This window comes from Drosophila serrata, unplaced genomic scaffold (assembly GCF_035046125.1).
Source record: "Drosophila serrata isolate PLE 108 unplaced genomic scaffold, ASM3504612v1 contig_251, whole genome shotgun sequence".
Taxonomy (NCBI): domain Eukaryota; kingdom Metazoa; phylum Arthropoda; class Insecta; order Diptera; family Drosophilidae; genus Drosophila; species Drosophila serrata.
Window position 1 is genome coordinate 401,170 of NW_028257149.1, and position 72,089 is coordinate 473,258.

At 38.5% G+C, this 72,089-nt stretch overlaps 4 protein-coding genes across 4 annotated transcripts in view; all 4 read right to left on the reverse strand.

Moving 5' to 3' along the window:
- Positions 1-20,117, reverse strand: part of LOC110182196 (E3 ubiquitin-protein ligase CHIP-like) — a 167,973-nt gene extending 147,856 nt beyond the window's left edge. The window contains exons 1-4 of the mRNA XM_020950209.2: positions 19,202-20,117; positions 18,860-19,061; positions 18,652-18,793; positions 18,474-18,582 (exon numbers count right to left, since the gene is read on the reverse strand). Of these exons, the coding sequence (XP_020805868.1) occupies positions 18,474-18,582; positions 18,652-18,793; positions 18,860-19,061; positions 19,202-19,330 (582 nt within the window). The 5' untranslated portion in view covers positions 19,331-20,117. The remainder of the gene's footprint in view (positions 1-18,473; positions 18,583-18,651; positions 18,794-18,859; positions 19,062-19,201) is intronic.
- A 4,543-nt stretch (positions 20,118-24,660) lies between these two features.
- Positions 24,661-32,465, reverse strand: Scgdelta (sarcoglycan delta). Its single transcript, XM_020950189.2, has 5 exons — positions 28,632-32,465; positions 28,445-28,565; positions 26,991-27,252; positions 25,951-26,074; positions 24,661-25,860 (listed from the first exon to the last, which is right to left on the reverse strand). The coding sequence occupies exons 1-5, from the start codon at positions 29,196-29,198 to the stop codon at positions 25,672-25,674; spliced, it is 1,263 nt and encodes a 420-aa protein (XP_020805848.2). The 5' UTR covers positions 29,199-32,465; the 3' UTR covers positions 24,661-25,671.
- A 6,466-nt stretch (positions 32,466-38,931) lies between these two features.
- LOC147643642 (uncharacterized) lies at positions 38,932-60,564 on the reverse strand. The gene is made up of 4 exons (XM_086832815.1): positions 60,270-60,564; positions 57,211-57,475; positions 40,460-40,536; positions 38,932-39,036 (listed from the first exon to the last, which is right to left on the reverse strand). The coding sequence occupies exons 2-4, from the start codon at positions 57,389-57,391 to the stop codon at positions 38,932-38,934; spliced, it is 363 nt and encodes a 120-aa protein (XP_086688941.1). The 5' UTR covers positions 57,392-57,475; positions 60,270-60,564.
- Positions 54,186-55,664, reverse strand: LOC110182185 (RING finger protein 37-like). Its single transcript, XM_020950188.2, has one exon. It carries the CDS (start codon positions 55,569-55,571, stop codon positions 54,216-54,218), a length of 1,356 nt encoding a protein of 451 aa, XP_020805847.2. The 5' UTR covers positions 55,572-55,664; the 3' UTR covers positions 54,186-54,215.
- Positions 60,565-72,089: the final 11,525 nt, after the last annotated feature.

Below are 72,089 nucleotides of genomic sequence, written 5' to 3' on the forward strand. Positions count from 1 at the left end.
TTTAAATGAAGTATGCAGTTTTGTTAACCTGCTAAAAAATTGCATACGGCCGCTTTCCGAATTGAAATTAATGCGTTTTTGGCCTAGTTATGAGATTTTTAAATTTTGATTTGTCGAAAAATTTCAAATAAAAATATTGTTAATATCGGTACAAAAATGGTAATGGACCTTTATTCAGAAGCTTAAAAGAAAGTGAAGGAGTCATTTCCGACCCTATAAATCATATATATTCTTGATCAGCATCTACAGGCGAATCTTTTAAGCCATCTCCGGCCGAAAAAAATTTTTCTCCGAAATTTCCCATTTTTTAAAAAAAAGGAAAGGGGTTACATCATGAAAATTTGCGAAAATCGGCCAAAAATTCACATTTTAAATGGAGTATGCAGTTTTGTTAACCTGCTAAAAAATTGCATACGGCCGCTTTCCGAATTGAAATTAATGCGTTTTTGGCCTAGTTATGAGATTTTTAAATTTTGATTTGTCGAAAAATTTCAAATAAAAATATTGTTAATATCGGTACAAAAATGGTAATGGACCTTTATTCAGAAGCTTAAAAGAAAGTGAAGGAGTCATTTCCGACCCTATAAATCATATATATTCTTGATCAGCATCTACAGGCGAATCTTTTAAGCCATCTCCGGCCGAAAAAAATTTTTCTCCGAAATTTCCCATTTTTTAAAAAAAAGGAAAGGGGTTACATCATGAAAATTTGCGAAAATCGGCCAAAAATTCACATTTTAAATGGAGTATGCAGTTTTGTTAACCTGCTAAAAAATTGCATACGGCCGCTTTCCGAATTGAAATTAATGCGTTTTTGGCCTAGTTATGAGATTTTTAAATTTTGATTTGTCGAAAAATTTCAAATAAAAATATTGTTAATATCGGTACAAAAATGGTAATGGACCTTTATTCAGAAGCTTAAAAGAAAGTGAAGGAGTCATTTCCGACCCTATAAATCATATATATTCTTGATCAGCATCTACAGGCGAATCTTTTAAGCCATCTCCGGCCGAAAAAAATTTTTCTCCGAAATTTCCCATTTTTTAAAAAAAAGGAAAGGGGTTACATCATGAAAATTTGCGAAAATCGGCCAAAAATTCACATTTTAAATGGAGTATGCAGTTTTGTTAACCTGCTAAAAAATTGCATACGGCCGCTTTCCGAATTGAAATTAATGCGTTTTTGGCCTAGTTATGAGATTTTTAAATTTTGATTTGTCGAAAAATTTCAAATAAAAATATTGTTAATATCGGTACAAAAATGGTAATGGACCTTTATTCAGAAGCTTAAAAGAAAGTGAAGGAGTCATTTCCGACCCTATAAATCATATATATTCTTGATCAGCATCTACAGGCGAATCTTTTAAGCCATCTCCGGCCGAAAAAAATTTTTCTCCGAAATTTCCCATTTTTAAAAAAAAAGGAAAGGGGTTACATCATGAAAATTTGCGAAAATCGGCCAAAAATTCACATTTTAAATGGAGTATGCAGTTTTGTTAACCTGCTAAAAAATTGCATACGGCCGCTTTCCGAATTAAAATTAATGCGTTTTTGGCCTAGTTATGAGATTTTTAAATTTTGATTTGTCGAAAAATTTCAAATAAAAATATTGTTAATATCGGTACAAAAATGGTAATGGACCTTTATTCAGAAGCTTAAAAGAAAGTGAAGGAGTCATTTCCGACCCTATAAATCATATATATTCTTGATCAGCATCTACAGGCGAATCTTTTAAGCCATCTCCGGCCGAAAAAAATTTTTCTCCGAAATTTCCCATTTTTTAAAAAAAAGGAAAGGGGTACCATCATGAAAATTTGCGAAAATCGGCCAAAAATTCACATTTTAAATGAAGTATGCAGTTTTGTTAACCTGCTAAAAAATTGCATACGGCCGCTTTCCGAATTGAAATTAATGCGTTTTTGGCCTAGTTATGAGATTTTTAAATTTTGATTTGTCGAAAAATTTCAAATAAAAATATTGTTAATATCGGTACAAAAATGGTAATGGACCTTTATTCAGAAGCTTAAAAGAAAGTGAAGGAGTCATTTCCGACCCTATAAATCATATATATTCTTGATCAGCATCTACAGGCGAATCTTTTAAGCCATCTCCGGCCGAAAAAAATTTTTCTCCGAAATTTCCCATTTTTTAAAAAAAAGGAAAGGGGTTACATCATGAAAATTTGCGAAAATCGGCCAAAAATTCACATTTTAAATGGAGTATGCAGTTTTGTTAACCTGCTAAAAAATTGCATACGGCCGCTTTCCGAATTGAAATTAATGCGTTTTTGGCCTAGTTATGAGATTTTTAAATTTTGATTTGTCGAAAAATTTCAAATAAAAATATTGTTAATATCGGTACAAAAATGGTAATGGACCTTTATTCAGAAGCTTAAAAGAAAGTGAAGGAGTCATTTCCGACCCTATAAATCATATATATTCTTGATCAGCATCTACAGGCGAATCTTTTAAGCCATCTCCGGCCGAAAAAAATTTTTCTCCGAAATTTCCCATTTTTTAAAAAAAAGGAAAGGGGTTACATCATGAAAATTTGCGAAAATCGGCCAAAAATTCACATTTTAAATGGAGTATGCAGTTTTGTTAACCTGCTAAAAAATTGCATACGGCCGCTTTCCGAATTGAAATTAATGCGTTTTTGGCCTAGTTATGAGATTTTTAAATTTTGATTTGTCGAAAAATTTCAAATAAAAATATTGTTAATATCGGTACAAAAATGGTAATGGACCTTTATTCAGAAGCTTAAAAGAAAGTGAAGGAGTCATTTCCGACCCTATAAATCATATATATTCTTGATCAGCATCTACAGGCGAATCTTTTAAGCCATCTCCGGCCGAAAAAAATTTTTCTCCGAAATTTCCCATTTTTTAAAAAAAAGGAAAGGGGTTACATCATGAAAATTTGCGAAAATCGGCCAAAAATTCACATTTTAAATGGAGTATGCAGTTTTGTTAACCTGCTAAAAAATTGCATACGGCCGCTTTCCGAATTGAAATTAATGCGTTTTTGGCCTAGTTATGAGATTTTTAAATTTTGATTTGTCGAAAAATTTCAAATAAAAATATTGTTAATATCGGTACAAAAATGGTAATGGACCTTTATTCAGAAGCTTAAAAGAAATTGAAGGAGTCATTTCCGACCCTATAAATCATATATATTCTTGATCAGCATCTACAGGCGAATCTTTTAAGCCATCTCCGGCCGAAAAAAATTTTTGTCCGAAATTTCCCATTTTTAAAAAAAAGGAAAGGGGTACCATCATGAAAATTTGCGAAAATCGGCCAAAAATTCACATTTTAAATGGAGTATGCAGTTTTGTTAACCTGCTAAAAAATTGCATACGGCCGCTTTCCGAATTGAAATTAATGCATTTTTGGCCTAGTTATGAGATTTTTAAATTTTGATTTGTCGAAAAATTTCAAATAAAAATATTGTTAATATCGGTACAAAAATGGTAATGGACCTTTATTCAGAAGCTTAAAAGAAAGTGAAGGAGTCATTTCCGACCCTATAAATCATATATATTCTTGATCAGCATCTACAGGCGAATCTTTTAAGCCATCTCCGGCCGAAAAAAATTTTTCTCCGAAATTTCCCATTTTTTAAAAAAAAGGAAAGGGGTACCATCATGAAAATTTGCGAAAATCGGCCAAAAATTCACATTTTAAATGAAGTATGCAGTTTTGTTAACCTGCTAAAAAATTGCATACGGCCGCTTTCCGAATTGAAATTAATGCGTTTTTGGCCTAGTTATGAGATTTTTAAATTTTGATTTGTCGAAAAATTTCAAATAAAAATATTGTTAATATCGGTACAAAAATGGTAATGGACCTTTATTCAGAAGCTTAAAAGAAAGTGAAGGAGTCATTTCCGACCCTATAAATCATATATATTCTTGATCAGCATCTACAGGCGAATCTTTTAAGCCATCTCCGGCCGAAAAAAATTTTTCTCCGAAATTTCCCATTTTTTAAAAAAAAGGAAAGGGGTTACATCATGAAAATTTGCGAAAATCGGCCAAAAATTCACATTTTAAATGGAGTATGCAGTTTTGTTAACCTGCTAAAAAATTGCATACGGCCGCTTTCCGAATTGAAATTAATGCATTTTTGGCCTAGTTATGAGATTTTTAAATTTTGATTTGTCGAAAAATTTCAAATAAAAATATTGTTAATATCGGTACAAAAATGGTAATGGACCTTTATTCAGAAGCTTAAAAGAAAGTGAAGGAGTCATTTCCGACCCTATAAATCATATATATTCTTGATCAGCATCTACAGGCGAATCTTTTAAGCCATCTCCGGCCGAAAAAAATTTTTCTCCGAAATTTCCCATTTTTTAAAAAAAAGGAAAGGGGTACCATCATGAAAATTTGCGAAAATCGGCCAAAAATTCACATTTTAAATGAAGTATGCAGTTTTGTTAACCTGCTAAAAAATTGCATACGGCCGCTTTCCGAATTGAAATTAATGCGTTTTTGGCCTAGTTATGAGATTTTTAAATTTTGATTTGTCGAAAAATTTCAAATAAAAATATTGTTAATATCGGTACAAAAATGGTAATGGACCTTAATTCAGAAGCTTAAAAGAAAGTGAAGGAGTCATTTCCGACCCTATAAATCATATATATTCTTGATCAGCATCTACAGGCGAATCTTTTAAGCCATCTCCGGCCGAAAAAAATTTTTGTCCGAAATTTCCCATTTTTAAAAAAAAGGAAAGGGGTACCATCATGAAAATTTGCGAAAATCGGCCAAAAATTCACATTTTAAATGGAGTATGCAGTTTTGTTAACCTGCTAAAAAATTGCATACGGCCGCTTTCCGAATTGAAATTAATGCATTTTTGGCCTAGTTATGAGATTTTTAAATTTTGATTTGTCGAAAAATTTCAAATAAAAATATTGTTAATATCGGTACAAAAATGGTAATGGACCTTTATTCAGAAGCTTAAAAGAAAGTGAAGGAGTCATTTCCGACCCTATAAATCATTTATATTCTTGATCAGCATCTACAGGCGAATCTTTTAAGCCATCTCCGGCCGAAAAAAATTTTTCTTCGAAATTTCCCATTTTTTAAAAAAAAGGAAAGGGGTACCATCATGAAAATTTGCGAAAATCGGCCAAAAATTCACATTTTAAATGAAGTATGCAGTTTTGTTAACCTGCTAAAAAATTGCATACGGCCGCTTTCCGAATTGAAATTAATGCATTTTTGGCCTAGTTATGAGATTTTTAAATTTTGATTTGTCGAAAAATTTCAAATAAAAATATTGTTAATATCGGTACAAAAATGGTAATGGACCTTTATTCAGAAGCTTAAAAGAAAGTGAAGGAGTCATTTCCGACCCTATAAATCATATATATTCTTGATCAGCATCTACAGGCGAATCTTTTAAGCCATCTCCGGCCGAAAAAAATTTTTCTCCGAAATTTCCCATTTTTTAAAAAAAAGGAAAGGGGTACCATCATGAAAATTTGCGAAAATCGGCCAAAAATTCACATTTTAAATGGAGTATGCAGTTTTGTTAACCTGCTAAAAAATTGCATACGGCCGCTTTCCGAATTGGAAATGGAGTATGCAGTTTTGTTAACCTGCTAAAAAATTGCATACGGCCGCTTTCCGAATTGAAATTAATGCGTTTTTGGCCTAGTTATGAGATTTTTAAATTTTGATTTGTCGAAAAATTTCAAATAAAAATATTGTTAATATCGGTACAAAAATGGTAATGGACCTTTATTCAGAAGCTTAAAAGAAAGTGAAGGAGTCATTTCCGACCCTATAAATCATATATATTCTTGATCAGCATCTACAGGCGAATCTTTTAAGCCATCTCCGGGGGAAAACAATTTTTCTCCGAAATTTCCCATTTTTTAAAAAAAAGGAAAGGGGTTACATCATGAAAATTTGCGAAAATCGGCCAAAAATTCACATTTTAAATGAAGTATGCAGTTTTGTTAACCTGCTAAAAAATTGCATACGGCCGCTTTCCGAATTGAAATTAATGCGTTTTTGGCCTAGTTATGAGATTTTTAAATTTTGATTTGTCGAAAAATTTCAAATAAAAATATTGTTAATATCGGTACAAAAATGGTAATGGACCTTTATTCAGAAGCTTAAAAGAAAGTGAAGGAGTCATTTCCGACCCTATAAATCATATATATTCTTGATCAGCATCTACAGGCGAATCTTTTAAGCCATCTCCGGCAGAAAAAAATTTTTCTCCGAAATTTCCCATTTTTTAAAAAAAAGGAAAGGGGTACCATCATGAAAATTTGCGAAAATCGGCCAAAAATTCACATTTTAAATGGAGTATGCAGTTTTGTTAACCTGCTAAAAAATTGCATACGGCCGCTTTCCGAATTGAAATTAATGCGTTTTTGGCCTAGTTATGAGATTTTTAAATTTTGATTTGTCGAAAAATTTCAAATAAAAATATTGTTAATATCGGTACAAAAATGGTAATGGACCTTTATTCAGAAGCTTAAAAGAAAGTGAAGGAGTCATTTCCGACCCTATAAATCATATATATTCTTGATCAGCATCTACAGGCGAATCTTTTAAGCCATCTCCGGCCGAAAAAAATTTTTCTCCGAAATTTCCCATTTTTTAAAAAAAAGGAAAGGGGTTACATCATGAAAATTTGCGAAAATCGGCCAAAAATTCACATTTTAAATGGAGTATGCAGTTTTGTTAACCTGCTAAAAAATTGCATACGGCCGCTTTCCGAATTGAAATTAATGCGTTTTTGGCCTAGTTATGAGATTTTTAAATTTTGATTTGTCGAAAAATTTCAAATAAAAATATTGTTAATATCGGTACAAAAATGGTAATGGACCTTTATTCAGAAGCTTAAAAGAAAGTGAAGGAGTCATTTCCGACCCTATAAATCATATATATTCTTGATCAGCATCTACAGGCGAATCTTTTAAGCCATCTCCGGCCGAAAAAAATTTTTATCCGAAATTTCCCATTTTTTAAAAAAAAGGAAAGGGGTTACATCATGAAAATTTGCGAAAATCGGCCAAAAATTCACATTTTAAATGGAGTATGCAGTTTTGTTAACCTGCTAAAAAATTGCATACGGCCGCTTTCCGAATTGAAATTAATGCGTTTTTGGCCTATATTCTTGATCAGCATCTACAGGCGAATCTTTTAAGCCATCTCCGGCCGAAAAAAATTTTTCTCCGAAATTTCCCATTTTTTAAAAAAAAGGAAAGGGGTTACATCATGAAAATTTGCGAAAATCGGCCAAAAATTCACATTTTAAATGGAGTATGCAGTTTTGTTAACCTGCTAAAAAATTGCATACGGCCGCTTTCCGAATTGAAATTAATGCGTTTTTGGCCTAGTTATGAGATTTTTAAATTTTGATTTGTCGAAAAATTTCAAATAAAAATATTGTTAATATCGGTACAAAAATGGTAATGGACCTTTATTCAGAAGCTTAAAAGAAAGTGAAGGAGTCATTTCCGACCCTATAAATCATATATATTCTTGATCAGCATCTACAGGCGAATCTTTTAAGCCATCTCCGGCCGAAAAAAATTTTTCTCCGAAATTTTCCATTTTTTAAAAAAAAGGAAAGGGGTTACATCATGAAAATTTGCGAAAATCGGCCAAAAATTCACATTTTAAATGGAGTATGCAGTTTTGTTAACCTGCTAAAAAATTGCATACGGCCGCTTTCCGAATTGAAATTAATGCGTTTTTGGCCTAGTTATGAGATTTTTAAATTTTGATTTGTCGAAAAATTTCAAATAAAAATATTGTTAATATCGGTACAAAAATGGTAATGGACCTTTATTCAGAAGCTTAAAAGAAAGTGAAGGAGTCATTTCCGACCCTATAAATCATATATATTCTTGATCAGCATCTACAGGCGAATCTTTTAAGCCATCTCCGGCCGAAAAAAATTTTTCTCCGAAATTTCCCATTTTTTAAAAAAAAGGAAAGGGGTTACATCATGAAAATTTGCGAAAATCGGCCAAAAATTCACATTTTAAATGGAGTATGCAGTTTTGTTAACCTGCTAAAAAATTGCATACGGCCGCTTTCCGAATTGAAATTAATGCATTTTTGGCCTAGTTATGAGATTTTTAAATTTGGATTTGTCGAAAAATTTCAAATAAAAATATTGTTAATATCGGTACAAAAATGGTAATGGACCTTTATTCAGAAGCTTAAAAGAAAGTGAAGGAGTCATTTCCGACCCTATAAATCATATATATTCTTGATCAGCATCTACAGGCGAATCTTTTAAGCCATCTCCGGCCGAAAAACATTTTTCTCCGAAATTTCCCATTTTTAAAAAAAAAGGAAAGGGGTACCATCATGAAAATTTGCGAAAATCGGCCAAAAATTCACATTTTAAATGGAGTATGCAGTTTTGTTAACCTGCTAAAAAATTGCATACGGCCGCTTTCCGAATTGAAATTAATGCATTTTTGGCCTAGTTATGAGATTTTTAAATTTGGATTTGTCGAAAAATTTCAAATAAAAATATTGTTAATATCGGTACAAAAATGGTAATGGACCTTTATTCAGAAGCTTAAAAGAAAGTGAAGGAGTCATTTCCGACCCTATAAATCATATATATTCTTGATCAGCATCTACAGGCGAATCTTTTAAGCCATCTCCGGCCGAAAAACATTTTTCTCCGAAATTTTCCATTTTTTTAAAAAAAGGAAAGGGGTACCATCATGAAAATTTGCGAAAATCGGCCAAAAATTCACATTTTAAATGGAGTATGCAGTTTTGTTAACCTGCTAAAAAATTGCATACGGCCGCTTTCCGAATTGAAATTAATGCATTTTTGGCCTAGTTATGAGATTTTTAAATTTGGATTTGTCGAAAAATTTCAAATAAAAATATTGTTAATATCGGTACAAAAATGGTAATGGACCTTTATTCAGAAGTTTAAAAGAAAGTGAAGGAGTCATTTCCGACCCTATAAATCATATATATTCTTGATCAGCATCTACAGGCGAATCTTTTAAGCCATCTCCGGCCGAAAAAAATTTTTCTCCGAAATTTCCCATTTTTTAAAAAAAAGGAAAGGGGTTACATCATGAAAATTTGCGAAAATCGGCCAAAAATTCACATTTTAAATGGCGAATCTTTTAAGCCATCTCCGGCCGAAAAAAATTTTTCTCCGAAAATTCCCATTTTTTTAAAAAAAGGAAAGGGGTACCATCATGAAAATTTGCGAAAATCGGCCAAAAATTCACATTTTAAATGGAGTATGCAGTTTTGTTAACCTGCTAAAAAATTGCATACGGCCGCTTTCCGAATTGAAATTAATGCATTTTTGGCCTAGTTATGAGATTTTTAAATTTTGATTTGTCGAAAAATTTCAAATAAAAATATTGTTAATATCGGTACAAAAATGGTAATGGACCTTTATTCAGAAGCTTAAAAGATAGTGAAGGAGTCATTTCCGACCCTATAAATCATATATATTCTTGATCAGCATCTACAGGCGAATCTTTTAAGCCATCTCCGGCCGAAAAAAATTTTTCTCCGAAATTTCCCATTTTTTTAAAAAAAGGAAAGGGGTACCATCATGAAAATTTGCGAAAATCGGCCAAAAATTCACATTTTAAATGGAGTATGCAGTTTTGTTAACCTGCTAAAAAATTGCATACGGCCGCTTTCCGAATTGAAATTAATGCATTTTTGGCCTAGTTATGAGATTTTTAAATTTTGATTTGTCGAAAAATTTCAAATAAAAATATTGTTAATATCGGTACAAAAATGGTAATGGACCTTTATTCAGAAGCTTAAAAGAAAGTGAAGGAGTCATTTCCGACCCTATAAATCATATATATTCTTGATCAGCATCTACATACGAATCTTTTAAGCCATCTCCGGGGGAAAACAATTTTTCTCCGAAATTTCCCATTTTTTAAAAAAAAGGAAAGGGGTTACATCATGAAAATTTGCGAAAATCGGCCAAAAATTCACATTTTAAATGGAGTATGCAGTTTTGTTAACCTGCTAAAAAATTGCATACGGCCGCTTTCCGAATTGAAATTAATGCATTTTTGGCCTAGTTATGAGATTTTTAAATTTGGATTTGTCGAAAAATTTCAAATAAAAATATTGTTAATATCGGTACAAAAATGGTAATGGGCCTTCAGTCAGAAGCTTAAAAGAAAGTGAAGGAGTCATTTCCGACCCTATAAATCATATATATTCTTGATCAGCATCTACAGGCGAATCTTTTAAGCCATCTCCGGCCGAAAAAAATTTTTATCCGAAATTTCCCATTTTTTAAAAAAAAGGAAAGGGGTTACATCATGAAAATTTGCGAAAATCGGCCAAAAATTCACATTTTAAATGGAGTATGCAGTTTTGTTAACCTGCTAAAAAATTGCATACGGCCGCTTTCCGAATTGAAATTAATGCGTTTTTGGCCTAGTTATGAGATTTTTAAATTTTGATTTGTCGAAAAATTTCAAATAAAAATATTGTTAATATCGGTACAAAAATGGTAATGGACCTTTATTCAGAAGCTTAAAAGAAAGTGAAGGAGTCATTTCCGACCCTATAAATCATATATATTCTTGATCAGCATCTACAGGCGAATCTTTTAAGCCATCTCCGGCCGAAAAAAATTTTTCTCCGAAATTTCCCATTTTTTAAAAAAAAGGAAAGGGGTTACATCATGAAAATTTGCGAAAATCGGCCAAAAATTCACATTTTAAATGGAGTATGCAGTTTTGTTAACCTGCTAAAAAATTGCATACGGCCGCTTTCCGAATTGAAATTAATGCATTTTTGGCCTAGTTATGAGATTTTTAAATTTGGATTTGTCGAAAAATTTCAAATAAAAATATTGTTAATATCGGTACAAAAATGGTAATGGACCTTTATTCAGAAGCTTAAAAGAAAGTGAAGGAGTCATTTCCGACCCTATAAATCATATATATTCTTGATCAGCATCTACAGGCGAATCTTTTAAGCCATCTCCGGCCGAAAAACATTTTTCTCCGAAATTTCCCATTTTTAAAAAAAAAGGAAAGGGGTACCATCATGAAAATTTGCGAAAATCGGCCAAAAATTCACATTTTAAATGGAGTATGCAGTTTTGTTAACCTGCTAAAAAATTGCATACGGCCGCTTTCCGAATTGAAATTAATGCATTTTTGGCCTAGTTATGAGATTTTTAAATTTGGATTTGTCGAAAAATTTCAAATAAAAATATTGTTAATATCGGTACAAAAATGGTAATGGACCTTTATTCAGAAGCTTAAAAGAAAGTGAAGGAGTCATTTCCGACCCTATAAATCATATATATTCTTGATCAGCATCTACAGGCGAATCTTTTAAGCCATCTCCGGCCGAAAAACATTTTTCTCCGAAATTTTCCATTTTTTTAAAAAAAGGAAAGGGGTACCATCATGAAAATTTGCGAAAATCGGCCAAAAATTCACATTTTAAATGGAGTATGCAGTTTTGTTAACCTGCTAAAAAATTGCATACGGCCGCTTTCCGAATTGAAATTAATGCATTTTTGGCCTAGTTATGAGATTTTTAAATTTGGATTTGTCGAAAAATTTCAAATAAAAATATTGTTAATATCGGTACAAAAATGGTAATGGACCTTTATTCAGAAGCTTAAAAGAAAGTGAAGGAGTCATTTCCGACCCTATAAATCATATATATTCTTGATCAGCATCTACAGGCGAATCTTTTAAGCCATCTCCGGCCGAAAAACATTTTTCTCCGAAATTTCCCATTTTTAAAAAAAAAGGAAAGGGGTACCATCATGAAAATTTGCGAAAATCGGCCAAAAATTCACATTTTAAATGGAGTATGCAGTTTTGTTAACCTGCTAAAAAATTGCATACGGCCGCTTTCCGAATTGAAATTAATGCATTTTTGGCCTAGTTATGAGATTTTTAAATTTGGATTTGTCGAAAAATTTCAAATAAAAATATTGTTAATATCGGTACAAAAATGGTAATGGACCTTTATTCAGAAGTTTAAAAGAAAGTGAAGGAGTCATTTCCGACCCTATAAATCATATATATTCTTGATCAGCATCTACAGGCGAATCTTTTAAGCCATCTCCGGCCGAAAAAAATTTTTCTCCGAAATTTCCCATTTTTTAAAAAAAAGGAAAGGGGTTACATCATGAAAATTTGCGAAAATCGGCCAAAAATTCACATTTTAAATGGCGAATCTTTTAAGCCATCTCCGGCCGAAAAAAATTTTTCTCCGAAAATTCCCATTTTTTTAAAAAAAGGAAAGGGGTACCATCATGAAAATTTGCGAAAATCGGCCAAAAATTTACATTTAAAATGGAGTATGCAGTTTTGTTAACCTGCTAAAAAATTGCATACGGCCGCTTTCCGAATTGAAATTAATGCATTTTTGGCCTAGTTATGAGATTTTTAAATTTGGATTTGTCGAAAAATTTCAAATAAAAATATTGTTAATATCGGTACAAAAATGGTAATGGACCTTTATTCAGAAGCTTAAAAGATAGTGAAGGAGTCATTTCCGACCCTATAAATCATATATATTCTTGATCAGCATCTACAGGCGAATCTTTTAAGCCATCTCCGGCCGAAAAAAATTTTTCTCCGAAATTTCCCATTTTTTTAAAAAAAGGAAAGGGGTACCATCATGAAAATTTGCGAAAATCGGCCAAAAATTCACATTTTAAATGGAGTATGCAGTTTTGTTAACCTGCTAAAAAATTGCATACGGCCGCTTTCCGAATTGAAATTAATGCATTTTTGGCCTAGTTATGAGATTTTTAAATTTTGATTTGTCGAAAAATTTCAAATAAAAATATTGTTAATATCGGTACAAAAATGGTAATGGACCTTTATTCAGAAGCTTAAAAGAAAGTGAAGGAGTCATTTCCGACCCTATAAATCATATATATTCTTGATCAGCATCTACATACGAATCTTTTAAGCCATCTCCGGGGGAAAACAATTTTTCTCCGAAATTTCCCATTTTTTAAAAAAAAGGAAAGGGGTTACATCATGAAAATTTGCGAAAATCGGCCAAAAATTCACATTTTAAATGGAGTATGCAGTTTTGTTAACCTGCTAAAAAATTGCATACGGCCGCTTTCCGAATTGAAATTAATGCATTTTTGGCCTAGTTATGAGATTTTTAAATTTGGATTTGTCGAAAAATTTCAAATAAAAATATTGTTAATATCGGTACAAAAATGGTAATGGACCTTTATTCAGAAGCTTAAAAGAAAGTGAAGGAGTCATTTCCGACCCTATAAATCATATATATTCTTGATCAGCATCTACAGGCGAATCTTTTAAGCCATCTCCGGCCGAAAAAAATTTTTCTCCGAAATTTCCCATTTTTTAAAAAAAAGGAAAGGGGTTACATCATGAAAATTTGCGAAAATCGGCCAAAAATTCACATTTTAAATGGAGTATGCAGTTTTGTTAACCTGCTAAAAAATTGCATACGGACGCTTTCCGAATTGAAATTAATGCGTTTTTGGCCTAGTTATGAGATTTTTAAATTTTGATTTGTCGAAAAATTTCAAATAAAAATATTGTTAATATCGGTACAAAAATGGTAATGGACCTTTATTCAGAAGCTTAAAAGAAAGTGAAGGAGTCATTTCCGACCCTATAAATCATATATATTCTTGATCAACATCTACAGGCGAATCTTTTAAGCCATCTCCGGCCGAAAAAAATTTTTCTCCGAAATTTCCCATTTTTAAAAAAAAAAGGAAAGGGGTTACATCATGAAAAGTTGCGAAAATCGGCCAAAAATTCACATTTTAAATGGAGTATGCAGTTTTGTTAACCTGCTAAAAAATTGCATACGGCCGCTTTCCGAATTGAAATTAATGCGTTTTTGGCCTAGTTATGAGATTTTTAAATTTGGATTTGTCGAAAAATTTCAAATAAAAATATTGTTAATATCGGTACAAAAATGGTAATGGACCTTTATTCAGAAGCTTAAAAGAAAGTGAAGGAGTCATTTCCGACCCTATAAATCATATATATTCTTGATCAGCATCTACAGGCGAATCTTTTAAGCCATCTCCGGCCGAAAAAAATTTTTCTCCGAAATTTCCCATTTTTTAAAAAAAAGGAAAGGGGTTACATCATGAAAATTTGCGAAAATCGGCCAAAAATTCACATTTTAAATGGAGTATGCAGTTTTGTTAACCTGCTAAAAAATTGCATACGGCCGCTTTCCGAATTGAAATTAATGCATTTTTGGCCTAGTTATGAGATTTTTAAATTTTGATTTGTCGAAAAATTTCAAATAAAAATATTGTTAATATCGGTACAAAAATGGTAATGGACCTTTATTCAGAAGCTTAAAAGAAAGTGAAGGAGTCATTTCCGACCCTAGAAATCATATATATTCTTGATCAGCATCTACAGGCGAATCTTTTAAGCCATCTCCGGCCGAAAAAAATTTTTCTCCGAAATTTCCCATTTTTTAAAAAAAAGGAAAGGGGTTACATCATGAAAATTTGCGAAAATCGGCCAAAAATTCACATTTTAAATTGAGTATGCAGTTTTATTAACCTGCTAAAAAATTGCATACGGCCGCTTTCCGAATTGAAATTAATGCATTTTTGGCCTAGTTATGAGATTTTTAAAATTTGATTTGTCGAAAAATTTCAAATAAAAATATTGTTAATATCGGTACAAAAATGGTAATGGACCTTTATTCAGAAGCTTAAAAGATAGTGAAGGAGTCATTTCCGACCCTATAAATCATATATATTCTTGATCAGCATCTACAGGCGAATCTTTTAAGCCATCTCCGGCCGAAAAAAATTTTTCTCCGAAATTTCCCATTTTTTTAAAAAAAGGAAAGGGGTACCATCATGAAAATTTGCGAAAATCGGCCAAAAATTTACATTTAAAATGGAGTATGCAGTTTTGTTAACCTGCTAAAAAATTGCATACGGCCGCTTTCCGAATTGAAATTAATGCATTTTTGGCCTAGTTATGAGATTTTTAAATTTGGATTTGTCGAAAAATTTCAAATAAAAATATTGTTAATATCGGTACAAAAATGGTAATGGACCTTTATTCAGAAGTTTAAAAGAAAGTGAAGGAGTCATTTCCGACCCTATAAATCATATATATTCTTGATCAGCATCTACAGGCGAATCTTTTAAGCCATCTCCGGCCGAAAAAAATTTTTCTCCGAAATTTCCCATTTTTTAAAAAAAAGGAAAGGGGTTACATCATGAAAATTTGCGAAAATCGGCCAAAAATTCACATTTTAAATGGCGAATCTTTTAAGCCATCTCCGGCCGAAAAAAATTTTTCTCCGAAAATTCCCATTTTTTTAAAAAAAGGAAAGGGGTACCATCATGAAAATTTGCGAAAATCGGCCAAAAATTTACATTTAAAATGGAGTATGCAGTTTTGTTAACCTGCTAAAAAATTGCATACGGCCGCTTTCCGAATTGAAATTAATGCATTTTTGGCCTAGTTATGAGATTTTTAAATTTGGATTTGTCGAAAAATTTCAAATAAAAATATTGTTAATATCGGTACAAAAATGGTAATGGACCTTTATTCAGAAGCTTAAAAGATAGTGAAGGAGTCATTTCCGACCCTATAAATCATATATATTCTTGATCAGCATCTACAGGCGAATCTTTTAAGCCATCTCCGGCCGAAAAAAATTTTTCTCCGAAATTTCCCATTTTTTTAAAAAAAGGAAAGGGGTACCATCATGAAAATTTGCGAAAATCGGCCAAAAATTCACATTTTAAATGGAGTATGCAGTTTTGTTAACCTGCTAAAAAATTGCATACGGCCGCTTTCCGAATTGAAATTAATGCATTTTTGGCCTAGTTATGAGATTTTTAAATTTTGATTTGTCGAAAAATTTCAAATAAAAATATTGTTAATATCGGTACAAAAATGGTAATGGACCTTTATTCAGAAGCTTAAAAGAAAGTGAAGGAGTCATTTCCGACCCTATAAATCATATATATTCTTGATCAGCATCTACATACGAATCTTTTAAGCCATCTCCGGGGGAAAACAATTTTTCTCCGAAATTTCCCATTTTTTAAAAAAAAGGAAAGGGGTTACATCATGAAAATTTGCGAAAATCGGCCAAAAATTCACATTTTAAATGGAGTATGCAGTTTTGTTAACCTGCTAAAAAATTGCATACGGCCGCTTTCCGAATTGAAATTAATGCATTTTTGGCCTAGTTATGAGATTTTTAAATTTGGATTTGTCGAAAAATTTCAAATAAAAATATTGTTAATATCGGTACAAAAATGGTAATGGACCTTTATTCAGAAGCTTAAAAGAAAGTGAAGGAGTCATTTCCGACCCTATAAATCATATATATTCTTGATCAGCATCTACAGGCGAATCTTTTAAGCCATCTCCGGCCGAAAAAAATTTTTCTCCGAAATTTCCCATTTTTTAAAAAAAAGGAAAGGGGTTACATCATGAAAATTTGCGAAAATCGGCCAAAAATTCACATTTTAAATGGAGTATGCAGTTTTGTTAACCTGCTAAAAAATTGCATACGGACGCTTTCCGAATTGAAATTAATGCGTTTTTGGCCTAGTTATGAGATTTTTAAATTTTGATTTGTCGAAAAATTTCAAATAAAAATATTGTTAATATCGGTACAAAAATGGTAATGGACCTTTATTCAGAAGCTTAAAAGAAAGTGAAGGAGTCATTTCCGACCCTATAAATCATATATATTCTTGATCAACATCTACAGGCGAATCTTTTAAGCCATCTCCGGCCGAAAAAAATTTTTCTCCGAAATTTCCCATTTTTAAAAAAAAAAGGAAAGGGGTTACATCATGAAAAGTTGCGAAAATCGGCCAAAAATTCACATTTTAAATGGAGTATGCAGTTTTGTTAACCTGCTAAAAAATTGCATACGGCCGCTTTCCGAATTGAAATTAATGCGTTTTTGGCCTAGTTATGAGATTTTTAAATTTGGATTTGTCGAAAAATTTCAAATAAAAATATTGTTAATATCGGTACAAAAATGGTAATGGACCTTTATTCAGAAGCTTAAAAGAAAGTGAAGGAGTCATTTCCGACCCTATAAATCATATATATTCTTGATCAGCATCTACAGGCGAATCTTTTAAGCCATCTCCGGCCGAAAAAAATTTTTCTCCGAAATTTCCCATTTTTTAAAAAAAAGGAAAGGGGTTACATCATGAAAATTTGCGAAAATCGGCCAAAAATTCACATTTTAAATGGAGTATGCAGTTTTGTTAACCTGCTAAAAAATTGCATACGGCCGCTTTCCGAATTGAAATTAATGCATTTTTGGCCTAGTTATGAGATTTTTAAATTTTGATTTGTCGAAAAATTTCAAATAAAAATATTGTTAATATCGGTACAAAAATGGTAATGGACCTTTATTCAGAAGCTTAAAAGAAAGTGAAGGAGTCATTTCCGACCCTAGAAATCATATATATTCTTGATCAGCATCTACAGGCGAATCTTTTAAGCCATCTCCGGCCGAAAAAAATTTTTCTCCGAAATTTCCCATTTTTTAAAAAAAAGGAAAGGGGTTACATCATGAAAATTTGCGAAAATCGGCCAAAAATTCACATTTTAAATTGAGTATGCAGTTTTATTAACCTGCTAAAAAATTGCATACGGCCGCTTTCCGAATTGAAATTAATGCATTTTTGGCCTAGTTATGAGATTTTTAAAATTTGATTTGTCGAAAAATTTCATATAATAATATCGTTAATATCGGTACAAAATTGGGAATGGGCCTTCAGTCAGAAGCTTAAAAGAAAGTGAAGGAGTCATTTCCGACCCTATAAATCATATATATTCTTGATCAGCATCTACAGGCGAATCTTTTAAGCCATCTCCGGCCGAAAAAAATTTTTCTCCGAAATTTGCCATTTTTTTAAAAAAAGGAAAGGGGTTACATCATGAAAACTTGCGAAAATCGGCAAAAAATTCACATTTTAAATGGAGTATGCAGTTTTGTTAACCTGCTAAAAAATTGCATACGGCCGCTTTCCGAATTGAAATTAATGCATTTTTGGCCTAGTTATGAGATTTTTAAAATTTGATTTGTCGAAAAATTTCAAATAAAAATATTGTTAATATCGGTACAAAATTGGGAATGGACCTTCAATCAGAAGCTTAAAAGAAAGTGAAGGAGTCATTTTCGACCCTATAAATCATATATATTCTTGATCAGCATCTACAGGCGAATCTTTTAAGCCATCTCCGAAATTTCCCATTTTTTAAAAAAAAGGAAAGGTGCCGGAAGGAATATATCTGATTTATAGGGTCGGAAATTATATTAATACAAGAAAAGAAACCATTTTCGGTTTCGGTCCGAAGTTTGTGTACCCTTATAGTTTTGCAATTTTGTCATTAATAATCAACTCAGTTAGTTCGATTCGCATAACAATAAAACAAAAAATATATATAAAAAATGAGTAAAAAATAAAGAGAAACTTACACATTCCTGTTGAATTTGTTGCTTTTGCATCTGCAGCTCATCTTCTGGCAAATTGTTGGTATTTTTCGTCAATTCCGACAAGCGATTATTTTCATCGGCCCTCAATAAACTGTAAACATTTGGTATATATAAGAAATATTGATTAACTAAAACGGAGGTTTCTTTTTTAAATTGTTACTCATTCATATGGAGAAGCATTTTTGTTTCTTGTTGTATCTCTTTCGACTGAAAGTCGATCCAATTCTTCTTGCGAGCCTTTTCCAACTTCACAGCAACATCTGTAGTGTTGCTAGCGACTTCTTTCTTGGCCACGCCAAGAGCTGAAATAATATTCATTGCCATCCCGGTTATTAATTTGTTCAGTTCATATTTCTATATTAACTAACCGGTCTCCAAGCACTTGGTGGCGTCCTCAATGTTCTCACAGTCCATAACATTGGCGCCCATCAATAGTCCGGCTGCAAATAGACGTTGTGACTTGATGTTCAGGGCACGACGCCAATCCTGGACAAATAGCTCCCATTGCTTGAGCTTTTCGTGGCACATGGCCCGATCCATAAGGAGATGATAGTTGGAGGGGTCAATATTCTGCAAATCAAAGAAATACAACGTTTTTAAATATAGTATCTCATTGTTGTTCTTATTCTTAAGGGGTTTAGTTTTGGAAAGTATTTCTGTGTATGTTCTTTTTAGATTTTCAATCGTTCATACAACTTTTGAATACTTACCAAGGCTGCCGAGTAGCTCTTTATGGCATCTTCAAACTTGCGATCTTTGAACAAGCAGTCGCCTTGATGCTTGAGCTCCTCCTCCGAAAGATTTGCGAGGGAGGTGGTCATGCTGGTCTCAAAATCCATACTTCTTCGATGAAGCCCTGAGAAAATCCCGTTTAAAAAGTTTCACACGAGAAAATATTACTTGAAATATGAAATCTGAAATATGAAATCTGAAACAGCCTTAAACAACTTTTTCAAGGAGTGCTTTGATTCTTTCATAAAATGCTTTTCAATATATCGTAGAATTCGAATTTCGGATCCGATAAGTTCCAGTTTGTATCCTTTATCAACAAAGGCAACTATCGGCAGCCATCGAAAACGCGTCAGCAGTAAGAACAGCCACAGTCACACTGATCCCATTTGGTCCCTGTATAAAAAGCACGCCAGCGGGCCCTAGGCTCACTTCATATTGTACTGCCCGTGAAGTCACATATTTTTTTTATTTTTCCATTCGGATTTTGTTTATTAATTTGTATTTATTTGATTTATTGTATTTGACTGTGTTGCGATTTTCTTCGTCTCTAACTTTTTGTTTTTAATTTCTTGCTGTTCACCTTTTGACGATTCGAATATTCAGCCATTACTTTGGTTCGAAAGATGTGTTATTTATTTATTAAATGGTTCCTTTTCAATTACGCAGAGTTTATTTTATATAAGACATTAATTTATTAGAAACGGCTTGGAAAGGCTTTTCCGTATATGGATTATAAACATAAAATGGTTTCTTTTCATTTAACAATTTTGACTTTGGCCTAAAAATGACTCCGTCTTTTTTAATTTGTTTTGTACAATTTTTGTTTTTATTTAAAACTTGAATTTATAAGAAAATGAATGTAATGTTATATTTATATTGGAGATCCTCCTGTTCCTCCTGCTTGTGTTCTTCCGTTCTGGGACAGCAGCCTCGCTCGGCTTGTTCTAGCTGATTCCGATGGGCGTTGTTTAACCTGTGATCAGATAGATCCATATATTATAGGAGGAACCCTCCCTTTTCCCCTTCCTCCGTCCTGGAAATTCAATAGGCTAGCGATTATTATATTAAAATCTGTGCTTCCGGTCTAAGCTCAGCGCAAATGTATGCCATGTATTGTCACTTCCGCTCTCATTATAATTCAGCCCAAAAGATGCACCATAATGTCCCTAACGTTTAGCTACTCTCTACTATTTTTTTTATTGCCTACTTTCGCGGAGCAAAAAATATTGTGCCGATAAATGATAGTACACTGTTTTGGGCTGCAGAACATTGCTCAACGGTCTTAGGAAAATTAAAAAGCAAAAATGTCTGGATTATATTATTATATGCAGCAAGTTATGTTGGGTTCCTAGATTTGCATCTTTTGGGACCAATGTATTTCAAACAGAGCCCCTGTCTACAATATGCAGAAAAGTATGCTACGCATTTTTCACTTCCGCCTTCTAATAATTCAGCCTAAAAGATGCACAGTTGTTCAGCCAGACAGCGCAAATTCTTTGCCAAATATTTTTAATTGCATAATTCCACGGGGCAAAATATAATTGAGTTGATATTTAATGATAGCATACTGTTTTGGGCAACAGATCTAAGTATTTTCAGTTCCCTTCAAACTGTGTCCCAGACTACAATATGCCGAAAAGTATGCTACGCATTTCACTTCCGCTTTCTTTTAATTCAGCCTAAAAGATGCGCAGTTTTACAGTCAGACAGTTCGAAATGGTTGCTAATTGCTTTTTATTGCATACTTTTGCGGGGCAAAAAATTCGTGTTGATATTTAATGGTAGCATACTGTTTTGGGCAGCAGATCGAAGCTGCACAACCTTTTGGAAAATTAATTAAGCAGACTCTAACAACAATGTATTTAAATTTTGCATGCCAGTTAAGTGATATATTTTATATATGATACATATTTATATTTTCAGTACAAATTCATTAATTTACAGAGGTGCAATAGCTGGCTAAAATAAACTTCTTTACCATTTAAAACTATTGCTTTTATGCTCTTCGTTTTGCATAATACTTTACATATTTTATGGAATAATTACAATATTTTTTAATATATTTAACTATTTACTATAGAAAAATGTTAGTGCAATGAGATTGAATAGGATTTCTGCCAGTGCAAAAATATAAAACCTATATGCCAGACTGAGTTTCTGACTTAAGTATGAGCACTTTATGGGGACTCTGTTTGTTTTCCCCTAATGTCCCCTTTTGGCCGACCCCTTGTCCCTGGGCCAGCGGTTACCAAAATTCAATTGGGCTAACTTTTTGCGGCTTAGCGCCTTTAGACATTCCCAAAGCAAGTGCTGACTCTCGACCTTTTTGGCAATTCGATTATTGGCGGGCAAGGGCGAGGGCGGAGCAGGTGCCGCCTTCCATTCAATTAGAGCCGATAGCCGATTCGGCTGGTTAATGCCCGCAGCATAAATCTCTATTCAGTGGCGGCAATTAAAATTTATCTTTAATTGGTTGGCGGGTTGGCGGATTGGCGGGTCAGGATCTGGCCAACACACACTGACTTCTTGAACTTTGCGCCACTCTTATCGCGACGGGGAGCGTGGCGCTTGGCACACCTGCCGTTTAAGGCACACACACACGCTGTGTGTATGTGTGTAGCTGTGTGTGCCTGCAAAAAGGAGCAAAGTGTAATTCGGATTTAATTGCCTGTTAACACGCACTCGCGCATAGCGGGCACGACCGGTAACAGCTCGTAAAAAAGGCACCGCGCGAAAGGATACACGGACGAGACCCAGATACTTCTGGCCTGGCTGGGAGAGGAGGCAAGTACAGGAAAGGGTGTAGCCCGTTCGGGGTAGCGGGGGAGACCATGTTAAGCACGAAGTGAACAGCTCGTAACTCAAGCAGCAATTGTAGCGAACTCCTTCTCCCGGCTAAGCCTAGGCCTCTGAGCCATCTTCCCCTTCCACACACAGCCTGGCCTTCTGGCTTCTCTGAGGCGGAGCTGCAACTAATCAACTTTCCCAACTTTCACCGATAAGCTGGGTACCGCGAAAATGCAGAAACATTTTTATAAATGACGGCAACGCCGATGGCGATGGCGACTCTATGTCCTTGGCTCTGCCTCGAACGGCTTCCGAATGCTTTGAATAACTATTAAATTTAACCCCCAACGCAATGGGGATAACGCCCGGGAACATCAAGATCCTGGCGAACACTCTCACAGGAAAACGAACATGAAAGAAGTGCTGAACTGTGCATAAAGCGCAGATAGACACGGAGATATGTGTGTGGCAACTGACATTCATTACGACATAAATTCGTTTAGTTGCTTGGACCCCAGGCCACGGAGATAAGACGGAAATGTCGATGCTCCCTGCTCCTGGATCCTGAGGCTCCCCAGGAGCCGTAAAGTAAGTGCGGTCATGGGCCTCCTTTGCATGTGACTAAATGAAGCAGGGACCAGGCTCAAGTTCGGTAGGAATTCAGGACTCCAAGGACAGCTGCCGGACTGCAGCACTGCATCACTGCAGCTTCTCAGCTGCGCAGAGGAATTTGTGTGTGTAATGCTATAAGTTAATAAATACTCAGGTGACAAGGCAACGTTAGATAGACCTGGCCAGACCAGAAATAAGAGGTTAAGACTTACCCTTTGGATCAATTTATACCTTTGAGGTTGATGTCATCTAACAAATCCAGTTACTGTCCAGGGTCCAGGAGGAGTGAGGGTGTGTGTGTGTGTGTGTGTGTGCGAACGCCGCCAAATCCTGTGCTGGGCACGGGAAACCCAGCAGTGCCACCACGTACATCCTTAACGATGAAAACATTACACAGTTTTGCCTAATTGCCCACTTAAACGTCAGTTAAGGCATGCACCTAAAGATCTCCTTGCACACCTGTACACCCAGAACGTGCACGCATGCCACACAACCCGCACACACACATACACACACACATCGCGCTGTCAACAGTGTTGCAACAACAATGACTTCAAGCTGAAGCGTTTTGTAAACAAATGAAACAATTAATTTGATTCCACTCTCCAGCCAAATCCTATTAACTGCAACGTTAAAGAAATGCTTTCTCCCTTTAGAGTGTGTGGGGTGTGTGTGGGGAGAGGGGGTGTGTGTGTGTGTGTGTTGCTGCCACTTTCATGCATACTTAATTTGTCAGCTTGGCGCAGGTTTACACCCATTTTAGATACCGTTAACTAACTAACTGTTGCGTCCAACCCGCTCCCTGGGTCCTGCCATTAACGCTTGTGCTAGATGGGGGTGGTTCCCGGGTCCTGGATCCCTGGGTCCCTGGGTCCCAGAGTCCTAGAGTCCTGGCTTCTAGGTTGGCCCTGTGCTGAATTTATGGCCGCTCACATATGGCGCCGCAAGGTGTTTTCATTTAAATTTTAGGACGGCTTAAGACAGGTCGAAGGCACAGCACTTGAGTTATGCATTGAAATTTAAACTATGCATGTGCTCTGGGCGAAGGAGAAGGAGCAGGAGCAGAAGCAGGAGCAGGAGCAGGAGCTGGAGAAGATATCCTGGAAGCCTCTGTAAGGCCACGCGACTCGCGAAAGTTACTTCCTAGCCTGACAGTTTCGAGGGCCGTGTGTTTGTGTTAGTGTGGTAATTAGAAAATTTTATGTGATTACTCGCACACTCAACACACACTCAGCACACACACACGGAGTCATAGTTAGTCAGGGAGCATGACAAAAAGAGCGACACACACCACACACACCTTACACCCGGTAGCCAATGATGAGGAGCAGAAAAGTACAAAAGCGCCTATTAGAATATTAATGGAATACTAAATATAACGTCAGATGGAGCGTGTGTGTCAACCGAACTTTACCCACACCAATTTCAGCTTCCATTCCAACTCCAACTCCAACTCCAGAATGAATCTGGGATCTGCGGTGACTAAACTTGAACCCTTACCCGGGGGCCAATCCCCCCAGTGGAAGTGCAAGTGTAAGGGTCAAGCTGGCATATTCAATCTGGCCCTCAAATGATGATGCAGAGGACAGTGGCACTTGGCCACACACTCGCTCTCTGGCGATTTGTCTAGATGGAGTCGCTGCGTGGAAAAGCTTTCAAAGCTCCAGTTTTGGCTCAAAGCAACATTGCACAGGACTTGCCTCGGAAAATAACTCAATTGTGCCAGAACCGAGGACTCCGTCGTGTCTCGGTCGTCATCGGTAACACCCACAACGCCTGACTTGGAGTCATCATCAGAGTCTCGCGGTTAGAAGCGCACCCACAAGGCACCAGGCAGAAGGAACTTGTTCAGCTTCAGATTGAAGCGGCGACTAGAGAAGAAGGCGTTAACCAACGCCGTTGGAGAGCACTCGGCTTGAGCGCCGCTCGTTTGAGCCTTTTTGGCCCGTAAAAAGTGCGCACAATCCCGGCTGTCGAATAAAAAATCCGCTGGGTCCAACCAATTGCAGGGACAGCAGGAGGAGACCTGAGATCCTTAGGTTTTAATTCAGTTTTTTTGGTTTATTTAGTATCATTATCTTTTGCCGTATTACAATATATGTGTGTTATATAAAGATTTCTTCGTTCGTATATCCCCACTTTCATGTATATAAACATTAGGTTTCCTAATCGTGCTAAAAAAAAAAATATTAATGGGGAAAAATGCAAAACACAACAAGAATCAACAACTAAAAGCCTTCTCTCATTATTATGTTTACATACATATACATTTATCTAGTTATTTGCTTAGGTATTTCTTTATATTTATATATCATTATTATTATATATTGTATCGTATATATATCTATATATCAGTGTACTCGCACTTGACAAATTCAACGGCAACTTGCAGGTTCAACTCTATTTAGTATATTCATATCCATAGTATCCATTATCTTATATCCTTTATCTGGTATCTTGTATCCTTTATCCATGTATTTTTGTATTCATTATTCATACTGATATTCATATTGCATTCGTGTGAGTGTTATAGCTCTTTGCGATTCATTGGATGATATTTCATTGTCTTCGTACTTGGTTTTTGCTGTATAATTAATTGGGTTATATGTAGACTAGATACATATATGGTAATACATGCTGATCCATTGCGATATTATCTACACGAGAGCGTTCGATAAGGTTAGGGGGGTATTTGGGTATATGGATTATATACAATTATCTCTCTCTCTACCTTCACTCCGTGAGTATATATTTATATTATATGTAGTGTGTATGCCTATGAGGGATATGCCTATGTCTCTGGGTGATATTGTGGTATATATGTAGATACTAGTACACAACATCCAAGTGTCTAAGAAGCTCTTGATTTTGTTCTTCTGGGGATACATCTCCTGGATAATCAATCATATCTCTGTGTGTGTGTGTGTTAGTTATATTCTCTATGTTACAATTAGCGTATAAATAGTTCAACATTTACGGTCCTCCCTCAGATCCTTCCCCATCCTTGTCCCGAGCCTGGCTGCGGGACATGGTCCTGGAGGCCATGCAATCATCTGCAAACCGTGGAATCATCTCCCGCACAAATGGAGTGCGGTGCCGCCAGGAAGAGTTTACCATTGGAGCAGGCGCACAGCTGGAAGACCCGATGCATATGATCCCGACTCTGGGCAGTGCCCAATATGGGTGGCTGGGCTGTGCGCAGGTTGGGCATTAGGATCTTGGACGACTCCAAACGCAGCTGGTAGGGAAAAGGCAAAAGAAATGATCCCAGAGCTCTTCCCTTTCAGCCCCAAGTGTGTAAGCTTTGTGCCTTGGCAATCATACTTACGCTTCCGTCCAGGGCTCGGAACTTGACATCCTCGAGGGCCACAACTTCAATGCCACCGGCCCGCGATTGTAAATTGATGTCCTTGGCCGCCGTCATCTCCAATTGCCGGGTGGGCGATTCGAGTCTGTAATTAAATCAAAAATGGTAGGAGAGGCACCACCACCTCGCTTAATACTCATTGAAATGGGGTACCCTGTCGCGCCTAATGAAACGGAAAGTCGCTCCTCTCACACAGGTTCGGTTGATTTAAAAACATTGCAATTTCAATTTGAAATCGCTGCCAACCAACCATCCATCCTGCTGCCTTCAGTGCCGCACAATTTGTCATTTTCATGAACCAACAAGAGGACGAGCCAGAGCTATCACCAAATTTGTCAATGAAAATGTTATTACAAGCCGCCGATCCTGTTAATGGTTCATATGGACAAACAGGACTCTCACAGCACAGGCAGGCAGTCAGGGATGGATGGATGGTTGGATGGTTGGATGGTTGGTCAGTGGCAGGTTGCAAGTTGCATAATGCAGTGGCAGTCACCATTCCCCATTCCCCATTCCCCGTCCTGCGTTAGCCAAACAGGAAAAAAGGTCTGGCCCCTTTAGCGCTTTTTAATTCACTGCCGCCGTTTGTGTACATTCAGACAAATGTGTATAAATATTTTCACTCCCCAGGACAGGGCCAGGACGAGGCAGGGCCAGGACTCCGAGCTCAGTGAGCTGAATAGCGACACCTCGTAGAGAGTGGCGGGTGCAGCCATGTTGCAGGCACAACCCCATGTTGCGGCTGGTTGTTATTTTTGTTTTGTTACCGCAGAAAGGTGACGCACGGCAGCTGAGTGTTTGCTTTTAATTTTTTATTTCTCAGATTTCCCCACCGACGACCGACCGGGTGGGTGCCTTGAAAAATTTATTACACTCATTGAATTTCAACACCAACGCTAGCGCAACCTGTGCGTCCCGTAGATTGGCTTTCGATTTCATTTACCTTAATTGGGCATCGAGCATCGCAGGATGATCATCGTGCCGACTCACTATTGACTCACCTGAGCTCTCGTCCTGGCTCGGCGCGTACATGAGGCGTCTGCACGGATTCCCGAAAGACGGCACCGCCTTCGCCATCGATCCGCAGGGCATGTGCTCCAATGGTGACTTCATTCCGGTTCACCGAGAACAGGCTCCGTCCATTCGTATCGTTGATGCGAAATCCCTGCGAGAGGCATTCGAACTTGTCGTGTCCCAGGAATAAATGATTCTCAATCAAACCATTCGGGTCACGTGTATTGATTGAAAAATTACGTGATGATTCTGTAAGAAATGGAAATCGAAGAGGACCAAAAGAGAGATAGATTTAGGGAAAGCTATGGCCAGGGTGCAGGAAGTTGGCAGAGGAAATTAATCCAAGTGTTTGTATGACAAATGCTGGTAATTTTATCAGGTAATTGCAATATAAATAAGTAAATACAACCCACATAGGAGACGCATGGCCGTCTCTCGAAGCTTGGTTAAGTTAGTTGCAAGTCTGAAAACGGAAACGGAAATCAAATCCCTTTGCCGCCAAAGCCATCGCTCTCTTGGCTATCAGCCAGGAGCTATCAGTTCCCAGCTATCTCCAGCGCCATCTCGCGTACCTGGGAGTCGTCAGTGTCCGCGGCACACACACAACACACACAACACACACAACACACCCAACACACCCAACTCTACCCACTTCCGAGTGCGTGTATGCGGTATGCTCCTGCTCCTGCTCCTGGTGCTGCTTCTTATCGCTGCGGGAAATACTGGTGGCACTCCTAGCCTGGCTCCTTGATAGCATTTTCCTGTCAACACATGCAGGACAAAGGTCCCTGGGCCATCGCATCCGTCTTCTTTGGCCCCGCTTTCATATGGTTTATCTGTAATTGTACATCTTGGATGTGGCAAGCCAGGAGCAGGAGCTAGGAGCAGGAGCTAGGAGCTAGGAGCCGGGAGCGATCTCATTTGCCGACGCTTAGCGTCTCTGATTTCCTGCCTCAACCTTGTATCTACTGATTTATGTCTTGATGGGCAACGGCACACATTTGTCGTCGTCGTCGTCGTCGTCCATGTCTTCTAACCCCCCATCAAAACCCACTACTTTCCGCTCCCTGAATATTTAAGCTCAACGGCGCAGGTGTACAAAAAGTGGGTTGCTCCTTGGAGGCTGCATAATAGCAAACCGAGTGCAGTTCATTAAACATGCGACGCCTCTGTCCATTCAAACCAGTCACCGTCCGTGACTTTGACATTCAAAGGTGGGATGAAATCCCACCCACGCCACCGGAAACCAAAGACCAGCGACAATCATCAGCTCATCAGGAGCGTGAAAAGTAGAAATTTATGAAATGAATATTAATGAGGGAGTCCGACCCCAGCTACCCCGATTCTATCACGATGGATGTATGCGACTAATCGAGCGTGCCTCTGGGCAGGTGACACTACACTACACTACACCACACTACACTCTACTACACACACTCACCTATGGATATGGGTTGTCCATGCCGCGAACGGATTGTGGAGGCGCGGAGCATGTCCATAATTATCGCCTGGCCCGATAGCTGTATGCCGCCAGGTATGATTTTAAGCTGACCCATGCCCTCCTGCAATCAATCAGGGAAAGGAGAGTAGGTACGTATACTTAGTTAGTTAGTTGGTTAGTCAATTACCGTTGAGAACTCCATCACTTTGAGTATCCAAAGGGTCAGCACCAGATTGGTGATAATGAGCAGCATCAGCAGCAGGAGCAGCGTGTATAGGCACTTCTTTCGCCAACCGATGAGTCCCAGATAGGTTTCAATGCCGCCCACAAAGCCCACATCCACATTGGAGCGATTACCACCAGCAATGTTGCGTCCTCCTCCGGCCACTCTATCGTCTCCACCGCGACGTCCACCGACATGACCATGACCATGACTGACCGTCGCCTTACCTGAAGCGGCTCCCGCCGTTACCGTTGTCATGGCACCCACTCCGACTCCGCTGGAACCCTTTGCCGCGTGGTGTCCGTTTCCGCTTGCTCCGCTGCTGCTGCTGGCTGTTATTGGACCCGGACCCGGACCCGGTCCCGAGCCCGAACCAGGACGATGGTGCCGCTTGGGCGTTGTGCCAACTGAGAGACGGTTCTGCTGCTGCTGTCTGATTGCCTCGTCGCTGTTGCTGTTGGCTGCTCCTGGCAGACGCCGCAAGGTTGGTCCGTATTCAGTGCTATCACCACTACAGCCGCCGGCCAACATTGCTGCTTTAAGCTATTGCACCGCAGACAGCGCCGTCATCCTCCAGGAGCAGGACATGGTTAGTGAAGGGGGAAGGATCCACAAAACTCTGTTAAATATATACCAAAAGAACAAGTGGAAATATTAATGTCAAACGGGGGTCACTTTGCACTTTCTTTATCATTCATATGGTTGGGCAAAAAGGGTTTAATGCCATATATATAGCCGTATTTTAATATACATATATTTTTGTAGGAAATAAAAGCATTGCTCCTCCATGGGGGATCGCAATGCACAGTCAATATTAAAAGCAGGAAAATTCACGCGAAACAACGGGGGGAAAAACTGGGGGGAAAAGGAAAACGAAAATGAAAGCGGCATTTAAAATAAAACGATTTTTTCGGTGCCTATTGTGATGTTCTTTGAATGCGGCTGCCACTGCGGTTACTTCCCAATCCCACTTCCGCTTCGATGTCACGGCTCTCTCACTCTGAGTTTAAAGCCCAAAATGTTGACATTTTAATGGGCACAGCAAAAAAATGTGATTAATCGGGTTTAATGAGAGGAGAGAAGGGAATTATCAGGAAGATGATGGCTAATTGGTTTGTATTTTAAGATAAGGAAGCAAAGTCAAAAAGAAAGGACTTCCTGTCACATGCAACAAAGCAAAGGTTACTTCCTTAAAAGATCAGTTTGAAATTTTATATAAATCTCCAAGATGAAATGTTTGAAACTTTCCACTGCAACTTCACAGTAACTAGAACTCCATTTTCTATTCCTTTAGCAGAATGTCAAGTCTCTTAAATTTTATATTTAAAAGATCATTATGGAAATAATATAATCGTCTTAGATGAAATGTCAAAGTATCCATTGAAACTTTAAAGTAACTAGAACTCTATTTTCAATGCACAATGTCAAGTCTCTTAAATTTGATCTTTAAAAGATCTAATGGAAATGATGAAATGTAAAGTAAAGAAACTAGAACTCTATATTCTATTCCTAAATGTATTTTATCTTTAAAAGATCAGTATGATAATGATAAGAGTCTCAAGGAAATGTCAAGTACAGAGAATCCTGGTCATAGTATTCCTTCAAATTGAGAGATGCTAGCAAGGTTGCACCCACCTCTTCCCTGTCTGAACATTTGGGGGATATCTTTGTATTTGGATAACCATAAATCTGCCCCGGCAAAAGGGTAATGTGCTTGCCACACACACACTCGACGCAGTCTGGACTGTGGACTGCCACTATAAAATATGCACCAGGCTGTTGCAAGGTTAGCCTTCAATGGAGTTGGAGCACCAAGCAGCCAACAAAGTTGCCACATGAAGCTGTAGCTCCATGCCGCATGCTGCATGCTCCATGGTCCAATTGTAACTGCAACACTGCGCCAGTTGATGACTTTAGTGGCGTCAGCTGTTGGCGACTTCACACGTGCAACTCTTCAATTATGCATGCCTGCAGCTACGTACATTTATGTGCATGTGGATGCAGGTGGTCCAGGGATGGGAATGGAGGATGGACGAGGATGGTCTGGGATGGATGCTGTGTGTGTGGATGCAATGCATTTACATGCATGAGCCCCAGCGAGCGTATATGTTATTAAACCATTCTGTCAAAAGAAATCATAATGAATAAAATAAAAAGTCATAAATGAATAAATTATAGACTTTTTGCTCATGAGGCTCATGAAATAAATAAATAAATAAGTAATTCTAGAGTAAGAGAGAGCAGGTAAATTATATATATCCAGGCAATCCTGATGTCAAAGGTAATCACTGGGAACACTGGGCCTGTAAGGGTGTTGTAGAGTATCAGTATAGCTCATGGAAAATGCGTCTAAAATTAGGCTGTCGTCGCTTGGCATATACTCTTCAAGAATATATAGTTTTAACGCGCTCTCAATAAAAATATATAAATAAATGTATAGATAATATAGCTCTTTGGCGGCGGCAAACTTATTTTTATGATACGTTACGTATCGTTTCGTTCCGTTTCGGGTATGAATAATGATGGTCGGGCCGCCGTGCTCGAGGGAACCCAGAACCGAACCACGACCACATGTGTACACTGACTAATGGCCCGTAAATATATATTTTACGATCTCCACCAACCGATCTCTCCGGCCTTTTTGTTTTTTGTTTATATTCTTAGTTTCTCTATTGTGGTCTTTGGTTTGCTTTTATCATAATGTTTATAAAGTCTGCGCCACTTGGGCAATTACTCGAATTGTTTATGGTCAAGTTTAGTGCACTCAAAGTGGCAAAGATTATAGAACAGTGATCTATATCGAAATGAAGGCAAGTTAAGTAGAAAGCAGAAATGGTATTCATTTAAATGACTTTTGGTGGGGTTTCCTCTATGCATTGCCACTCCAGAGTAAATCCCATCCAATTAGCAGGCAAAACTTCCCTTTACACACTCCAATTGTATTATTTACTTTAGAACATATACATATTTATATGAATCTGAACAGAAACAGAACCAAAAATAGCAGCTGTAACCATGGTATGTCCATGTCCGGGGCCAGGGATCGTGCTCCTCGAATGGTTACACCCCTTGAACAGTTGAAGTTGATTTAGTATCTGCAGACAGTCCAATGGCAGTGGGATCAGGACAGGAGTTGGAGTAGGAACTGGAGCTGGAGATGGAGCTGGAGTAGGAGTAGGAACTGGAGCTGGAGGAGCATCACGTACGGCACGTTACAGCAAAGTTGCCGCCACCGTTCGCTTAATTTTGTTGCCGACTGTGGCACACGTTTTTATGCTTTACTTTTGGCCTGGTCACGACCAACACACACGTTGCCTGACTTTCCATTTACATTGTGATATTCGTAGGAAATTACTAGCAGGAAGTGCTCAAAATGTAAGTGGCTTCAAGTCGCACAGATCATGGCCGAGGTTCAGCAGGCTCCTCCTCGGCCTCGCTCTCTCCTAATTTAAAGGCCAGTTCCCTTTCCCTGGGCCTTATACAAATGAACTCGTAAATGGAAAGTATTGCATTGTCCTGCTATTAAGTTATCAACAAGGAGAGACACAACACGGAGACACGCAGACATGGCCCGAGACCCATGTGCATATGTGGTTGGGCTCAAAAAGGGTTACGTCGGGGGGAGGCACGTTCCAGACAAGGACCAAAGGTTCGGGTTCGGGTTTGGGTCCCAGCCTAGGTCGTGGTTTCGAGGATAATACTCCAACTCCGACTCCAACTCCGACTCCTGCACAGCAGTTTCATATTTTGCAACAATTTCATGTTGTGTGTCTTGTGTGTGTGTGGAAGGAAGGTGGCGGCAACCGGCAACCGGCAGTTGTAGTTGCCACACTTAATGGCTCTCGTAGAGAGACAACACTTGTTGTCATTGTTGTACTCGCATGTATATATATTGTTATGTCCTTGCTGCCGCCTGCAGGACATTTTTATTCCAATCATGCGTAAGTGAGGAAGCAGCCAGGACTGTAAAGCCCCCTCCACCGAAACTTTGCCACTGCGAATAAACTAATGCGAACGAGTTCCAGATGTGACTCATAGTTGAGGCGGAAATTAAGGAAAAAGTAAACCTAAACAGGGAGACCTTCCCTGGAACCCTTTTAATAAACCAAAGCTTACAAAAAATAAACAGATTAATTGACACTCTTAAACGGCTAAGAAAAAATACAGAAATAAGTTGGCAATGCTCCAGATTGGCTGAACGACTCAATTGGATAAAAAGAAGAGACTAACTATAAATAAAAGAATAATAATAGCAAGTACGGTAACTAACATTCACAAGCCAAAGTGTGTATATTCTTACAGTTATCGAATTTGTTTTCAATGCTTCAATTCTTTATTAATTAAGACTTTGATTGCATTTAAAAATATATATATGTAACCATTGCCAATCATAGGCCTTAGTATACCTCCGCAGAAACCTAAAATATCTGTATTCTAGGCTAATATAATATAGATATTTTTATATGCTCATTTTTTAGGCAAATCAAGATTTTCCAAATATCATAACTAAGCCAAAAATGCATTAATTTCAATTCGGACAGCGGCCGTATGTTAATTTTTAGCAGGCTAACAAAACTGCATAATCAATTTAAAATGTGAATTTTTGACCGATTTTCATGATGTAACCCCTTTCCTTTCTTTAAGAAAATGGGAAATTTCTGCATTTTTTTTTTTTCGGTCGGAGATGGCTTAAAAGATTCGCCTGTTGATGCTGATCAAGAATATATATAATTTACAGGGTCGGAAATAACTCCTTCACCTATTTTCAAGCTTCTGATTGAAATTATAATACCCTAAAAGGCTATAAAAATATCAACAAATAAATGCAATTAAGCAAACAAAAACTACGAAATACAATAAGTAAACACAACAAAATTAAATAAATGAATTACTAAATATAACAAACAATAATAGAGCAATAAATACAAAGAACCATTTGAACAAAAGAAATAGCACAAATAAATCATCATTAAAAGTTGGATTGTTGAAAACCTTTATAGAACCGATTTTCTCTTCAACTTGGTCTACTCTTTACAATTATCGTTACAGAAATACAATTAAAACAAACATTATTTATATTTTGTTAGGAGAATTCACATTACGTATACGCACTGTTACCCTTCAAGTTGGGGGCTCTAAAAGCCATCAAATGATCAAGAAATAAATTAAAAACTTACTTCAGATTAGCTCTAAAAATAAAATTATTTATAATTCTATATTTATTTCCATATATCTTGTATATTTTTAACTGTCTTCGCATTGGTTTTATTACTCTGAAGGTCATGATCACGTATACGCAGTGTGTTTCTTCCAACTAAAACTATTAACTCACACTAAAAATTATTAATAAACTATACTTTTAGACACAATTTCCCTAAAACATTTATTAACAGCCTTCAGGAGGATCTATGTGCACATTACGTATACGCATTGTTTCCCATCAACTGAATGCATTTATTTCTCAATTAAATAAGTAAATAAATAAATAAGGAAAGACACTAAATAAACAAAGAAAAAACACTTTACAGTATTCAAAATTATTGTTAAACAGTCCCTCAGAAAAAAGATCAGAAGCATTCACATTACGTATACGCACTGTTGCCCTTCCGTACTGCAAGTCTTTTTTGTTCTTAAAAAAATATAGAAATTAATTTAAAAACCCACTCTATTAACTATATAAACAACTGATATAATTTCTATATAATTTTTCTAAAAATTTCCTTTAACTTTCCACCAAAAACCTACATTACGTATACGCACTGTTCCCCTTCCGTACTGCAAGTCTTTTTTGTTCTTAAAAAAATCTAGAAATAAATAAATAAAAAACACTCTATTAACTATATAAACAACTCTGTATAAATTTTCATTATACATTTTCTTAAATTTCCTTCATTTTTTCACAGAAACCCCAAATGATCAATATCACGTATACGTACTGTTACCTTTCTTTACTGCAAGTCTTTTTTATTCTTAAAAAAGAATAGAAATAAATTTAAAAACACACTCTATTAATTAAACTAACAACTGACATATTTTCTGCATCATATTTTTTTTTATTTCCTTCATTATTCCATTAAAAACAAAAATGATCAATATCACGTATACGTACTGTTCCCCGTTAACAGCAAGTATTTTTTATCCCTCAAAATGTATAGAAATAAATCAAAAGACACAATCTATTAACTATATTAACAACTTAAACATTTTCTATATATTTTTCATAAATTTCCTTCATTTGTTATATCTCTACATCACGTATACGTACTGTTGCCCTTAGAATCTTGAGTAGCTGCCGTATGGAGAATTCCCTTGTAGACGATCGCCAGAGATCAGAGGCCACCAAAAGAAAAGACCTCCCACTGCGATTACGACACAACACTCGAAAAACACACACTCTTTGGGAACACTCACTGAGACGAGAGGCGATCGCTGACCTTCGCAAGTTTCTTGGTCTGCACGGGGCAATAGTAATTCCAATAATTTGAATAATAATAATAATAATAATGATAGTGCTTCGCGAGCCCAAAAACACCACACACACACACACACACTTGTAAAAATAAACAACACTGTAAAATAATAGTTTTATTTCGAAACGAAAATCGAAATGGAAATTGAAATTGAAATGGAAACTGAAATCGAAAGCGGAATATTTGGGATCTAAGAAAAACCGGAGAGCGAACGAGCGGCTGCCGAACCGCACTCGTACACGCTGGCACAGCAACTGACGGCGGCCAGAGTTACTTCTTGCCGGAACTTCTGGCCACAGTCATAGCCATAGTCTTGGCCATGGCTATAACCGATTCGTTGCGATTCGCAAGAGAGCTTTCACCCGAGCCAGCTGGCCGGGAGCCGAGCGGGTTTCACTCAAAACATCGGTTGGCTGTTGGCTCGTTGCCACTTCGTTTGTTGCTTCGGCAGCACTCGACCTCGACGAGTGGCAACTTGGCTGGCTCCAAGTGGGCGGTTTGTTTACGTTTTAAGCCCGGCTAAAAGGAGCAACACGTGGCTCCTATAATATACCTCAACGCGGTGGCCACGTGTTGCTGCTAGTTCCGGCGACCAGGTGTGATCGCAGCTCAGGTGTTTCGATTAAAGTTTCCGCCCGAATATATATACATATATATATATATTTGTAAATTATTCAGAGTGCTCCAGGACCTCATCGTCCTTTGTTGTACCTTAGCTGCACCACAGCGTATTTATAAATTAAAAGCGTGTTCATCTTTGGCCAAAGTTCATAATTTTTGCGCCTTCATTAGGAACACCCAACAGCAAGCTGCCACGCACACACATGGAGGAGGTTTTGGGTCCTTCTAATTGTCCTTGCCAGCAGCAGAAGGAGCAGAAGGAGCAGGAGTAGCAGCTGCTGTTGCCCTGCAATTGTTCCCGGGAGGTGGTAGCATGGACTATGGACGATCCTTGCACAAAGGCCCAGGAAAAACATTAGAGGGAAATGTGAACAAAAAGGCGCCACGCCCCACACATACACTTGTGTGTATTGTTAAAAGCTGCGGCCACTTTTTGCAGCTGCTCTACCCCAGTGTGTGTGTGTGTGTGTGTGTGTCCCAAAAAGGACCTTTGTATCCCTGTCCGGGTTAAAATTTAAGTTGAGACAACGCCCACATTGGCCTACCTCCCCTTGGGCGGTACCTCCCCTCTCTTCGCCTGCCGCACATGTTAATTGTGCTCCGTATCCGGATCCGGTCCAAGGATTGCCTGTCCTCAGTCCCGGTCCCCTGTTCCTGTCCCAGTCCCATCCCCTATTCCTTTATGCATTCATAATATTTTAACTTGTTTTCATTTGGATTTGCCTCTTGGATTTTGGGTAGTTTTGTTGAAAATAATGAGGCCCTGCCTCTATGAGCAAGTGGTGCCAGCTTTTTAGCCCAGTAAAAGTAATTAGTGAGTGGTCTTTGGGAGATCTTATGAGGAATCTACGAAACCGGGTTTGCTGTGAAGATAATATAAGGTTTGGAATGAGTAATGCCAGGTAATCTACATACATATTGAAAAGAAAAAACCATATCGTTAATGTTTATATATAGAAAAATATTGAGTTTAACATTTAGCCATCAATATTATAGGAATTATAGTTAAATAAGTAAAATAATTTAAGATAAAAAAAGGTTTGGAATGAGTAACGCCAGGTGATTTTGTTCCTGGGAATCTACATATGTATATTAAGAAGAAATAATCATAGTATCATTAATGTTTATATATAGAAAAATATAGAGTTTAACAATAAACCATCAATATTAATAGAATTATAGTTAAATAAGTAAACTAATTTCGGGAAGCAGAAGTTTATAAACACTTGCAGTTTGCAATTGAATTATTGTTTCAGATTCGGAAACCGGTAATAAGTGAGTTTAAAAGATTTCCATTCTTTGAATCGATGTTTATCAACTGTATTCATTTTATAAATCAAATTTTTAAACAAATCAAAGTTTAAAAACCTCAAAACTAAGCCAAAAATGCATTAATTTTAGTTCGGAAACCTTCCCAATGCTAGTTTATATTAGCTTTATTAATCTGCATACTCAATTTAAAATGTAAAAAAATTAATTTTTTTTGCCATTTTTTGACCATTTAAACGATACAACCCCTTATAAAATTTCCAAATTTAAAAAAAAAATTAAATTGTTGTCTAACATAGCTAGATCGACTCGGATATTAATGCTCATCAAGAATATATATGATTTATAGGGTCGGAAATGACTCCTTCACTGGTTTTGATTGGTTTCTGATTGAAATAATAATACCCTGCAATAGTATAATTACACCTGTGCGTATACGTAATTTTTCGGTTTTAAATGCCTGAAATATCATTTAAACCAGAAAGGAAGCTAACTTTCCCAGTCGAAGCTTATATACTCTTTCAGTTTGCAAAATAATTATGGGATCGAATCGGAAATCGATAATAAGTAAGTTTAAAATATTATATATAATATAATTATAATTCTTTGATTAATTATTAATTTATTAATATTTTTATATGAACATTTTTTCTACAAGTCGAAGGATAAAAAACTCATAACATAACATAACTCAGCCAAAAATTGATTCATTTGAATTCGGAAACCTCACCTATGTTAGTTTTTGTTTGCTTAAAAGTCTGCATACTAAATTTAAAAAATTCTTAACAATGTAACGATGTGTAGCTTTTGAAATGATTGACAATTTCGTAAAATGGACACAAAATATTGGAAAATTTTTAACTTTACCTGCGCGTTATGCATTTGAAATCTTATATTACCTTTGGCTTTGGGATACCCGATTCCGCACCCAAGCCTCCTTCTCCTTCTCCTCTCCTTCAAGCCAATGCCAAATGACAATTTATACAAATGCCGAGCAAATAGTCGTGCGTCAGTCCACACACAACACACATACAGCACACACACACACACACACCCTGGCACAACACACACCCCCTTCTAGTGTTGCTACTGCTGGTGGCTAGTTGTGTTTACCTGGACACTATGGGGTGTCTCTCTCTGTGTGTGTGTGGCTCGCAGAGTTGTGCAAACAATCATAAATAAAGCAAGCAATCAAACATACTGTTGTACACTGATTACCCTAATTTGTATGCCACAATTTGACACATGACAATTGACACTTGGTTACAATGGGCGGGGCGGGCAGACAGAGGCGGTGGCCACATCAGCAGGCACAGCACATATTTGGCAATCATTTATTTTAGAGCCAATTGAATTTTAAGTAGTCAAACATGCATATGACATAAGTGGGCATACCAGGGACAAATACGAACAAAATGGGCTGGCACACGCACGATGCATGGTCGCCTGGCGATAAAAATGCTTCACTGGCAATGGTCCTAGCCCCCCACAAAAAACATGGCCATAAATATGACAAGTTGAATTCATTGAATGGTTTCATTTCATTGTGGGTTTGAGGCAGAAGCTAATTGGCCGAACTATTTGGCTTTAACAGCCACTAAATGCGGCGTTCCCCAGGACCTCCTCGTCCTTTTCCTATATAGATGGTTAGATAGATAGATATAGAAACCCCTTACCCTACTCTGGCAAGTGTCGTGCGAGTGTCATCGCAGATTAAAAACTCGAAATTGATGGGGCCATGTTTGCAGTTTTATTGTCATGACTTTGGGACACGAAAAGGGCAGTAGAAGGAGTTGAAGAAGGAACTCCAACTCCCTTTCTCTTAATTCGATTTTTTCTTTGTTTTGGGACAGGTAGCCTTCGCCACTAGTCCATCAGTTGTTTCCAAGGCAAAGTTATTATTGTCACTGGCTTTGACATGGCTTTGCCAGGAGCAGCAGGAATGCAGCACCAGCATCAGCGACGCCTCCTTCCTGTTCCTGTGCCAGCTGCCGTTCCTGTTGCTCTTCCTGCCCCAAAAAAGGGCCGTAGGGCATCAGAAAAATCAACCCCAGCTAACAATCGCGAAGTAGGAATATTCCCATCACTTTTTTCCCAGCAGCAGCAGCAGCAGCAGCTTCTGGTGAAGCGAGAGCCCATGAATAATTCCACTTCAATTCCACTTTGTACATTTCATTTTTGCAGGCACAGTGCATCATACATACATCAACAACAGGCGAAAGGACGAAGGACGTAGGACAACCTGGGCAATTGGCTTTGATAGGGCTTGCTCTCGGTCAGATGACTGAATGACTGAATGACTGAATGAATGAATGACTGAATGACTGTTGACAGTTCAGACCAAACCGACCGACCGAGATTCAGAGACAAAACATTTCCAGTTTGCGTTATCCTCTTATTAATTAATAACAATTCATAGGCCACACCCATTTGCCGGGCTTGACAGTTAATCCTTTGGCCTGTTCCGACAGAGCTTGTACCTCAGTGTGGCTGCTCCTGAATCAGGACTAGATGAGTAGCTTTTAGTCGAGAGAGACGGAAGAGAGACAGTGTGCCCTGTGTTGTGGTTCGTTTATGCCATCGCTCTGCACTTAAATAAACTTTTGTGTCAAAATTTTATCAATTATTCAGTTAAAATGCACTGCAAATCCTGTTAAAAATCTCCTCCTGCTGCAACAATACAAATGTACAATAAAAAAAAAGAGGAGGAGCAGCAGCAGGAGGTGGAGGCAGGAGGAAACCATGTCACTGGCCACATATGGCCATTTGTCAATTGAATGATGGGAATATGAATTTATGGCATTAAAATCTTTTGGTTTTTCGGCCGTTTGCACCAAAATGAAAGCGAAAATGGAACGAAAAAGCGCAAACCGGAAAACAAAGAGAGTTCTACCAGGCTCCAGGACCCAGGACCCAGGACCCAGGACCCATCCTCCGTCTCGTTGGTGTGAAAGCGGACAAAAGCTGACTAGGTTCAGGCCCGGCAAAAGCGGATTATTCGTAAAAACAAAAAACCAAACAAACAAACAAGCAAAAAAAAAAAAACCAAAACAGACAGACAGACAGAAAGAAGGACTACAAAACACACTGCAAATAGTCAGCGATATGGCCTGGCCAAATGGCATTATTGTCGCATTCAAGTCAACTGAAAATCCAGCCGATTGCCGATGCCACAGGATGCCAGGATGCGAGCGAGGATGTGCAGGGGGAGGCGAAGCTGGCGAAAAGGTGAAGTGAGCCGACAGCATTAGCCACATTGTGTCAGCAGTCAACTGCCGCCTCGTCATGAGTGAGTCATGAGTGGCTCCGGCTTCGGCTTAGCTGCTGGGGTGGGGGGGAGAAAGGCTCAGACCCCTTAAGGATAATATTCTAATATTCAGCCTCCTTGGCCAAAGGTAACCATTACAAATTTAATATAAATTAACAACTTACTCTGAGGTTTAACAGGGTAAGTATCTTTCCAGGAGGGTCATCCCAGAGCCATCGGTCGAAGGTGTCGTCAAGAAGACCTGAAATATATGCATTTAAATTAATATTTAACATTTCTGCTAATTTTTTGGAAAAATCAATGTATAAAAATATCACAACTTGGTCACAAAAGCAACAATTTTAGTTCGGAAACCTTTCCCATATTATTTTTTATTAGGTTTACAAATCTGCATACTCTATTTACGAGTTAAAAAAATTCAAAATTTTGGCTAATTTCAACGATGTAATTTAAAAAATAAAAATTATAATTTTTGAAAAAAAAAATTTTTGTCGGAGATATCTAGAAAGATTTGCCTGTTGATGCTGATCAAGAATATATATGTCTCATGGGGTCGGGAATGACTCCTTCACATCATAACAAGCTTCTAAGTAAAAATAGATTTGCCATTTATTAGTCGGTATTTACCTATATTTTTATACCCTTGCAGGGTATTATAATTTCAGTCAGAAGTATGATCGGTAATTAACTATGATCAGTAATTATCTATGACCAGTAAGTAAGTATGGATGATGAGCTACTTACTTAGAACACTAATAAACAATGACTTGCAACTTTTGTAACACAACACATTTCTGAGACTAGGCCGGCAGCAGTCACTTCGTTCCGGAGATGTTTGAACCAGTTGGGAATCATATGCACAGATGTGCAAGATTTGTTTTGGAGCAAATAAGAGTAAGATATTTGAATGAAACTATAGAGTTATTCGTCTGTATAATTTTACTTGTATATATGTAGGTCGAAGAATGGCGAATCGATGGACTATATATACATATATATAGCTGACATTGGAACAATCGCACGAGTTATAGAACTATGATATGTATGACCAGTAATTAGCTCTGAACATTAATTAACTCTGAACAGTGATTATCTATGACCAGTAAGAAACTCTGAACAGTAAGTATCTATGACCAGTAAGTAACTATGATCAGTAAGTATCTATGACCAGTAAGTGTGTATGATCAATAACTTACTTAGAACACTGGTAAACAATGACTTGCAAATTTTTTAACACAACACATTTCTGAAACTAGGCCGGCAGCAGTCACTTCGTTTCAGGGATGTTTAAACCAGTTGGGAATCATAAGCATAGATGAGCGAGATTTATTTTTGAACAAATTTAAGAGCAATCTATTTAAGTGAAACTATGGAGTGATTCGTCTATATAATTTTGACAGTATAAAAAACGGACCATGGCGAATCTGTGGACTATATATATAAATATATATATATATATATATATATATATATATATATAGCTGATATAGGAACAATCGGACGATTTATAGAACTTTGATCAGTAATTAGCTATGACCATAATTAACTCTGAACAGTAAATATTTATGAGCAGCAATTAACTCTGAACAGTAAGTAAATATGTCCAGTAACTAACTGTGATTAGTAAGCATCTATTAGCAATTAGTAACTCTGATTAGTAAATATCTATGACCAGTAAGTAAGTATGGATGATGAGCTACTTACTTTGAACACTGGTAAACAATGACTTGCAACTTTTGTAACAACACATTTCTGATACTTGGCCGGCAGCAGTCACTTCGTTCCGGAGATGTTTGAACCAGTTGGGAATCATATGCACAGATGTGCAAGATTTGTTTTGGAGCAAATAAGAGTAAGATATTTGAATGAAACTATAGAGTTATTCGTCTGTATAATTTTACTACTTTATAAATCGGACCATGGCGAATCGGTGGACTATATATATATATATATATATAGCTGAAATAGGAACAATCGGACGATTTATAGAACTTTGATCAGTAATTAGCTATGACCATAATTAACTCTGAACAGTAAATTTCTATGAGCAGTAATTAACTCTGAACAGTAAGTATCTATGTCTAGTAACTAACTCTGATTAGTAAGTATCTTTTAGCAATTAGTAACGCTGATTAGTAAGTATCTATGACCAGTAAGTATGCATGTTTGATCAGTTACTTACTTTGAACACTTGTAAACAATGACTTGCAACTTTTGTAACACAACACATGTCTGAGACTAGGCCGGCAGCAGTCACTTCGTTCCGGGGATGTTTGAACCAGTTGGGAATTATATGCACAGATGTGCGAGAATTGCTTTGGGGCAAATAAGGGCAAGCTATTTGAATGAAACTATGGAGTTATTCGTCTATATAATTTTACAACTTTATAAATCGGACCATGGCGAATCGGTGGACTATATATATAGCTGCCATAGGAACAATCGGACGATTTATTGAACTATGATTAGTAAGAACCTATAATTAGCAATTAACTACGAGCAGTAAGTAACTCTGAACAGTAAGTATCTCTGACAACTAATTAACTATGATCAGTAAGGATCAATAAACATTAAGTAACTCTGAACAGTAAGAATCTATGACCAGTAAGTAACTATGATCAGTAAATATCTATGAGCAGCTACTAACTTTGAACACTTGTAAACAATGACTTGCAACTTTTGTAACACAACACATTTCTGATACTTGGCCGGCAGCAGTCACTTCGTTCCGGGGATGTTTGAACCAGTTGGGAATCATAAGCACAGATGTACGAGATTTGTTTTGGAACAAATTTAAGAGCATTTGAGTGAAACTATGGAGTAATTCTTTTATATAATTTTACTAATATATAAGTCGGAGCATGGCAGATCGGTGGACTATATATATACATACATATAGCTGACATAGGAACAATCGGACAATTTATAGAACAATTATTATAACTTTTATAGTTTTCAACAGATTTTCATAAAATTTACTATATAGCCACTAGATATTAATCTAGAATAATAATACATAATATGTAAACTGTAAATTTAAAATGTATAGGTGAATGAAATGAACGTAGGCATTACTTTATTGTTTCTTAATAAAATATATATAATTTATATTGTTTTAATTCTTAGTGTTCGAATTTCAATCTGCAAGGGTATACAAACATCGGCCAAGAATATTCAGAATCAGATCCTGATCTTCATCCTTCACAAGAAGTCTGATGATAAAGGTAACCAACAAAACTCAATGTCTAATAGAATAGGTCCTAAGACTGGAAAGGGGATGTAAATCCGGCTTAACCAGATGCATATCCCTGGTGAGTTTTATATCATTCTTCCCATATATTCCCCTTCTCTAGGTGTGTACGCATTTACCCTACTGTGTGTGTGTGCCTCAGGGGGTTTGTCTTGGGTGTTGGCGCAAACACTTGTCTAAGCGATTTTTGATTACACTTCCGTCGGAAATTATCATATATCCTTCTGCTTGAATAATTTTCATGGAAATGCGCGAGCGACAGGACGTTGAAGGGCGTTGTAAGAAACAGAATCATGCCTACTACTCCTGTATTTCCGAAAACCATTCAAAGTTCCGATGCACTGAGAAAGAAGCTTCAGGATCGTGTCTCTGTTATTTTCAAGGACCCCTCGAAGCAGTGGAATGAACAAGGGGATCATCACCGATTGTCTGGGTGTCCGTTAAGCGAAACCCGACGCTAATTAAAGGCATTTGTTGTAGCAGTTTCATTCAATTAATTATTTCGACTATCAACGCTGTCAATCTTTTTATCCAACAAATCTGCCAGACAGCGCACCCAGAAGGAGCAAAGGAAGGTCCACCCACTCGTTCCTGTCTCCTGTCCCTGCTCCTGCTGGAGTTTTCGAGAGTTTGGAGTTTGTGCGCTGCATCTTATTTGTTTTGGCAGGAGGAGCAGGACCAGGAGCAGGATCTGGTTAGAATGGCGAGAAACAATGCCTTCTATAACGCTTCGTAATGCGTTGATGCCTCTCTCGGGCTTCGTATCCTAGTTACTCTTCCATTTAGCTGCTTGTGCTTGTCCATCAGCCGTCAGTCGTCTTTTTCCACAGCTTTTCTGTTTTTGCAAATTGCCTTTTGTTGTTTATAACCAAAAGCATAAAGAGGGAGTGAGAGAGATTTCGAGTGACTGTTGTGGCTAAACAATCGCAGTTCGATTTGACAAGTTCCGCCTTAAAGCACGCTCGCTTTTCTCTAGAAAATTCCCAAATGACGTCCTGACACGCTGACCAAATCTGCGGTTGAATACCGCTTCCTCCTCAACCATAGACCAATGCAGATAGCATCGTGGGCTTCCTCAATGGGATGCCAGTGACCTTTTTATGCAAATATTATCCAAAGGCAAAGTTAACAGCACAGGTAAAAGCAGAAGCAGAAGCAGAAGCAGGAACAGAAACAGGTAAGGTAATGGGGTAGAACCTGGGCAAGCACATAAGCGTTGACTCACCTGTCCTCCTCCCCTGAACATTCAGGTCTTATCCGTAAACCAATCTTTATCTCTTTGGGCGTCAATAGAGACAGAATTTCTGGCAAATCATGGCAAGGCTTTAGGCCAAACTATAACACACACCAAACGCTATAGATTCACTTCTCCTCTCTTAGTCAGTTATAATAACCAAGTTGATTTAACTAATTAATGGTTATATTAAACGATATATCCATTGACCAGACCTCTGGGGGGGTATATCTATATATATATATAGAGCTAGAGTTCTGGCATAATTACGCGGAACTGCAATGATGGCAGGCGACTCGGACAAACGCCTGCCGGGGCATAGAGCAGTCACTGACTGACGATGCCATTGCAATCTAGATTCGAGATGGGAATCGTAAAACCGGAAATAAAACAGGAAAATTAAAAACGTACAAAAGGTGCAAAAAACCGGAGGACCGAGAACCGGGGGTGTGCGCAAACAGAGGGCAAAATGGCACACGGAATAGACACAGTCCAACAAACCAGACACTCACCCGCCAATATGCTGGCCATGGAGGCGGGAATTCGCACAGTCAGATGATTCTAAGAGTAACATTCAGGCATAGGATTCAGGATTCAGCATCCAGCATCCTGGATCCAGGACCCAGGACCCAGGCCCAGGTAGTTAGGCAAACACACACACACACAAAGTCAGCAGAAAAAAAAGAAGAGAAAAAAACATATACAAAACTGAAAATAAAATGCAACTCCGAGGGCAATATGTAAAATGAAAATTGCAAAGCCATGGACTCCGCTTTTCCGGCCCAGCCAGGGACTCATTAAAGACCTGTTAACTGGCAGGACCCCCTCCCTCCATTGACACTTTCAGTGAGAAGGCTCAACCTTAAATCAAGACATCAAGGATGAACGTTAGCAATTGCAAAAAGCTAAACTTTGCATTATTAAAACAGGTTGAAATACGCGAAGGATATATGTGTGTGATTTCCGCCAGGCACCACGCAATGATGCCATAAACAGGAGCAGCACAAGTAGAGAGCACAAAGGACGAAGGACGAAGGACGAAACGTGAAAAGAGCATTTGGGGAAAAATGGCACAACAGAAAACAGACAGGAGGCGAAAACAATTACTTAAAGCAATTCTTCCGAACCATTTGTACGAAATCCACAAATTAAGGCACTTGCTGCGAGTCCTTTTTGGGGGATAGCCCCGGCAGTCCAGGCAGTCCTGGCAGCCCAGGATGAGTCCCGGCAGCAGGCAGGCAGGCAGGGTGTCATGACAGCTGTCGAATGTCGAGACTGGGAGACACCTCCACCGACTGTGCCACCGACTGTGCCACTGCCACCGCCTTTGTGCTTCGCTGGTCGTCTATCCGACATCCGACTGTTAGCTAAAAGCCGTTAAATCGCGGTGCAGGAGCCACAAAGCCAACGCCGAAAGTAAAATCAAAGTCAATAACGTAGAAAGCAGAGCCAGAAAGAAAATGATGAAAATCGTGGGTGAGAGAGAGGTGTGGGTTGAATTGGGAAATGGCAACAGAACACAAAAATACAAAAAAAAAGGAAAGAAAGTTAAGAGAAACAGCAATCAAATGCAATAAAAGTCAGTGGCGAAATAGAGGCAGAGCCGGACAGAGACCGCTAAAGCAAATTTTTCGTAAAGAATCGTTTGCTTTATTAGCTCACCAAGGCTGGGGGATACAGGAAAGGAGAGATAGAGAACAATTGGGAAAGGATCAATAACAAAGAGAGAGAGAGAGAAAGAGAGAGAGAAAGAGAGAGAGAGAGAGAGAGAGAGAGAGAAATTTCGGATTTGCACGAACGAAAAATATAAAAGAAAGCGAACAACTTGGGCTTCCAAAATGAGAGAAAATATTGGAAATGATCAATAAATAAGAAAAGGAAACTAACTTCGGAAAACAAAAGTTACAGTTTGCAATTAAATTATAGGATTTAATTGAATATAGATCACAACTATGTTTAAAACATTAGCGTTCTTAGAATAAATATTTATAGAAATTTTTGTCAACAAATCGAAGTTTAAAAAACTTATAACTCAGTCAAAAATCGATTAAATTCAATTCGGAAAACTATGCAGTGCTAGTTTTTATTAGATTAATAAATCTGCGTACTAAACTTTACGTTTTAGAAAATTCAATTTTTTATTAATTTTTGCCAATTTTAATGATGTAACCCCTTATAAAATTTTCAAAATTTTGAAAAAATTAAATTTTTCTCGAACATGGCTAGATCGACTCGGCTGTTGATGCTGATCAAGAATATATATGATTTATAGGGTCGGAAATGACTCCTTCACTTTCTTTTAAGCTTCTGATTGAAGGTTCATTACCATTTTTGTACCGATATTAACGATATTATTATATGAAATTTTTCAACAAATCAAAATTTAAAAATCTCATAACTAGGCCAAAAACGCATTAATTTCAATTCGGAAAGCTGTATTATGTTTATTTTTATAAGGTTGACAAATTTGCATACTCAATTTAAAATTTTAAAAAATTGAAATTTTTATCTTTTTTTTTTACAATTTTAACCCCTTAAAAAACATTGAAAATTTTGAAACAATTTAATTTTTGTCGAACATAGCTAGTTTGACTCGCCTGTTGATGCTGATCAAGAATATATAGGCTTTGTAGGGTCGGAAATGATTCCTTCACTGGGTTTTAAGCTTCTGACTGGAATTAGAATACCCTGCAAGGGACTAAGTACTCCTGTGCGTATACGTAATTTTTCGGACTAAAAATGTCAGAAATAAGATGTAAACGAGAAAGAAAGCTAACTTTCGCAGCCGCAGCTTATATACTCTTCTAGTTAGCAAAAGAATTATAAGATCGAATCGGAAATCAATAATAATTAAGCTATAAATATAAGCATTCTTTGAATCAATATTTATGAATTTTTTTGTATGAAAATTTTTCTACAAATTAAAGTTTACAAATCGCATAACTTTGCCAAAAAAGCCTAAATTTTAATTTCGACGTTCCCATGCTAGTTATTATGAGGTTAACAAAACTGCATACCGTATTTTTAGAAATTCAAATTTTTATAAATTTTTCACAATTTTAACGATGTAACCCCTTAAAAAATTTTGAAAATTTTGAAAAAAATTTATTTTTGTGAAATATCGCTTAATTGATTCAGCTTTTTGATTAAGAATATATATGGTTTATAGGGTCGAAAATGATTCCTTCATTGGGTTTTAGGCTTCTGAAAGTTGGAGACTTGTTCCTATTCTTTAAGGTAACACCTTAGTCTGTAATAAGAACTAAAGCTACTTTTAGCAATTGATTGAGTTATTCTCTCTGATTTTGCTAGTTTCTTATAAAATGCAATGCTTATAACGAATTGTGACTGTATCACAGTTTCAGTATCCTTGATATCCTTTTCGCATTGAACATCAATTGAGGCATAACCAATCAATTTTTAGTGGGTTGAATGCCTCCCGGCTACTTTCTCCTTTCCTGTCCCCCAAAAACTGTGGCCTGTGGAGTCCTATAAACCGTTAATTCTGCCCACGTTTCCGCTCAATTACCTGTCACTGTCACTGACTGGAAATGCAAAAGTTACCCGCCAGACGATTGTTACTTCCTATGCCAGGATACATACATATAAAACTCATCCTAAGACTCGGCACTCGATGAAAAGTTTTCGCTGCAATTGATGCGGAAGTGTCGACTGTATTGTCCAAAGAAGAAAACAAAAAAAAGAACATTAGAAGCACCTCTCACACACTTGAAGCACCTTAAGGCTATCCCTGACAGTTGCCGGAAATCGGAAATCAAAAGGGACAAGTGCACATCCTGCGGCACAAGCCTTTGCTGCCACAGGCGCTCTCTGCCTCATTTATTTATGACAATTTATGCGATGCCGCAGCCAGAGAAAGAGGAAAAACATCGCGAAAAGACAAGAAGAAAGGCGGCAAAGAATCTTTATTCATTGATTATTTAACGACTTCTTAAGTGGTTTCGGTAAGTACACAGAAAAAACTCCACCGCTTATGTGCGATTAAGCCAAAGTAAAAGCAAAACTTGAACTCGTCGTGTGAGTGTATAAATGGCCTGGGGATGTGTGTATGTCGTCCTTCGTCTAGGCCAACAACAACAACCAAGTTCGCAGTTCACAAAGGCAGTCAAAGTCAAAGTGAATTGATGAAGCGCCAAAAGCAAAACTTTTCCCTCGCACAGTGGTAACTCCACAAAAGGGACACTAGTGAGTAAACCAGTTCCAGGGATCCTTCTTACTCAGGCCCAACTGTTACGCATTTTCATGCAAAGTTGCCGACCCCCGTGAAAGCCAAGTTAAAAGAAAAGAAATTGGTAAAAAAAAATATATATATAAGGGTCAAACCAACTAAGATGGGATAAACCGCTGGCCGGTCTGCTTAACTTACTCCCAACTAGCATGCGGCCAAAGTTTTGCCCCTTCCCAAGGACGACAAGGATGAAGTTACTCAGAGGCTACTTGCATTCGCAGGAGCATGACACCAGGGTCAAGCTTTACTTAAGCAAAGAAATTAAAATAAATTAGGGGAAAAAAATACTATGCTATTTTTAATAGTCACCCCCTGCTGTCACCACAAACATTCAGAGAATTTAAGAAAATGAAGACACAACCAGGACTTTCGAAATTATGTGTAGAATATTACTCATCCGCCATGTGGGCAAGAGATTATATATTAAATCTTAAGTATTATATATATTTTAAAGCAAATGTTGGCAGCATTAGCACAGCTTAAGCATATGTAGAAAATCTGATGAATATAAATAAATACAACCACAGGAGGAGATTTAGTTTTGGTGCAAGCTCTAAGCTCTGAAAGAACTGAAATTTAATTCCTTGATTGTGAGGATATAATAAAGAATCCTAGATTTAAATAATTCGAATTGAGCTTCTCTCAAGGCTTAGTTATAATATTTTTTCAGGACTCTAATGATACAGTTTTCATTAAATTTACCATAGAAAATGCTGCATATAATTTCTATTATTATTAATATTAAATTCCCTCATCTCACAACCTACTTTTTATGGAAAACATGCAAGCATGCATGCATCATGCGGAAATAAACAGTAAAATCTGTGAAAATATACAAATGAAATTAGGTGCCACCACATCCCCAAGCATTTCCACACCCATTTCCTTCTCCTATCAGCTCCACTCGACTCGTCCTTGTACCGAAAGCTGCCTCCTGCGAGATTGCTAATTGAGCGCATTAAGCGAAGACTACAGAAGAACGAGACCCAGAGAGTCCTGGGCCTTGGAGATGGAAGAGTCCTTCTCCTGGTTGATGAAAATGGTGGCGATGCTGATGCTGCTGGTACTGTTTGTGTTGCCCAACAGCGGAGAGCGTTGAAATAGAAGGACTTCCGGTTGGTGGGAGGGAGGAAGTGAAAAAAAAACGAGCAACTCTAACGAAAATCCCCAACGTAATGCAATATTCATTTTTCTGGTCACGTACGTAAAGTAAATCAATTAAGTTGTCATAAATTGTACCACTGCAGACGACGACGATGATGGTGGCGACACCACCCCATTTCCCATTTCCCCCATTTCCCCATTGCTTTTCGGTACAATGTCTCAGTGAGGCGCTATTCCCGGCTTTTCCGCTTTCCCATTTGAGATCTACTTCAGTTTTTGTCGCGTTTTTATTTGATTTGCGTTCTGTTTGTGCTGCAAATTGAGCGGCATTTGCTTTTTTACGCTTTACGTTTTGCCACGAGACTACACGCAAAGTGTCTCATTTAATCCATGCCATTTTATGCCCACAAATACACACACTTTTACATGGCACAGAGAACACCACAAAATTTCTGATGAATTTTTGTTGAATTTCTGTTCAATTTCCCCCTTGAATTTCGTTCCCTTTTTGTTATTAAACCAATTTTATTTCTGTGTTATTCATGAGCTTTGCCATAGCTTCCCTCTCTTAGATCCTTTAAATTGTTTAGACGAGGTCACTTAGCAGCTTCTAAGCAAAGCAAATGTTGACTTATCACAAAAAATGTAGTCTTTGTTCAGAAAAAACTTGGTAAAAATAAGTACGTCGAACAAGTGACCATTAAAAGCATGTATTTTCTTTTGGGCAGAGAGAGAAAGTAGGATCCTGAACCGCTCAATAGCCCAGTTTAATATGAAGGTATAAATTTGAAAGGACACACTCACTCCCCCCCCCCCCCAAAGGACGAACAATTTACGATGACACATTGTCATCGTATTTTTTCGGCAAACTGAGGGGCATTCCGACTAACCAATTCGCTGTTGTCTGAGTGAACCGCAGGAAACCCCTCAGCCCTCAGGCTTCAGCCTGCCTTCTTTTCCGTTTCCATCTTAGCCAGGTCCTTGCCATGGCCGCAGACTTGCCGCACTTTAGTTAAGCTCAAAATGATTGCGTATAATTTGGCAGCATTTAGTTGGGCGTCACTACGACCACCATCACCAGTTTCCTTCCTCCTTGAGACACCAACAAAGGAGAGTGTGTGTGTGTGTGGGTGTGTGTCCTGGGGGGGGTGGGGGTTAAGAGGTTAAGTCCTTATGCCAGAGCGTTTAGTCAATGCCTGGCTGCTGGAAGCCACTTGCGGCCGCAAACGGGATTTCTCCTTCATTTCAACAAGGATTATTTACTTTGCCCCAAAGATTCAATAACAATTTTGAAATGAGCGTAATTTCGTAGAGCTTGCTTTGGAGCCGGGTCATAAGCCCTGAAATAATGTGGCAAGGAGGATCTCCTTTAGTCCTGGCCAGTGGCAGAGCGCTTTGAATGTAATTCAAGAGAAGGACACGCTGGATGAGTCATCGGATATGGCACACACAGACACTCACTTATCAATTAAAAGCTTTGCACAGAAGCCACACCACACCAACTCTGAAGCGATAAAACCGCCATCAGTTGAGCTCTCCTCTCTACCAGTTAATGGCATTTTATCAAGTCGTTTTCGGGGTTTTTGTGTGCAATTTTAATTAAAGTTGATTAAAGGCAGAGGTTACATGCATTATGACCTGCTGTCAGGCAAAAAAGCCCCGAAACGGAACCAGACACTGACACTGTTGTGTCGCGTGCCTAGTTCGCAGGATACCAGGATACCAGGATACCAGGATATCAGGATACCAGTAAACCTAGATGCTTGTGAGTTGAGCTGGGTGATAGATAGATTCATCCACTGGCCAGTCACTCAATCACTGTCTCTGCTTTCCGAAATTAAGGAAATTAAACTTCATGATTTTAAAACAACAACACATACATGCATGGAAGGACTTTGCAGGAATACATTTCAGCTATCATGTAATTGTTGGTGAATATTAAGGAAATTAGCTTTTACACTCAACTGTGGCTTGCTTTGCTCTCTCCTTTTTTGTGTGTGTGTGTGTGTGTGTATTTTGGTTGATCCTGGCCAGGCAATCACGTTTCTGGCCCCACTCCCACTCTCATCCGGACACCCCCAATTTAAAATCCTGCCGTATGCATGTGCAAATCTAATAATTCTTTGCCAACTGTCACTCCATTAGCGGCAAATCCAGCGCGAAATGAAGCACTGAACTGTGCTTGGCCTACTACTTCCGGTGGAAAAGGTCAGAGATTTTTATTTTGGCGGTGGGGGTGGGGTCAAGGGGAATCCCGGAATCCCGGAATTCGGAATCCGGGTTACGACAATTGGTCCTTTAAAGGCTACATAAGTTTGTGCGCAAAAGTACATCGATCTTCCGTCAGCCGGTGTCTGGTCTCTGCTCTCCTTGGTATCCCTTTTTCCTGGGTGTGAATGGATGTATGTATGTATATGTTCGCATTTCGAGGTTTGGCGATTTATTTTGCACAAGTTTTAATTTCCGGCAAATTTCCTAGTACAATTTCCCTTCTCAGAGCTGCCATTGCGCTTTTAGCCAGCGAACTTTGGTTCGTTTTGGGTTTGCCTCGCTGTATAAATTACCCTAAGATGGCGACATGACTATATAGTATATATATCTATATATATATAGAGTGTGAGATGAGTAGGAGGAGTGCAGTGTATGCGTGGCAAGTTCGGGTCAAAGTACTCATATATATTGTGCATTTGCAGCATTTGTGCATTGCCATTTTATGTAAATTAGAGACAAACGCGATTTGTACTCCACACTTCTCCTGCCAAATCCCATGGAATCGAAGGGATTGCCAAAGGAGGACCAATGCAATGCCAAAAGCTATCCTTGCCAAGAAAAGTAACTGATGTCCAAGGGCCTAAGTGCACACCTGTACCAGTCAAAGGACTGCCAAGAGGTCATAAAAATATCGAAGCTCAAAACAAAATTAATCTCTTTCCTTAGCCATCATTCAATGCAATATTATAACTCTTTGATGACAGGACACACTGCCATAATTGATGGAGTCCTGTTGGGTTGGAAGGGGAGTACCAATCATAGACAATAAAGATTTTGTACGATTTTTCCTTCAATTTTCAATGGCCCAAAACACGACTTTCTACTTTCTGTATTCGGTTTTATTGCACTACACACTCCTCTCCACCTCGGCGGTTTCTAGCTGCAGACATTTTGTCCCAGGACGAGGACAGGACGACGCCCGTTGAAATGAAAATGCCAATGCTGGCAACTTGATCTGTTCTGGCCGAGAATCGTTTGATTTCCCCGACACACACACATATCGAACCAAAAACGAAGCGAAACGTTTGCAATGCTAAAAACTAAACGTGGCCCAAAAATGTATCAAAAGAAAAAGCGCCGGGGCAAGAAAAACAATTGGCATTCAATTGACGGCAATCATCGGCAGGCGGCCGTGATTCCCATTCGGTGGCAGGAGCAGGAGCAGGAGCAGGGATCAGCGAAATAAAATCCTATTAGGGACTCGCTTTTTGGTCCTCCTCGTAGGTTGTTTTTGTTTTGTTTCTCCTAATCGTTGGGGCAGGCCACACACACCACCGGTGAGTGCACTTTTTAGGGGGTCCCTTTTGCTACTAGACTTTAATTGAATTCAATTTTCATTGCCAAATATAATTGCCATAACAGTGAGGGGCAGGCTTATAAATGTGTATTGAATACACAGGATATTTTTTAAAGAAAACTCTATCAAACAAGCAGTTTTTCACTTTCTACTAATTGTAAAATAGGTTGTGGTAAAGAGAAGTCCCTCCCATGGCAAGCAAAGTATTAGTCCCTTTTTTATTCTAGGTATAATTGGTATTCATATTTGTAATAAAGTGGCTCTGAACGTTCCCTTTTCTTCTCGTAATCAGTTCTCTGTGTTTAAGAGCGACTTGATACTGATGCATACTTCCGTATTTTCAGTAACGAGTTTCTTATACACATTTGGTTTCTGGTTTCTTCTTCAACATCGCCATACTTCGAATCCAAAGTCCTGATACAACTAAAGGATAAAATAGATGTAGACAAACTCTAAAAAACTAAAGCATTAAACTGACTTACAATCTGAACAATAGGGATAAACAGGAGGTAACCCTAGCGATACAGCTTTTGATGCCTGTCCACATCGGCATCCTGGAAGGCGATCTTGCAGACGCACAACTGCTCCTTTAATAGGTGGACCAAACAATCCTGACAGACTAAATGGTGACAGGTGCGAATCTTGTAGCGAAACTGAGCACTACGGCAGTTGATACAGCTACCTGTCATCTGGCCAGAGACCGTAGTCTTCAGCAGGACCTGCTTGAAAGTCTGGTTCATGGAAGGTGAAGACGTTGAGGCGGTAGTGTCCTGGTGGCTGAGCTTCGCCTTCTTGGCCGACGGCTGCTTTCCACTTGCAGCCGACGAGGAGGTGCCTTTGGCAGTGGCCATCCTCTTCAGCTTCTGCATCCTGTAGACCTTAGTGGGCACCATGGATGTACTGGCCGCCGGACAGATCGGATCCGACTGATGAGTGCGGCGATGCAATCGCTTCGATCCGCGGGAGTGCGGCAACTCAAAGTCTCCCGAGTACTTCAAGAGGAACGCTTCGATGCGCGTCTTCAGTTCCAGGTTAACAATGGGTTTGCTTTCATTATTATAGTTGAGACCCGTAAAAGGATCCGATGGCTGGCGACCCCACTTGGCCTCCGCCGCGTTATGCTTATCGATGGTGGTCTGGTCCACCACTTTGCCCGAGGGCAGCACGGTGGGTTGAATCATTAGCTCCCAGGTGATGGAGTCGAGGAATTCCTCGGGTAGGTACAGCATTGAGTGCTTCTTCAACTGGGGAATGGGTCTGGGCGAAGAACGTTGGCCCATTTTTCCCTTAGAGGCATCATCACGCTGGCCATAGGGAACACTGACTTCGCCTTTGGCCTTGTCCACTAAGCGGGCGGGCAGACCCCATAACTCCACCTTACGCAACACCGGTGGACAGTTTGCGGTGGCCCGGATGATCACCTTGACACTGCTGATGCTGGGCAGGATCTTGTGAGCTCCCTTTAGGAAGGAAACTTTCCTGCTCAAAGGCTGCCCGGTGGCATTGCAGGTGGTCTGCGAATTTACATCGCCCTGGTAGCAAAAGGTCACAAACTCTAGACCATGTGGCAGGTCCTTTACAAATGCCACTCGCACCCACTTTCCATCTTGACGAACGTGCAACTCAAAGGCCGTGGAGCTCAGGGTTCCAATCGAGGGCCACAGCTTAATGGCCCTGATGTCCACGGCCTTGAAAAAGTCAAAGATGACCTCTACGGGTGGCTTGCAGGCGGAGCTACACATGAATCCCCGCTTTAGAAGCTCTTCATCGTCGGCAATGAGATTAGATGCCGTGAAGCCATCCTTACATGGGGCGTTGCTCTTCACGGAGGTCTTGAGTCTGGGATTCAGGAAATTGATCAAATTGCTCATCTTCGAGGTTTAAATTCGATTTTATGGTCCCTGCGCCGCACAAATTTTTCTTTTTCTTCGGTTCTTGATTACTGACACTTCTAATGACACTTGGAGCTCTCGATTATCGATAGATTAATAATAAATGCGGTAGTGTGACCGCTGGGAAAATTAAAGGTGACTTAAAAAGGCACTTAATTTTCAGGAAAGAGTGTTAGAAAACTGCCCATTAGACGTTCTTAAACACCTATCCATCGATAGATTGGACTATATAACAAATTTTAAACATGAGGTGATTACAAAGGCTGCTTTCGGAAAATTCCTTAAGAGAAACTTGGCTCTTGAAAACAGAAACTTAAAGGTAGTAAAGCCATGATATTCAGGCAACAATTACTGGGCTTTCTCATCTTCCTTTCTCTCTCTTAAAAAATACATACACTCTTATGTTTAATAATGCATGTGCAGGGCAGGCAAAGTCTCGCAAAAACTGCTTTAAAAATTACTCTACTCTCCCGTAGAGGTTTATAATTGTTACAATAGCAAACTTGTAGAGAAATTGAAAATTCTGCTACCCCTATTATCATATTGCACTTGAACACTGTGAGGAATAGGAGAAGGTCAGGTCGGGACTGGAGAGGATACAAAAGAGGCAGGCAGGACGAGAATCGCGGCCCACTGAACTGAAGTCAACCAAGCCAAATGGCAAAGTTTCGACTTCCGTCTCGTACAATTAAACTTATTTAAGTTGCCCTTTTATTCTTTGCTTCCCTTCATTTTTTTATTTTTATTTTGTGCTGCCAGCACACGCTGCTGGGCCGTACAAGTTGTTATTTAGTAGACTTCCGACGTTGGCCCGGGGCCTGTCCGAATGGCAAGTATATCTTATTATCAGTAGTTTGCCACGCAGTGTAGCAAAACATTGCAAAAAGCGGCGGCCTACAAGGGGGGGAGGGTCCCTCCACCGACTTCAGCCGATAACTTTGGCCATAATTCATCAGTTTGGGCGCCGCTGTAAAGTCCTTTCAACTGCTGCTCCTCAACTGGCAGTGTTGCCAAATATGGTTTTTGTGCTTGCCTCCGCAAAGTCTATGTACATGTTTCTCATTTTTTCGGCGTAGAGGGATCCAGCGGTATTCGGTCAGCACCATTTTCCCCTCCCCCTTCCAGAGTCTTTATAAGTTTATATTTCTGTCTTTCCCGTGTCTAAATATGATACATGCTTCAGCCACAAGTTGCACCACCCCTAGCCCAGTGCACCCTGCATCCTGACAGGGTGCAGTAGATATTCCTCTGTTCTAGATGACTGCCTCTCCGTGGGTTGGGTGTGGGCTTGGGCTTGGCCTTTCCTGGCCTCGTGTTCGTTCAGCTTGTTTCAATTTTTCTAGCAAAAGTTGATGCCGGGAAACAGATTGTTTGCTGCAAACACAGGGCGCTGGAAAAAGTGCCGGCACTGCAGAAATTTCCCTAGCTTAGTTTGAACTTCTTGCCATCGAAGTAGCGAAGGAGGAGCACCCCCGAACCATGGAACCCAAGTCATCCCCTCCTTCCCTTCCGGTGGTGCATCCTGCGCCTGGCCTCTGCGTGATCTGGCGGCGGTGGCGCCTACTGGGCATGACTCTTATCTGCTGATGGTGTAAATTTCTTAAAGTTCTCGACTTACCCATTGTTGCTGCTAGAGCTCCTTTTGGTCCTCCCTGCTCCTGCTCCTGCTCCTTTCTGCTCCTGCCCCTCTTCTTTTGGAACTCCACTTTGTTGTGTCTGCTGCAGTCGATGGCGTCTTCAATGTTTGGTTGTTGGTCCTTGGCCGACGCGTTTAACATTGTGGCAGCATTTTCGAGCATTATCCTGGCCGGACAGACGGGCTTCCGCTGGTGCTGTTGCTCCTGCTCCTTTTCCTCCTCCTCCTCCTCCTGCTGCAGTCTGGCCTGGCATAAATAATATTGCCGCTAAATTAGTTCATAAATCATTGGGAAAAAAACGCTTCGAAGGCGTTGACTTGACCCGGGGAGTAGGAATTTCCGCTCACGGAGACCTCTCATCATCGATACTCACTGGATGTAAGAGGGAAAGGGACTGGAATAGGGACTGGAATAGGGACTCGAACTGGAACTGGAACAGGGACTGGAATAGGGACTGGAAGAGGGACTGAAACAGGGACTGGAACAGGGACTGGAACAGGGACTGGAACTGGGACTGGAACAGGGACAGGGACTGGAATAGGGACTGGAACTGGGACTGGAACTGGGACTGGAACTGGGACTGGAACTGGGACTGGGACTGGGACTGGAACGTACGCACCACTGTTGATTCGTATGCCAAACCTGGGACAAGGTCGGGTAATTATCAGCTCGATTAAACATTTAGTGCATCGGCATTGGCCTCCCACTCGAATTCAATTAAAACATTTGCAAACAAGGAATGGACATTGGGACTGAGGATGGAAAAAAAAACACTTTGTAAATGAGAATTGCCGCGTGCCCAGGGTGTGCGTGTGTTTGCCGATTTACATAGCGAAATTTTTGTTTAAACACGCACACGCAGGATCAATCAGAACCCCAGACTCCTCCTCCATTTTTCCTCCGATTTCTCCTACGCTTTTCGCGCTTTTCCCTCTTGCTTCCTGCTTTTGCTTCTGCTTCTTCCCCCCACAGCATTGCTGGCAGTGTTGCCAGACAGAAGCACACTCATACACTCACACACACACTCACACACACTCACACACACTCACACACACTCACACACATGTATTGGCAATGGCACGCTTTTGACGGCATTTTTGTTGCTGCTTTTTTTATTGTATTTGCATTTTTCCCCGCTTAAATGTATGCAAGCAACGACTGTTTGTAGTTGTTAAAAAAAATATTTCGCATTCAAACGTTGTGAAACACGCACAAACACAAACATTTGCTTACGTTCCTTTTACGATATTTAATTGCACCGCAACTTAAATTGGTTGCCATTGCGCATAACAGCTCTCATTCCAGCGTCGCCTCCTGGAAGCCTCACTGTTAACTAACCGAAAGTTAACAAGCCGCTGTTAACAGCAACTCTGTTTGTTAACATACCGTAAGATCATTCTTAGCTCTGAAAATTGATTTAAAACTGTTCTAATCTTGACAAATTCTGGCATCTTATGAAAAATTGTTGCTTATTTTCGCATCAAAGTAAAGTCTGTTCCCTAAAACTTGAACGATTTTTGTACTTTGCGCAAAAAAAAAAAAGTTTCAAGCAGCAAGGAAGGGGGCGGGAGACAACATTTTTCTGGAAGGATATAAAAGGAATTTTTAATATTTTAATATGCAGCAAGGAGGGGGCAAGGAGGAAGAGGCTCTATGGCACTTTTTCTATGACCTAAACGCTGCCTAAGTGGCGAGTGACTAGCGACAGCGAGTGGACCTACCAGCGAGTTGCTGCTCGCCACTCGAAAAGAAGAACCCAAAAGAATTACGGGCAAAATTATTTTGCAATAAATTTTGTGACATATTTCCCTGAATGTGAAAAACGCTTACGCTTACCTTGGATGGGCACAGACGACAGGTAACATCTGCGGGGGTGGTTACGAGGACCAAACGCTGTCTGTCCCACACACACACAGAGAGAGGCATGGGTATGGAACGGGAAGGGGGACACATATTAAATGCACATCAGGGCAAGGGCGACACAATGGCAACTTAAATTGTCTAAGAAAATGTCACCAGAAAAAGGCATTTTTGACATTTAACAGGGAGAGAGAAGAGAGAGAGAGCAAAAAGTGTGGGTGTCCTGGCGATTTCGCAATCTGCGATGCTGCTGCGCTGCTATGCTGCGATCCTGCGACTTTATGACAGTTTGATTTATACATTATTGAAAAAGTTTTGTCACAGGCACAAAAATCAGTCGTACCGACAATCACGTAGGACAGCGACACTGACACCGACACCGAACACCTCCTCCTTTGCCAGGATACAAAGTCAGAGACGAAGACATCGACACGTTACGCACAGTAAGCCCATAAATAATTTTAACGCCAAAAATGTTGTCTTTGAGCCATCGGCAATGAAGTGAAATTCATTTTTAATGCTACCCAGTTCCAGCCATCTATCTATGCGTATGCCTTTTAGGCAAAAGTTTTCCATGGAAATTTGTTGGCTGCCCTTTCCTTCCTTCCTCCCTACTCCACGAAAAATTAATTAAAAAAGTTGTGCAAAATCAGCCTTCGATGTGTCAGTCTAGCGAAAAGGAAGGAGCAGCGGCAAGAACCGGGAGCTCCAATCAATTAGCTTCTTATAGAATCAAAGCGACAATAGGCCAGAGAATAGACCTGGCCCACACATGCTCCCACTTTTCAGACGTTTTTCTTGGCCTCTTTCCGCTGATAAAAAGAAAACAAGAAAAAGAAAACGAGGTGCAGAGAAAACACAGGCATACCCTGCACTCCTGATAAAAGTTTTAATTTATGTCAAAAGCTTTCACCAAGAATTTTAATATGCGCACAATTTTTGCAAAGTTACCTTGCCCTGCCTTTTACCTTTACGCTCTACCTTCACTTGCAAACTTATCGAATTCTTACGAGGCAGCAAGGACACTGGGGGATGGGACCAGGACGAGGATGACTAGGAAAGAGAGGACTATGCTAATGCTCAAGTTGGTAGCCGATTTACGAATAGTTTTATTGCCTGGAATCAATGCGGAGATGCGATTCTCCTCCAACTCCAGAGATCACCCAAAAGGAAGCACTACCTTGTTTTGACACTGCCAAGAGTCCTCCTCGTCCCCGTTGAGTGCTGAAGTGCTGAAGAGTCCTGGTGTGATGAGTATTCCGCCCCCATTGTTGTTATTCAATCGGCAGCCTCCTCTCCTTGTTGTGGCATGTGTGTTTGGTTTGTCCTAGCCAGGAGTCTACACACTCTGCCACAAATGTGACACACTCCGCCAGCCACAATCATCGCAGCACACAGCAAATAGAACACAGCACAGAGCCCTTCAATGTCCTGGCGAAAGAAGGAGTTCCTCTTTTGATTTCCTTTGCATTCGGAATTTGTACATTTTCTAGGAGAAAAGAAGACAAGGGGAATATATTGATATATTGAATATATAATATATATTGTCTACTGAGTGGTGTGTCGAGAAAAGAGGAAAACATTTGATATTTATATACGTTCCCTTTAGTTTCTATTAGGTTTCATGTTAAATTTGATTTTAAAAGCAATTCAAAAAGCAAATATTAATTAAAGAATCCTATAAATTATTTATATTTTTTGCTGCCTTATAATTTCAGTCAGGAGCTTCAAAACCAGTGAAGGAGTAATTTCCGACCCTATAAATCATATATATTCTTGATCAGCATCAACAGGCGAATCTTTTAAGCCATCTCTGGCCGAAAAATTTTTTTTTCCGAAATTTCCCATTTTTTTTTAAATCATGAATCATGAAAATTTGCGAAAATCGGCGAAAAATTCACATTTTAAATGGAGTATGCATTTTTGTTAACCTGCTAAAAATTAGCATACGCCCGCTTTCCGAATTGAAATTAATGCCTTTTTGGCTTAGTTATGAGATTTTTAAATTTTGATTTGTCGAAAAATTTCATATAATAATATCGTTAATATCGGTACAAAATTGGGAATGGACCTTCAATCAGAAGCTTAAAAGAAAGTGAAGGACTCATTTCCGACCCTATAAATCATATATATTCTTGATCACCATCAACAGGCGAATCTTTTAAGCTATGTTTGACAAAAATTTAATTTTTGCAAAAATTTCCCAATTTTTTAAGGCGTTAAATTGTAAAAGTTGAATTTTAAAAAAATGTCAAAAATTTTAATTCACTTAAATTTTAAATTGAGTATGCAGCTTTATAAATTTATTAAAAACTAGCACATAACAGCTTTCTGAATTTAAATTAATGCATTTTTGGCTTAGTTATGAATATTTTTAACTTTGATTTGTTTAAAAAATTTGCTTATACATATGTACAAATATAGATAAATGCCGACGAATAAATGGCATTGTATGTTTAGTCAGAAGCTTGCAACGCACGAAAGAGTAATTTCCGACTCTATAAATTATATATATTCTTGATCAGCATTAACACCCGAGTCGATCTAGCTAGGTTCGATAGAAATTTAATTTTTTTCAAAATTTTGAAAATGTTTTGAAGGGGTTAAATTCTTTTTCACATTTTTAAAAATAGGAAAAATTTATAATTTTTTAACATTGTAAAATTAATCCTACGTATTACATTTGAAACTATTAAGGTACTCGGTTTTGATATATTTTAAACATATTTTAAACAGTATTTCCTAAATATATGGGCACTTAAAATAATGTTTGTATTTTCATAAATAAATTAAAGCTACTTCATAAACATAACAAAACCCATAAAACCCCATATCCTAGTAATAAAATACAGCATTTCTCAAAGGAGCTTCTGTAACTTTTATAGCTTTTGCTTGAATTCAAGCTCAAAAGGTAGTAAAACCCGAAAACTTTACATGAAATATTTAAGGACTTTCTTTCGATTAATACACAAAAGTTACCATATGGTAGAGATACTATCTTTCGATCTGAACTTCTTGTTTCAAGTATGGAATGGCAGAAATCAAGTTTTTTAACCAAATTTGTAAGCTTCCAAAACTTTTCCTGAGCTTCAGAAACTTGATTGAGATTCAGAAATTCAAAGGACATGCGCAAATCAAGGAAACCTAACGAGCTTTGGCAAAGGATACAAGTCCCTGCTAAAAGTTGTAGTTAAAAGTTGAAAATATATATTATATATTAAATTCCCAGTCTTAGAACCTTTTGTTAAGTTAATAAAAAAAGCTAAAATATAACTAAGATTCTTGGCTAAGATACTTTTGAAATAGAGCTTCAAGTTTTTTAAGTTTTCAGGAAAACATTAGACTATTTTAAATCAAATATAAATAGCTTTAAAAAATATTTAAAAATATATTCATAAGTGTATAAATTCATTATATTTTACATATTTTTCTTGGCGATATTAATAAATTAACCAATATTTTTGTATAACAAATAATAATTATTCAAATAGATCATATTTTTTTACTTAGGTTTCACTGGCATTTTCAAGAGTTTTGTAAGATATTTATGGTATATTATATATTTTAGATGGCTATATTGGGACAATATGGCATTCGCTCAAATATTTAGCATAACTATTGGGGCTTGAAAATATTAATAAACATTTACAAATTTAAATGTTAAAGGACAATCTGTAAAGGAGTTTAAGTGGCTTTTTAAGGGAGTCTTTCCATATTGAGGTAAAATAAAATCTTTAATTTTCTGTACCCCATAAATCTTATCTATAATTTATGTAACATATGTGGATTAATATTTGATGCTAAAAGTTGAGATGGAATGCTCCTGAAATGATTATTTCTTTTACGTTTTTCTCGAAACCTGGCTGGTTTTAAAGATATTTAAAAAAATAGAATTGACCGATCGCCTTGGAATTTATGAGGCCTCTTTAAAAAACAACCCAAAATATCAAGTAAATAAGCAACCCTTGTTTTCCATATTAAAAAACCGAATCCTAGTGATTGCGGCTCAGTGGTGAAAGGACTCTGTTTCTCCTATTTTTTTTCCTTGCTTCCTTGATAATTGAATTTAAGGAGGCTTCGTTCAGTGGCAGTTACTTCAACATGATTGCATTGTCTGTCCCGCTGATTGACAGGCATTTGATGGCCACCGGACGAGTCTCAGTCCCAGTCCCAGTTCCAGTTCCAGTTCCAGTTTGAGTCCCAGTCCGAGATTTGTGATGCGATGTGGACAACTTGTTTGGCGAGTGACATTTGTATAACGGAATTAACGCGTGTATGCGGACAGCTTATCTGCATGCTGGAAGCTGGATTGGCAGAGGCATCCTCTCCAGGAGCAGGAGGAGGAGCACATCGAATGGATTTAAAAGAGCGGAAATTTAGGGCGCTGGACCTTCATGCCAAAATGCTGATGTCCAGCAGCTGGTCCACCCAGGAACAGGAAGTGTATATGGGATAGGTCTCAATCTCTCTCTCTCTCTTGGCATTGTATTGCGGCCTCTTCATCCCAATTCAAATGCGATTTCAGTGACGTCTACAAGTTTGTCTACCATCACTCTCTGGTTACATCCAATCAAGGTTTGTGACTCCTCCTCCTCCTCCTCCATGTGTTTGGACAGCAGTGAGTCGGAAACCAAAGAGTTTCCCAGCAATTGAACACGATTCTCTATCCTCATCACAGTTTTGTGGAGAAGTGCTCCCTCTTCGACATGACAGCGATCAACGAGTATTAAATACTTTTCGCTTTGCATGTGCCAGGAGTAGGAGGAGGGAGTGGAGCTTTCTTCCTTCGGCGAAATTGGATAAATCGAAGCGAATTAGATATTTTGCAGTTCATTGAAAATGCCTTCACAAAGCAAATAAATAGCAACACGACGGACCGGCTTCATGATTGACTGACAAGGGTTGATTAGTAGCCAGTTCGAGTTCGAGTCTTGGGTTACTTCTGGTTTACTTATTTGTTTAGTTTGAAGGATGTTTGGCAACTGTCCTGGTGTCTCCTGTCTCGTCCTGTCATCAAACGTTTTTGGGTTTTTGGTTTAGCTTAAGTTTTGCTAATAAATCCGTTTCCTTTTGTCTTTCGTTTCATTTTCGTTTCATTTCCCATTCAAGGGTCCAACACACTTCACACCCCGAAAAACCCAAGGGGCTCAGCCAGTAATCGGTGTGGTCGCATCCTGCGGCCAGGATCTAACCACCACCACCATCACCACCGTCGTCATCACCGATCGAAATGAACAAATGAGTTGTGCTTAGTCAGGTATCGAAAATTCATTTGTGGTTATGTCGGGGGAGGGGTGTGTCCTGTGTTGTTGTCACCCCGTTTTATGCATGAAGTCCTTGCTCAACCATCAGTAGCCACTTGTTAGGCCACATATTGAGGCATTCAGGCGTCAAATGAGCCTCACATGATTCCCTCGGAGCCCTCGTCTACCCAGGACCTCTTTGAGAGCCGCCTACTTCGTGTCAATTATGCTTTGAGTTATCAGTTGTCCTTAAGGATGATAAAACAATGCGATAGGTTAACAATATTTAAAGCGACTGTCTGTATATTAATCAATTTTTTAATGTTGCTATACATTTTCGGGCTAATAAACCACTATAATGTCGCAAAATAAAGCAAATAAATTTTATAACATTTTTAAGACTGATAAAAAAAGTATCTTAACATCAAATGGATAATTTTCAATATAAAAATATTAAATATTTTCAACGATATATCATAACAGACTTTTCCTCTCACAATCCCTATCCCTACTTTCCTGCGACCATGTGAGAAAAGGGGGGAAAATGGTAACCAGAGATGCCAACAACCTCACATGACGACATGGTCCTTGTCTGAATCCTGGAACCATCGGGGATTGATGGATCGCGTCTGCTTGCTAACCCATCGGTGGGCCAGGGAAATGTGCAACCAAATACCTGGGAATCTTCTCTTGAAATGCCAATTTTCAGCATCCAAGGCGGAAGCAAATTGTTACATGCACTTAAGCTCAAGATGACCTCTGGCTTTAACTTCTCCTCGGTGCTGGCCACAAAAGATAGAGAGAGAGAGAGAGTTGCAGCCGGATGCGGCCAAAGGTTACCGGGAAATGCTAGAATATGACAATATTGCTCTTGATTTATGATGCCATAAATTGGCTCTTTCGCTTTCGCTCACATTTCATTGGGCAGCCGTCGGTATAGAGAGAGAGAGAGAGAGAGAGAGCAGGAGCTGCTAACAGGACTAAGTCCTAGCTCAGATCCTGTACAGCTTGTCTTTTATATTTTCTTTTTTAACAATGCCAGGAAAGGCTACCAATCTAAGCTAGACTAAGCCAAATTGTACAAAAAAATCAACGGACATGGGACTGAGCAGTCGAGAGTTGAAAGGAGTTAGCAACAGCACCTTTTTATTGCGATTTTGATGAGGATTCGTATTGATTTAAGTACTAATTGCAGATTTTTCAAGGGAAAAGTAAGTTGGATATGATTTTCTTGGGTTCATTTTGGTAAAAAAAAAATAATAGCAAAATATAATACAAATTTTTAGTACGAGACAGACATAAAAAGAAGTGTTATTAACTAGGACCAGTATATCTCAGTTAACTCTAAACAGAAAGTATCTATGATCAGTAATTAACTCTGTACAGTAAGTACCTTAGACCAGTAATTAACTATGTTCAGTAAGTATCTATGACCAGTAAGTATAAATGTATGATCAGTTACTAACTTTGAAAACTTGTAAACAATGACTTGCAACTTTTGTAACACAACACATTTCTGAGACTAGGCCGGCAGCAGTCACTTCGTTCCGGGGATGTTTGAACCAGTTGGGAATCATATGCATAGATGAGCGAGATTTGTTTTGGAGCAAAGTTAAGAGCAAGCTATTTGAATAAAACTATGGAGTTATTCTTCTAAATAATTTTACTTGTATATAAGTTGGAGCAGGGCTAATCGGTGGACTATATATATACATATATATAGCTGACATAGGAACAATCAGACGATTTATGGAACTTTGATCAGTAATTAGCTATGACCATAATTAACTCTGAACAGTAAGTATGTATGATCAGTAATTAACACTGAACAGTAAGTATCTATGTCCAGTAACTAACTCTGATTAGTAAATATCTATTAGCAATTATTAACTCTGATTAGTAAGTATCTATGACCAGTAAGTATGTATGTTTGATAAGTTACTAACTTTGAAAACTTGTAAACAATGACTTGCAACTTTTGTAACACAACACATGTCTGAGACTAGGCCGGCAGCAGTCACTTCGTTCCGGGGATGTTTGAACCATTTGGGAATCATATGCACAGATGTGCGAGATTTGTTTTGGGGCAAATAAGAGTAAGCTATTTGAATGAAACTACGAAGTTATTCTTCTTTATAATTTTACTTGTATATATGTAGGTCGAAGAATGGCGAATCGGTGGACTATATATACATATATATAGCTGAAATAGGAACAATCAGATGATTCATAGAACTATGATCAGTAATCAACTATGACCAATAATTAACTATGAGCAGTAACTAAGTATGACCAGTAATTAGCTCTGAACATTAAGTAACTCTGAACAGTGATTATCTATGACCAGTAAGTAACTCTGAACAGTAATTATCTATGACAAATAAGTAACTCTGAACAGTAAGTATCTATGACCAGTAAGTGTGTATGATCAATAACTTACTTTGAACACTTGTAAACAATGACTTGCAACTTTTTTAACACAACACATTTCTGATACTTGGCCGGCAGCAGTCACTTCGTTCCGGGGATGTTTGAACCAGTTGGGAATCATATGCACAGATGTGCGAGATTTGTTTTGGGGCAAATAAGAGTAAGCTATTTGAATGAAACTATGGAATTATTTTGCTATATAATTTTACCAGTATATGAGTCGGAGCATGGCGGATCGGTGGACTATATATACATATATATAGCTAATATAGGAGCAATCGGACGATTTATAGAACAAAAATTATAACTTTTCCAGTTTTTATCAGATTTTCATCAAATTTGATTCATAGCCATTATATATTAATCTAGAATTTTTTGTAAAATCGGACTGCTATATCATAGTTAAAAATAGTGGAAAATGCAAAACGGTGAATGTAAAACTTTAAATATAAAATGTATAGGTGAATGAAATGAAATCAGGCATTACCTTATTGGTTTTTAACATAAATATATATTTTATTTATATCATATTAATTCGGCATGCCAAAGTTAGCTACCTTTCTTGTTTATTATTCATATGCTGCCTGACACACACACTTCTGAGTTCTGGCACTCTGCACTACAACTGATTCTCCATTCTCCACTCTCCCTTCCCTGCTCTCCATTTTCCATTTTCCAGTCTCCACTCCCCCCTCGGTCTCCACCAAGCTCACCCCATTTTACCCCACTAAATGCTGCAGGACGTGAGGACACCCAGAGAGTTCAGTTTTGATCGCTCTCGGCGCATTTTTGAACAATGCAAAGAAAAACAGAATTGAAATGAAATGAATCAAATTGAAAAGCCAGCGACAGCGACAGCGACAGTTGTTGTGTAAACACACACACTCCCACACACACACACACTTGTGGCACACATGACATCACAGGTGGCACAGGTAGCACTGACTGACTGACTGACTGGTAGCAGGCACAGATATGGGCAATCGTAGGCGAACACCTGCAGCTGTGTGCGCGGGAGTCCTGCGAGTCCTGTGAATGGATGCGAACCGAACTGGACCCGCGTTGCCCCAATTGAAAAAAAAAAATCCAGCCAGTTCTTGGCAAGGACGAAAGGATGGGTGGATTGGGGAGGACTCTAGTTGAGCCCTGGACAATAGAGGCTTTCCTCTCCTATATTTTTTATTTTGACACCGACTTGGTCTGCCCTTACCTGCAGGAGAGTATATATTTCAGCCGGAAAGAGTGTTTAAACTTCGACTTGGTAAATAACACCTCCTCGAGTTTTTTTTTTGTTCCTTCTTGAAGCGCATTGTGCAGTTCCGTTTGGTGTTCGGTGGTGTCTGTATTTTTCAATTTATATAAACAAAACATTTTAATTTCAGAAATTTAATTAAACAACACAAGCGATGGCGATGATAGCATACGTGTCGTTGTCCGTTGTCCGTTGTCCGTTGTCCGTTGTCCATTGTCCTTTGTCCAGTGGCGTCCTGTTGTGTTCGCTTGTCATTGATGAGGCTGCAGGAGCAGCAGCAGCAGCAGGACACAATTGCAGGCCCATAATAGTGCCAATAATAAATTAGCAGGACCCAGAGCCAGAGCCAGAGCCAGATCCAGGTCCTGGTCCGTTGACCAATATCCGCCTGATCTTGCCATAGCTCTGGCCAGGGGTCCTCATTAGTCTCAGGATAAAATCAGAACGACGATCTACAAAACCAGTTTCCGTTCCCATTTCTATTCCCGCTAAGGATATGCCCACTTTAGGGGTGGCAAGGACAACAATGGTAACAAAAAAAAAAAAAAACTAATTAATCGGAAAATAAGCGAGCAAAGCGGTGCGCCATTTCGGCATGTGCCAGAGATTTTAGGAATGCATATTAGTGCCTGAATGCACGGGGAATCTTTCGGTTAATTAATTACTAAATGGGAATATAAAGATCAAAGCGATTAAAAACCCAACACAAACACACGGACACACACGGGCTACTATTTATGTCCTGTGTTCCACTCAAGTAAGCACGGACACGGACACCGGAAGGGGGAATCCTGGAACACACACAGCAGGATACCATTCTTGCTTTTGCTTTTGCTATGCTTTTGCTATGCTTTTGCTATGCTTTTGTCAACGATGGGTCCTGTACGGTGTCCAAAGGTGTCGTCGCCTCCTGAGATTCACAAGAGCGAAACAAATCCCTTTACTCATAATTCATTAATTTCTGTATTTAGATTTCGAGCGCCACGTTTTTTGCAGGAGCAGCCAAAGGCAGGAGCAGGAGTAGGAGGAAGCAGGAGCAGTTGAACCCCAGGCAACCCTTTGGCTTAGGGAAAGGACATGAGGACCAAGCACTGTGAGATACCATTTTAAAGGCTAGCTTACTCTAAGGCTTATCCTAATTTATTCAATTCCAGTTTACATATCATATATCATATATATACATATACTATAGAGATGGGCAAAAGCCGAACATGTCCTTTAATGTTGCATGTCCACCCCAAATCAAATTATCCTGGTGATGATGCTGCTGCTCCCGGACTCCCGGACTCCCTTTGCAATTGAAAAAAATCCTTGTAATTTGGTTCAGCATAAAAAAATGTTGTATGCAAAACGCAATGAGGCGCAAGCTGCCAAAGGCTATTGACAGTACAGAAGCGAGGGGAATCGCGGACATCAGTGGCATCACTTGATGACTTTATTGCATGTCCTATCCGATCCTGTCCTGTCCAGTCCTCTGTTGTCCTGTGCTGTCCTGTCCCGTCCCGTGCCGTCCTGTACTGAGCGAGAGGCGTTGCCTCGCTGCTAACAAAGTAAAAGAGGCAGGAACTTCAACAACGTTTGCTTTTAACGTTAATTTATGCAACTTTTGTCAAAAGCAAACGCATCGCAGGCTGTCCTGCAGTCCCATGTCCTGCCATGTCCCCCTGTCCTCCAGTATCCTCTCACTTGTTGAAGCGTTACAACAGTTACAACAGCCGCCAGGCGGCTGACAGGAGCCGGAGCAGCTCCGGCTTGGGGAACAGTGGTAATGTTGTCTTCCCTAACCCCCACCTGAGGTAAGGAGCAGGTCCTGGTAACTTGGAACCAACTCGGTGCTAGGAATGCACGAGAAATGAACCCTTGGCCAATGCCAAAAAGCACAAACCTTTTGAGGCAACCGATTGGCTTTGCCCCATTGTTGCTCCCGCTCCTCCCGCTCCATGGGAGTGTGCGTGTGCATCGCATTTTGTTTGCCTTCAACCGGATGCACTTCCGCTGTCGCTCTCTCTCTCTCTCACTCTCTGTGTGACATCAGCAGGAACAGGATCTGGGAGCAGGTAAAGGAGAAGGAGCTGGGAGCAGGTACAGAAGCAGGAGCAGGAGCAGGAGCTGGGAGCTGGGAGCTGGGAGCAAGAGCAGGAGCAGGAGCAGGAGCAGGAGCAGGAGCAGGAGCAGGTACAGGAACAGGAGCTGGGAGCAAGGAGCAGTAACATTTCGGTATCAACATCGAACAGAAACAAGAACAAGAACAATAAAAGCCGTAATGCCAGCAATTCAATAAACTTCTAGCTTGGCACAGGACACCACAGTCCTGCCAGGATCCAAGAAACCACATTATGGCCTAACAAAAAGCTGGTTTTATTGCGAAATGAAAACCTTTTTAAATAAGTAAACTATTTTTAAAATATTCTTTGAATTTATTCAAATTGAGAACATAATGTTAACTATATTTCTGTTGATTATTTGGAGCTGAAAAGTTATATTGTATGCGAATAAAATTGAGACAACGAGTAAAGAGTGTTTAAAACCCTTTCTTTTGTATCTTTTGTAAATCCCAAATTACAAAACATTTTCTAATAACTAATAACCATATAAAAATATAATTGAATCAAGAAAGCAAATTTCAGGAAGCCAAAGTTTTTATCAACCTTTGAGAAGATATCCATTATTCGCATTCTAAAAACTTGTAATCGATATAAAATTTGAGGAAAACTCATAATGTAAAAAAACCATAACTAAGGTAAAAAACTATTAATTTTAAATCGGAAAGTATTACCATACTGGTTTTTAGAAGCTTAACAAAGTTGCATATACAATTTAAAATTGAAGAAATTTAAGATTTTATTGAACTTTTTGGAATTTTAATAAAGCTACGAAAATTCGAAAAAATTATGCAATTTTTGTTTTCTACCAGACATAGCCAGATCGACTCGCCTGTTGATGCTGATCAAGAATATATATGATTTATAGGGTCGGAAATGACTCCTTCACTTTCTTTTAAGCTTCTGATTGAAGGTCCATTCCCAATTTTGTACCGATATTAACAATATTTTTATTTGAAATTTTTCGACAAATCAAAATTTAAAAATCTCATAACTAGGCCAAAAATGCATTAATTTCAATTCGGAAAGCGGCCGTATGCAATTTTTTAGCAGGTTAACAAAACTGCATACTCCATTTAGAATGTAAATTTTTTGCCGATTTTCGCAAATTTTCACGATGTAACCCCTTTCCTTTTTTTAAAAAAATGGGAAATTTCGGAGAAAAATTTTTTTCGGCCGGAGATGGCTTAAAAGATTTGCCTGTTGATGCTGATCAATAATATATATGGTTTATAGGGTCGGAAATGAGTCCTTCACTTTCTTTTAAGCTTCTGATTGAAGGTCCATTACCATTTTTGTACCGATATTAACGATATTATTATATGAAATTTTTCGACAAATCAAAGTTTAAAAACCTCATAACTAAGCCAAAAACGCATTAATTTTAGTTCGGAAACCTTCCCCATGCTAGTTTTTGTTAGTTTTATAAATCTGCATACTCCATGTAAAATTTAAAAATTTTAAAATTTTAATCAATTTGTGACAATCTTAACTCCTTATAAAATTTTCAAATTTTTGAAAAAATTAATTTTTTGTCCAACATACCTATCGACTCGGCTCTTAATGCTGATCAAGAATATATATGGTTTATAGGGTCGCAAATGATTCCTTCACTGGGTTTTAAGCTTCTGACTGGAATTATAATATCCTGCGAGAATATAAGTGCGTATACTTAATTTTTCGTACTATAAATGCGTGATAGATCCAAGTTTAAAAATCTCATAACTAAGCCAAAAAAGCATTAATTGTAAATCGAATAGACTACTTATCGGTTACCAAAATCAATTCAAAGATAATCCCAATCCCCGCACCTGAACTTGGTTAATATTTAACACTCGCATTGGGCCTACACACAGAGGCAATTAAGCGGGCCAATTAACGGCTTGGCCAGCGACAAATGTGGCATTTAAGAGTGCAATCTCCGCTGGCATAAGTAGATGCAGGACGCAGGACGCAGGACGCAGGATGCAGGA

Coding starts and splice junctions, on each gene's coding strand:
- LOC147643642 (XM_086832815.1), bottom strand. CDS start 57,391: ATGCTCGAAAATGCTGCCACAATGTTAAACGCGTCGGCCAAGGACCAA. Junction 40,537..57,210: donor AGCTCTAGCAGCAACAATGG/GTAAGTCGAGAA, acceptor CATATATTTCAG/GTCTTCTTGACGACACCTTC. Junction 39,037..40,459: donor TTACCCTGTTAAACCTCAGA/GTAAGTTGTTAA, acceptor TTTTTGGGGCAG/GAAGAGCAACAGGAACGGCA.
- Scgdelta (XM_020950189.2), bottom strand. CDS start 29,198: ATGTTGGCCGGCGGCTGTAGTGGTGATAGCACTGAATACGGACCAACC. Junction 28,566..28,631: donor AAGTGATGGAGTTCTCAACG/GTAATTGACTAA, acceptor GATTGATTGCAG/GAGGGCATGGGTCAGCTTAA. Junction 25,861..25,950: donor TCCGAGCCCTGGACGGAAGC/GTAAGTATGATT, acceptor TTTCCCTACCAG/CTGCGTTTGGAGTCGTCCAA.
- LOC110182185 (XM_020950188.2), bottom strand. CDS start 55,571: ATGAGCAATTTGATCAATTTCCTGAATCCCAGACTCAAGACCTCCGTG.